The 66,219-nt window shown below is 39.7% G+C and overlaps 4 protein-coding genes and 2 non-coding genes across 20 annotated transcripts; 1 reads left to right on the top strand and 5 right to left on the bottom strand.

The window, feature by feature from the left end:
• Positions 1–14,807: 14,807 nt before the first annotated feature.
• LOC103994584 (non-specific phospholipase C4) lies at positions 14,808–17,828 on the bottom strand. The gene is made up of 4 exons (XM_009414958.3): positions 17,025–17,828; positions 15,611–16,017; positions 15,309–15,479; positions 14,808–15,224 (listed from the first exon to the last, which is right to left on the bottom strand). The coding sequence occupies exons 1-4, from the start codon at positions 17,675–17,677 to the stop codon at positions 14,881–14,883; spliced, it is 1,575 nt and encodes a 524-aa protein (XP_009413233.2). The 5' UTR covers positions 17,678–17,828; the 3' UTR covers positions 14,808–14,880.
• A 7,701-nt stretch (positions 17,829–25,529) lies between these two features.
• LOC135644366 (uncharacterized) lies at positions 25,530–27,343 on the bottom strand. 2 transcript variants are annotated; one of them, XM_065161875.1, is made up of 4 exons: positions 27,022–27,341; positions 26,718–26,912; positions 26,230–26,445; positions 25,530–26,127 (listed from the first exon to the last, which is right to left on the bottom strand). In XM_065161875.1, exons 1-4 carry the CDS (start codon positions 27,301–27,303, stop codon positions 25,906–25,908), a joined length of 915 nt encoding a protein of 304 aa, XP_065017947.1. In that variant the 5' UTR covers positions 27,304–27,341; the 3' UTR covers positions 25,530–25,905. The 2 variants fall into 2 exon arrangements, with proteins under 2 accessions (XP_065017947.1, XP_065017946.1); XM_065161874.1 differs by having other exon boundaries at positions 25,530–26,445; positions 27,022–27,343.
• Positions 27,344–30,182: 2,839 nt separating this feature from the next.
• Positions 30,183–47,392, bottom strand: LOC135645641 (uncharacterized). 14 transcript variants are annotated; one of them, XM_065164238.1, is made up of 22 exons: positions 47,203–47,392; positions 46,961–47,054; positions 46,788–46,845; positions 45,606–45,780; positions 45,442–45,517; positions 45,278–45,355; positions 45,119–45,178; positions 44,931–45,035; positions 42,550–42,660; positions 41,422–41,460; positions 38,403–38,516; positions 38,159–38,325; positions 36,619–36,743; positions 36,404–36,522; positions 36,245–36,287; positions 36,051–36,142; positions 34,455–34,503; positions 32,287–32,357; positions 31,401–31,517; positions 31,195–31,310; positions 30,985–31,091; positions 30,183–30,454 (listed from the first exon to the last, which is right to left on the bottom strand). In XM_065164238.1, exons 4-22 carry the CDS (start codon positions 45,761–45,763, stop codon positions 30,447–30,449), a joined length of 1,755 nt encoding a protein of 584 aa, XP_065020310.1. In that variant the 5' UTR covers positions 45,764–45,780; positions 46,788–46,845; positions 46,961–47,054; positions 47,203–47,392; the 3' UTR covers positions 30,183–30,446. The 14 variants fall into 14 exon arrangements, 13 of the variants coding, with proteins under 13 accessions (XP_065020310.1, XP_065020311.1, XP_065020312.1 ...); XM_065164239.1 differs by having other exon boundaries at positions 45,606–45,798; XM_065164240.1 differs by lacking the exon at positions 46,961–47,054.
• LOC135647795 (U2 spliceosomal RNA) lies at positions 33,921–34,121 on the bottom strand. Its single transcript, XR_010500494.1, has one exon. It is a non-coding gene; the product is annotated as a U2 spliceosomal RNA (small nuclear RNA).
• Positions 47,393–49,635: 2,243 nt separating the features above from the next.
• On the bottom strand, positions 49,636–52,228 carry LOC135645609 (transcription factor MYC2-like). Its single transcript, XM_065164161.1, has one exon. The coding sequence runs from the start codon at positions 51,925–51,927 to the stop codon at positions 49,801–49,803; it is 2,127 nt and encodes a 708-aa protein (XP_065020233.1). The 5' UTR covers positions 51,928–52,228; the 3' UTR covers positions 49,636–49,800.
• A 1,235-nt stretch (positions 52,229–53,463) lies between these two features.
• TRNAM-CAU (transfer RNA methionine (anticodon CAU)) lies at positions 53,464–53,548 on the top strand. The gene is given in 2 exon segments: positions 53,464–53,501; positions 53,513–53,548. It is a non-coding gene; the product is annotated as a tRNA-Met (tRNA).
• The last annotated feature ends 12,671 nt before the right edge of the window (positions 53,549–66,219 follow it).

The following is a 66,219-nucleotide window of genomic DNA, read 5'->3' on the forward strand; positions in this document are numbered from 1 at the left end:
AAAATGCTATGAGTTGTTACTAAAATGATATATTATAAATGTTGATTTAATGTCATGAATACTCTAAATGATGAATGTTTGGTATCATGATCAAAATGTTGATAAATAGTTAAAAATTTAAGTATCATGTATAATATGCTCATAATATTGATTGATTTATTCAGTATCATGCATGAATGAAATATAAGGTTTTTGAAATTGTACATGTTCGAATTTGAAAATATAATGATGCACAAATAAGATTGAAACATACCTTTGTCATGATTTAGAAATTAATGTAAAGGGTCTTCCCTTCCTTTTGCCAATGACATAGGGGGAGAAAGAGTTGCTAATGTGCATATCTCAAAGAGAAAATTGCTAGCTTGCGTGTCTTAAAATGTTGAAAATTTTTTGCTAGCTTGTATATTGTAAACTTGCTATCGTACTACCATGATGATGAGCATGTCTTATCTTCATGATTGTATTTGAAAAACTATGACAAAAATATGTCCGAATGATTGAACGTGCTAAAATTAATTTTTGAACTTTCTTAATTGAATGATCAAATCACTCAATTGCCATGATGATTTTATGTGCTTTGGATACAAAAATTTCCATGACAATAAGCATGTTTTGTCCTCATGATTGTATTTAAAAATCAATAGCACAGCCTTGTCCGAATGCATGAAAGTGTTAATTTCATTTTCGGATTCTCTTAACTATTGGTATCCTAACAATTGGATTTTCGAATTATCCTCTTCCAGACTTAATAAGCATATGTCATATCAAGTTTAATTCATATCATTGATTTTTGACATATGGAATCAACTAGCAAATACATCTCTCATACACTTATTATGTGAACAATATTTTGTTTTAAGAAATGGATTTGATGAAATGATTCCTGCTTATAAATTCCTTCTTGAAAAAGGAAGTCATTTTTACGTACAAGGATTTGATTCACATACATATCTTGATACTTGTAAAAATGAAGCGTGCTTTAATATCTTATCGATTTTAACTTCATTCGAGTAAGCTCAGAAATAGCTTTCCTCTTTCATGCAAAAAGAAAATAACAAATAAAATGGAAGAAGTTTTCAAAGCTATCTCCATGTCATGTTTTCCTTGAAATATTTGAATATTTGGTATCTTATCACTCTTTGTTGAAAAATGACATGAACCTGCTTATGGCATCGCACTTATATTTAAAATTTGCTTATATCGTTCTCTTTTTTGTTGACGACAAAGGGGGAGAAATATATGAATTGATGCTATGAACACTGATGCTATGATTGCCAAATTTGCATTATGCCATGTTTGCATCATGTGTTAAGATGTCAAGAACTTGTATCGTAATTTTACGCGTTGATATCTTATCATGTGATGAAATGATACAATTGATAAACACTTGAAATGTTTGCGTTATGATATCAAAAGCTTACATCACAATTTTACATGTTGATATTTGATAATAGCAAACTTGCTTGATGATAAAACTTGATATTATGTTTTTCATGCAATGAGTTGAACCAATATCACAAACGCTTGATTGTGGTACTTCTCCTTTTTGTTGATGACAAAGGGGGAGAAGTATGATGTTATGCATAAGTTTATGCATAAGTTCATGATGACGTGTTGCAAGTATTCATGATGAATATTGCAATGACTTGAATTCAGTTTGAATTCAAGGTTCTATCAATATGGCATATTGATAGGGGGAGTTTGTTTAAACTCCGGGAGTTAAGTTTAACTCCGTCATCAAGTAGTTGTCATCATCAAAAAGGGGGAGATTGTTGAATCTCATATTTTGATGATGAAACTACTTGATATATGTTTATGATTTAATCTGCGTTTTGAGTAACGCAGGATGCTTCAATCAGGATGAGACAATTAAAGCAGGAAAATCATGTTGTGCCGGAGGAACATGTCAGAAGATTGGACGTCGGGCCGGTGGATCGGTCGACGTATCGATAGAAGGCTTCGGGCCGTGGACTCGAGCATCGGGCCAAGAAGAGCGGGTATTGTGCCAAGGATATCGGAGTTGCGGAGCCAACTGGCCGATTGGGCAATAGGCCGCAGGAAAGGACGATGCGCCGAAGAATCGGACGAAACGTCGAGGGACCAATGACATGCCGGACAACTTGGTTAATTGCTTAGGATTAATTGTCTCGATCAAAGTTTTGTTTACATATGCAGGATTAACTACGATGAAAATAAGACATACAGCAGGAGTTGCGCCGGAGTCAAGACAATGATCACGTTGGGAGTTCGAGAGTTCGACGGAAGTTCGGACAGTCGTCGGAGGTTCTACGGAAACAAATCCGAGAAGTCCATAAGCTTACCAAAGAAGCTCGTCAGAACTCACCAAGTGGATCGTCACAAGTCCAGGAGTTTGTCGGAAGTCCGCAGGAGCATCACCGAGGGTTCATCGGATGATCGACGGAAGTTCGCCGGAAGCTCGCTGGAAGAAGCGATTGACGCACCGGAGCAAGTTGCAGTAATTGTCTTAGGAAATATCGTAGTTAGCACAATGATTAAGTTGAAAATGGGAGGTGATCCCATTAACTTAATCTTGGGGCAATTGGGCCCCTGAAAAACCCAAATTGGGCCGAATGGATCAACCCATTCGGACCCTGATTTCTGCTGGGAGGTGCAACCGCCCAAGCCAGGAGGTGGCACCGCCTGGGCTAAGTCTCCGAGCGAGACTGGGCGGTGCAATCACCCCAGCCAGGAGGTGGCACCGCCTAGGCTCAGTCTCCGAGCGAGACTGGGCAGTGCAACCTCCCCTAACAAGAGGTAGCACCGCCTGAGCTCGGTCTTCGAGCTCTGGCAGGAGGTGCAACCGCCGCAGTCAGGCGGTGGCACCGCCTGAGCTCGGTCTTCGAGCTCTGGCAGGAGGTGCAACCGCCCCTGACAGAGGTGGCACCGCCCAGAGGCTCAGTCTTCGAGCTCTGCTAGGCGGTGCAGCCGCCTCAGTCAGGAGGTGCAACCGCCTGATCCCGAAATTCCGGGAATTGACAGTTTTGAGCTCCAAATTTGAACTGGGTTGGGGCCTATAAATACTCCACCCATTTAGCACTGAAAGGGCATGAACTTACACCGAAATCTTGATCTTTTTTTGTGATTCTTAGAGCTCAAAATTGTTGTAAAGGTCAAAAGTTCTTCTCCCTCTTTTCTTCCAAGTTCTGAGTTGTAAAGAGAGGAGAGAAAATTCTGTAAGGGTTGTCTCCTAAGCCCGTCAAAAGGAGTGACACTGTAAAAGGGTGGTTGGCCTTCGCCTATTGAAGGAAGGCCTCTAGTTGACGTCGGTGACCTCGTCGGTGGAGGAAGCCAAAAGTGGAGTAGGTCAAGATTAACCGAACCACTCTAAATCTCGGTTTGCATTTACTTTGAGCATCTTATCTTTACTACAAACCTCCTTAATAGCTTACTGCCTTCTGTGTTTTTACGAATGTGTTTCAAAGTTCAGTGCTTTCCGAATCGGGGTTTAAGACACGAATCAACTTTAATACCGAAATCGCTTTTATCGTACGAACGTCGTATTTCAATTTGCGCTTATATTCTGATTTCTATCATAACTGCAAACTGCGTTTATATCTTTGCTGCATCTCTCCTAGTCAAAAGTTGAAGTGATTTATGAATCAGCTTTCTTACCAAAATCACTTTAATCGAACGAACGCAGTTTTTGATTTTAATTGCAGAAGGTTTTCTGCTGCACTAATTCACCCCCCCCCCCCTTAGTGCTTTTGATCCTAACAAAAAAAGGGGGAGATTGTTGAATCTCGGATTTTAATGATGAAGTCAATTGTAAATTGTTTGATCTAATCTATATATTGAGAAAAGTGTGCAGGATTAATTACGATAGTAGTGAGACATAAAGTAGGGTTTATGCCGGAGTCAAGATCGAGATCTCATTGGGAGTTCGAGAGTTCGACGGAAATCCGGACGTTCGTCGGAAGTTCTGCCGGAACCAACCAAGAAGTCCAGGAGCTTGCCAAAGAATCTCATCGGAACTTGCTAAGAAGATCGTCGTAAAGTCCAGGAGCTGGCTAGGAGTCCGCCGGAACATTGTCGAGAGTTCGTCGGATGTTCGCCGGAAGTACACCGGAAGCTCGTTGGAAGAGCAATTGATGCATCGAAACAAGCAACACTGTAATCATGTCTTAGTTATCGTAGTTAAAGCATAAATTAAGTTAGGATTGGGAGGTAATCCCACTAACTTAATTAGGGGCCAACTGGGCCATTAATAGGGCTGAATTGGGCCGAATTGAGCACCCAATTTAGCCCCTAAAAACATGGCCGACGGTGGCACTGCTTGGAAGGCAGTGCCCCTGAACTTCTAGGCAGTGGTACCTCCCCTGTTCAACGATGGTACCGCCTAGAGTCAGATCAACGGTGGTAGTACCGCCCAATAACGGCGATGATAACGCCAGTACCCCGGATTCCGAGGATGTGACACTTTTTGACTTCAATTTTGAAGTCATTGGGGCCTATAAAAACCCCACCCTTTTCTGCGTGAAAGGGCACAAAAGTATCGGCTTAATCTTGAAAGTCTTGAGTCATAAAAATGTTGTAAAAATTAGAGCTCTCCTCCTTTATCTCTTAGCCTTGTAACCATCCATGAAAGAGGAGTGAGACTTATAAGGGTTATCTCCTAAACCCGGAAAAAGGAGAAAGTGCTGTAAAGAGGTGTTCGGTCTTCACCTATTGAAGGAAGGCCTTTAGTGGACACTGGTAACCTCGTCGGAGGAGGAATCCAAAAGTGGATGTAGGTCACATTGACCGAACCATTCTAAAACTCGGTTTGCATTTACTTTGAGCAATTTACTTTTATAGCAAACTGCCTCTCCTCCTTACTGTGCTTTTACTACGCCTACATACGCTTTCAAGTAAACACCTTCCGAGATCGGCTTTAATCGTACGAAGACTTTACGAAACCGACGCTTTTTCATTTGTGCAATTTACATTACTATAAATCTCCTTAATCTTCTCTTGCACTTTTACGAAACCTTTCAAGTTCAAATTCTCTCCGAAACGGATTGAATCGAAACCATTTTCGTTGAAATCGATTTTAATCGAAACAAGTCTTTTGAAATCATGAAAGTTTTCCGCTTTACACCCAAAGACTCTCTAGTGATTATAAGATATATCTTTTCTTTTTCATACTCTCTCTGGAACATCACCTTTCAGAGAAACTAATGGGAAAAGATTTATCAAATCAACTGTAGTTCTCATAGCCTCTCTCCAAAATGACTTAGATCACTTGGCATAGGAAAGTATACACCTAATCCTTTCTTTAATAGTTATGTTCATCCTTTCTGCCACACTGTTTTGCTAAGGAGTTTTAGGAACTGTTTTCTCAAGCCTGATATCATGGAACATGCAATAATTCTCAAAAGGACCCATATACTCACCACAATTATCTGCTCGAATATACTTTAACTTTCTGTCAATTTCTCTTTCAACACTAATATGAAACTTTTTGAAAACATCGAGTACCTAGTTTTTAGATTTCAAAGCAAAAGCTCAAGCATAAGCCCAAACTTTTCTAGAATGGTCAGTAATGAAAGTAACAAAATAAAGAGCACCTCAAAGAGTTTTAGTTTGCATAGTTCAGATATCAGTATGAATCAAATCAATAACATTTGATCTTCTAGATGATGAATATGTATGAAAGGCAACTCTATGTGTTTTTCCAACTAAACAATGATCACAAGATTTAAGAGATATATCTTACAACTCTGGTAAAAACTACTTTCTAGCAAGAGTTTGAAGTCCCTTCTCACTGATATGACCAAGCCTCTTATGCCAAAGATCTATACTTTCACCATTCTAAATTGCATTAATCTCTCCTTTATGTAGCTTAGCTTCCATGACATAAAAAGAGTTAACCTTCTTTCCTCTCGCCACAATTAGAGAACCTTTAGTGAGTTTTCATTTGCTTTCACCAAAAAAGTGTGTAAATCCCTCATCATCAAGTCTGCCTGTAGATATCCAATTAAGATGAATATCTAGAACATGTCTAATATTTTTTAGTATTAGTTTGCTATAAATACTAGTCTCTAAACAAATATCTCCAATACCCACAATCTTAGATGTAACATTGTTTCCCATTTTGACATTACTAAAATTACTAGCAATGTAAGATATAAAGAAATCAACATTAGAAGTAACATGAAACGAAGAACTAGAGTCAATTACCTAGTTACTGTCCTGAGCTACAAGATTGACACAACTGTCATCACAAACAATAATGATATCACATTTAACAACAATTGTATTGGTCTCTTTCTCTTTTTTTTTTTCATTTTGTTCTCGCTTTTAAAACCTACACTCTTTCTTCATGTGACCTAGTCTGTTACAGTATAAACATTTGATATCTCTTCTAGACTTAGATGAATTTCTACTATGACTTCTTTCATGTCTTTTTTATTTTTCAGTAACAAATGCACCAGAAGAAGATTCTCCATGTTCTTTTCTTTTGGCATCTTCATTTAGAAAACTGTCTTTAACTATATCTATAGTTAAGAGTTCATTCTAGCGTGGAGTTACAAATTGTCGCCACATACGTTTCCCAACTTTCTGGTAAAAAGCTGAGAAATAATAATCCTTACATCTTATCATATATATTCATTTTCATAACAATCAGTTTGTTTGCAAAACTCTGAAATAGGCTTATGTGCTCAACAATATTACCAACATCTTTAACTTCAAATTTATAAGTCTATTTCTCACTGTCTTTTTCACAAAAAGATTTTCTAACCTTTGCCAAACAATATCAGCTCTGGTTCCATTAGAAATATACTCATGCAAATTTATATTCATCCATCTTCTAATATACGCAATAGCTTTCCTATGTTGAACCTCTCATTCCTCATCTTCTATAGTAGAAGGTTTATCTTTAACTTTGATGAGCTTATATAAATCTTTGCAATAAAGCAAATCTTTCATCATACACCTCCAAGTGGAATAATTTGATGAGTTCAATTTAATCATACCATCTGACTCTTACATTTCAATCACACAAGAAAAAAAAACTAGCACCAAATAACCTGGCTCTAATATCACTTATTGGGAAAAACTATTATAGCGAAATAATTATTTTTCCTCTTTGTGTATCAAGATAGGTTCCTCATCAAAATACCAACTTGTTATCAAAAGCAAATATTAATCAGAGTAGCATAAACAGTAGAAAACCCAATGCGAGAAAAATCACGGGACCGTAGTCCACTTCAAACTTCTATTATCACCAAAAATGATAACAAATTTATAGTAAGTCTTCTCCAAAATAACCAGAGGATCACAATAACATCAAGAACATAGATCTTGGCTCAACATTAACATATCATCATCACTAAAAAGGGATTTCATGAAAAGAAAATTTTAAGTCTCACAAAATAAGTATAACAGAAAAACATCTTAAAGAGGATAAACTGTAGATCGATACCGATAAGATTATAGAGCTTGTTGTAAAAATTCTTCACATAAAATTTGAGTCAAAACCAACAAAGTTTAGCTACTCATTTTCTCTCTATGTTTCTTTGTCACGTCGCAGTGTCTCCATCGTTTTCTTTTTTTATTTAATAAATTAGATTTGAGCTCAATACCCGAATCATCTCGTCCAAGCCAGCTGGACTCAACACCCCGTGATGTCGTTAGTGAGTGAATTTAGTGAGTGAATTTATAGCGAATTTGTAATCCGATTAAACGATGGCGTCTTCTAATTACCGTAAGTTGGCTCTCCATACAAACCGTAAAGGATTTGAAGTCATTATAAGCTGGAGCTCTGATGATTGCCATGAAAAAGGAAATTCGAAGGCAACGAGTCACTTTTTGGGATCTCTGGCGACCAGCTTGGTCAAAACAAGAACGGTTAAATGTTGGCACTCGACAACGGGACCTCATCGGAGAAGCAAATTTTAATTGGATCCAAAAGGCCTGCTTACCGCGTAGAAGCGAATCAGATGAGAACCGTGTGTGAAACCATTGCATCATACATCCTCCGCTACCCCATCCTTGACCTTATCCAAAAAGAAGCTACTGGCTGCTTTTGTTTTGAGATGATCGACCATCATACGGAGAGCAGCACCGATGGCCAACCTTTCCCTTCTCCTCCCACACCTAAAACAGACGACATCACCACGATCGGTTAATCACCACGATCGGTTAATCTACCAGATGAAAGGTCCAAGAGGAGGAGGAGGAGGAGGAGCATAATTTTGTGAGACAATTAATAGGAGGGGGAGCAGCGTGAAGAGTGATAAGTAGATGAGATTTCCCTAACTGTTTGAGGAAATCTCTCTGCTCTGTTGAGGGAAATCCTCTAACCTGTTGAGGAAAATTCTCCCTTCTAACCTGTATTAAAGGAAGGGAATATGTTAATAACAATCAACTTCTTCTACAACTTGTTTATCTATTTATTTTCTAACATGGTATCAGAGCCAGTTCCTCCTTGGCGACAACAGTATCGCCATGTGTTAGCCAAGCGGCCACAGTAACACGTTGCCTCAAGCGGAGTCATTGAAGAAGCACAAGACACGGATTTAGAGCCAGTGCTAACGAGCACCGTCTTGACTCTGCTCATCCACTTCTTCTCTTCCTTCATCGCCGGTCTTGCTTTTCTTCGCCGGCCTTGCTCTCTCTCCTATTTGCTGCCTACAGCAAACACTCTCTGTCGCCGTCACGCAAGGAGGAAAACATTCTCTCACTGCCTCCTCAATAGCGGTGTCTTCCTCGCTTCCCGGCCAGCAGCAGTCGCAACTGCTGCATCTTCCTCTACCGCAGCAGCTTTCGCTGTCGCTTCCCTCTACACAACGGCGCCTCCTTAACGGCGGTGTCCTCCTCCTCAATAGCGACGAACGACGAACAGCGGTGTCCTCCTCGCTCAGTCTTCCTTGCATAACGACGGCTGCCGCGTCTTCCTCCTTCGCTGTCGCGGTCGCTTCCCAGCCAACAGCAGCCGTAACCGCTGCATCTTCCTTCCTCTACCGCAGCAGCTTTCGCTGCCGCTTTTCTCTATACATCTAATTGCTGCAGATTTCTCTCACTGCAGTTTCCTTGAGTAACGCTGCAGATTTTCGCGGTCATTTCCCGACGAACCGCGGTCTTGAGTACCACTGCAGTTTTTGCAGCCATCTTCCGGCGAACTGCAGCCTCTACAATCTGCTGCAGCAAGCAGCAATCCACAGCAGCGAACCACAGTCTTGAGTACCGCTGCAGTTTTCGCGGCCATCTTCCGGCGAACTGCAGCCTCTACAATCTGCTGCAGCAAGCAGCAATCCACAGCAACTGCCGACAACTTTGGGCACTGTTGTAGATTGCCCAATCTGCTGCAGCAATCTATAGCAGCAGCCCCCTCCTTCATTCTCCACCTTGTGTGACTTGAGTATCACACAAGGTTCGCTGCATCTCTTCCACAAAAAAAAAAAAAAAAGCGAAGAGAAAAAAAAAATGTCTTCGTTCACTTCTTCTGATGTTTCAGTTCCTGTAGGGACTCCCACTTCTTGTTCTTCTACAGGGCTTATCTCCATCAATGCTGCCACGTTGATACCCTTTAAGTTATCAAAGGGTGGCAACTATGCATCCTGGCGAGCTCAATTTTTTAATCTTTTATTTGGATACGACTTGTTAGGTTACATTGATAGCTCTTTCAGTTGTCCTCCGGCCATTCTCAACATCCCCGGCGATCCCAGTCCAGTACCCAATCCAGCTCACAAACTGTGGCTACGTCAAGATCGTCTCATCCTCCAAGCTATTCAAGCTTCAGTTGCTGGATCCGTTGCTCCCTTGATATCTTCATGTGTGAGAGCTGTCGATGCATGGTCTACACTGCAAACCACCCTGGCAAATCATTCGCGTACTCGCAAGCTCAGTCTTCTATCCAAGCTTATGGTGACCAAACAAGAGGGAAGTACTATCTCTGATTATCTACAACATATCAAGGTTATCATTGATGACTTAGCCTTGATAGGTCATTCCCTATGTGACGAAGAGATTGTCATTCATACCCTCAATGGTCTCGACACTGACTACAAGGAATTGGCTGTTGTAATTCGGGCACGCGACTAGCCAGTCTCTTTTGAAGATCTCTATGATAAGCTGACTGACTACGAGATGTACTTGAAGCGTATTGACAAACTGCCTGGATCTACTGTCACTGCTCAAGTCAGTCACAAGTCTAAACGGAAGAGCACTCGGTACTCGCCGAACATCACCCAAGGTTTGGCTAATGCGCCTCTTGATTCTGTGAGTTCCATGCAACACCCCTCCTACCCTCCTAGTCATCACTTCTCGCAAAGTGGCAACTCCAGCCATCATCCGTCTTGGCGTCCTGCCCTACCGAGCCATCAAAGACAAGTCGTTTGCCAACTGTGTGACAAAGTCGGCCACTCCGCTAAAGTTTGCCGGTCTCGTCCCCGCCTCCCTGCTCTGTCACATTGGCCTCAAGAAAATCTCCTAACTTCTCCGACACCTAGCCAGTCCAACTGGATTGTCGACTCTGGTGCCTCTCATCACATCACCGCTGATCTTCAGAATTTGTCTCTTCACAATCCCTATGGCAGCGATGAAGATATCATCATCGGTGATGGTAAAGGACTTCCTATAACTCATACTGGTTCCACAACGCTTAATTCTGACTTTAATACATTTACCCTCGATGATGTTTTATGCGCCCCTCATATTAAACGCAACCTCATTTCTGTTTCTCAATTTTGCAAACATAATAATACTTCCATTGAATTCTTTCCTGATTCATTTCTTGTTAAGGACTTGAGCACGGGGGCATCATTGGTCCAAGGCCCGAATAAAGACAACATTTACGAATGGCCGTCAGCCTCTCGAATAACCCAGCCCATTGTTCATTCTTCTGTTGCGGCTCCAATTGATGTGTGGCATCGTCGGCTTGGTCATCCCTCGTCCTTTATTCAGTAGAAATTATTATCTCGTCACTCTCTTCCTCTTTTTAAGTCCACTAATTCTATGATGCATTGTGATGCTTGTCTTAGTAATAAGAGTCATCGGCAGCCTTTTGGCTCATCTTCCATTTCCTCTTCTAAATCTTTTGAAATTATATATACTGATGTTTGGGGTTCTGCTCCAATCTTATCTTTTGATAAGTTCCGATTTTATGTTATTTTTGTAGATCACTTCTCTAAGTACACATGGATATATCCTCTTTCCCATAAATCTGACGTTTCTCATATTTTTTCCACTTTCCAAAAGTTGGTCGAAAACAATTTTCAGTCTACCATTAAAATAGTCTACTCTGATGGTGGTGGTGAATATCAAGCCCTGGTATCCCATCTCTCAGCTTGTGGCATTCAACACCTCAAGTCTCCCCCACATACTCCTCAACTAGTTGGGTTTGCCGAACGCAAACATCGGCATATAGTAGAAACTGGACTCACACTTCTACATCAGGCTTCCATGCCTTCAACTTTTTGGACAGCAGCCTTTCAAACTGCTGTCTACCTAATTAATCGAATGCCTACACCAGTTCTACAATACCAGTCCCCCTTTGACACATTATTTCACAAACCCCCTAACCTTCGTAAACTCCGAGTGTTCGGTTGTTTATGTTATCCTTGGTTACGTCCCTATGCCTCTCATAAGTTAACATTCCGATCTACTCCTTGTGTCTTTATTGGTTACTCACTTGAACATAATGCTTTCCGCTGCTATAATCTCCACACTCACAAAATCTTCATATCACGTCACGTTGTCTTTATTGAGTCTAACTTTCCTTTCCAAACCCTTCCATATCCTGCCATACAGACCACTTCACTTTCTCACTAGAGTATACCTTCAGACCAATCGGACGAGCCTCCCATGACTTCGTCTACTTCCTCCCCTCCTGATCCGCACTATATCACTCCAATTCAACACTTGCCCGTTTCCTCTGTTCCTACTCCACTCCACTCTTCCCCAATTGATGGGGCAATATGTTCCAAAACACAACCATCCTCTTTACCTCCTTCTTGCTCAAGTGCCCCTGACGTGTCTCCACTTGACCCGACTTGTGCCACAGATCCTCACCCAACATCACCTCCCAATCCTGTCGTCTCTAATCATCCTATGACCACTCGCTCTAAGCATGGTATTTTTAAACCTCGTCAGGTACTTAACCTACAAGCTATCATGAATTCCTCATCCCCCAACGTTGAACCCACCACCTTCACTCAAGCCCAAAAATCTTCGCATTGGCGTACTGCCATGAGTGAGGAATATAATGCCCTCCTCCATAATTCAACGTGGGATCTCATTCCTTTCCATCCTTCACAAAACATCATCGGGTGTAAGTGGGTCTTTAGAATTAAGTGGAACCCAGATGGCTCTGTTGCCCGATATAAGGCACGCTTGGTCGCCAAAGGGTTTCATCAACGACCTGGGGTTGATTTCACTAAGACGTTTAGTCATGTTGTTAAACCCACTACAATCCGGCTTATCTTGAGTCTGGCTACCACTAAAGGCTGGCAATTACGACAATTGGATGTTAATAATGTCTTTCTACAGGGATCTCTATCCGAAGATGTTTTTATGCAACAACCCCCCGGTTTTACTCATCCTCAGTATCCACAGCATGTTTGCAAACTTCGGAAAGCCATCTATGGACTTCGTCAGGCTCCGAGAGCTTGGTATACTGAACTTAGCTCATTTTTTACTTCTGTCGGCTTTCTTAACTCCAAATCTGACACTTTGTTGTTTCTGCGACATCATCATGGAAACATAATGTATATTCTGGTATATGTGGATGATATTATTGTCACAAGCAATAATCCCATCAGCATCCAAGCGTTCATCAAACAACTGACAGCTCGATTCTCGCTTAAGGGTCTTGGACCCTTGAGCTACTTTTTGGGCGTTGAAGCTACCTTCACATCTTCCGGTCTCCTTTTATCACAACGCAAGTACATTCAAGATTTGTTATTAAAGACAAACATGCAGGATGCAAATGCAGTTACAACCCCCATCTCTACTAGTGGTTCTCTCAAATTATCGGATGGAAGTCCTGCTACGGAACCCACTCAATACCGCCAAGTTGTTTGCTCTTTACAATACTTAGCTCTCACGCGTCCAGACATCTCATTTGCTGTCAACAAATTATCACAATTTATGCATCAACCATCTACTCTACACTGGTCTGCGGTCAAGAGACTTCTACGATATCTTAAAGAGACCCTAAATCATGGACTCTTTTTTCGTAAACACTCTCCATTTTGTCTTCATGCCTTTGCCGATGCTGATTGGGCAGGTAACCTTGATGATAGAACATCCACATCAGGGTATATTATCTTCCTTGGTGCTCATCCAATCAGTTGGAGTTCTAAGAAGAAAAAGACAATCGCCCGGTCTACAACTGAAGCTGAATACCGTGTCATTACCACTACTACTGCAGAACTCAATTGGATCACGAATCTACTCCAGGAACTCAACATCGATTCCACCCCTACAATATATTGTGATAACATTGGAGCTACCTATCTGTGCGCTAATCCGGTATTCCACTCCCGCATGAAACATATTGCTATCGATTTCCACTTTGTACGCGATCAAGTTGTCCGCCGTCAACTTCATGTTTCTCATGTTCATACGGCTGATCAATTGGCCGACTCATTTACGAAGCCTCTAGCTCGTAAACTTTTTGCATTACATCAGTCCAAGATTGGCCTCCTTGATTGAAGCACCATCTTGCGGGGGCATGATAAGTAGATGAGATTTTCCGAAATCTCTCTACTCTGTTGAGGGAAATCCTCTAACCTGTTGAGGAAAATTCTCCCTTCTAACCTGTATAAAAGGAAGGGGGATATGTTAATAACAATCAACTTCTTCTACAACTTGTTTATCTATTTATTTTCTAACAAAAAGGGCTTTGGAACCCACAAGAAATCATCTCAAAGCCAAAAGCTTCAGCTCTTTGGTAAGAGTCGTGATCATTGGCAAGAGACCCAACCCAAACAGAAAACCCAGGAGGTACCGATAAGGATCTGAAATGACGCTCAAACAACGCCCATGAATCATCCTTCTGAAGAGACTCCGGGAAAAAAAAAGAATCTAAGCATATTTCTAAAAATCGAATGGAACCAAAGCAAGCAAATACCGGAAGTCGTCATCAACTACTAGAATTCAAACATGCAAGAGGGGTTCGAAATCTAATGCAACATATCACCTATGGCCCAAAATGAAAAGAAAAGGGGTCGTTACCGCTGACCTTCCTCCGACGCCGGGGGCGGCACCTGGGGTGTCGAAGCTTGAGGCGTGGGGCGTTCGATCGGTCCCCGCGGTCCGCCACCGGCGTTGGGGCGTCCTTCTCCCGTGATCGGGCGGCGACGTGACGCCCTCTCTCCCTTCTATCAATCTCTCCACACTCTCTCCCTTCTATCAATCTCTCCACAAAAGCAGGGCTCTCTCTCTCTCTCTCTCTCACTCGCTCACTCTCTCCTCTCGAAAAAGAAAGAAAGAAAGAAAGAAAGAGCGTTGGTCGTCGCCGCCGCGCAGGGGATCAAGAAAAGCTTCAGAGTTCCGAGGGGCTTTATATTACGCTATTGCCCCCCGGTGTCCTTGTATCGATGCTTTCGAAACAACATATTTGTCCCTGCAAATTTCAAATTAAGTACAAATCACAACAAATACATAATTACGCTCCGTTGGTATCGATGGAGAAATCATTGAATTATTGCTACTTTTAAAGTATAAAATTATTGAATTCCTCCTTTTTTTTGCTTTCTTTCACTGATGAGAATAACCAGCGGTTGACAGTAGATCATCACCAAAGGTTATGTCTAGTCGATCCGGATCCACCTGGGAACTTGATTTTAAGTGCACCATAGTGTTCATCAACAAAGAGTTCATTGATACGACGATCCGTCCAGTGAAATCCACTACACTTTGAGATTCAATCTGCTAAGACCGGTTACACAGCAAGCACGACAGCATCTTCTGCAACAAGGATCTCGTGTCTTGCACTGTTGCATCCCTTGCTGGATTCACCACCACGACATGAGTGCCGTCGAACCCGTTGTTCCGGCAATTCTCGCATTCCTCCAAGAAAGTCTTCAGGGCGTTCTGCACGTATTGAGCCCCGTCGGCCACGGTCATGTTCTCCACCAGCTTGTGCGGATAGATGTCCTTGGCGTGATCACCATTAAGGACGGCTCCAAGATGCACCAGCTCCGTCTGAAACTCCGATAATTTCGCAGTCTCGGCAGCTTCCGTCGGTCGAAGCTTCCTAGGCTCCGGCAAGATCTCTTGAATCCATATGTAACTTGAGATACTTGGGAAGAGAAAAAAGCATGTCACAACAAGCGGAAGCGAGCTGGTAGCACACGAACCTGGGCAATCTGTTCTCGGGGTTGTCCGGGTGAGGACCGTCTCAAATGTCCCGGCCCATTCGTCTCGCTTGGTCAAGAAATCCTTCAGATTGAAGATCTTCTTCACGGTGGCAGGGATGGAAGAATGCTCGAACTCGGACGTCGGGTGTGGGCCAGACGGGCGGTGAACCACTGCAAGACAACCAAGCAAATATTACAAAAGCATGGAATGCTCACGGTGGTGGAACGACGGTTTTATATTACAAGCATGGCTTGCTGCAGTCACGTACTAATCGGGTGGCATATCGATCTTGTTCTCTTACCCGTCCCAGGTTCGATCCACGGCGAGATGAACAGGGTGGGCACACGAACGCCGAGGCGGTCGAACTTGAAGTAGAACGGCTCGGGTCCGACGATGTCGTCGGGGCTCGGCACTCGGACGGGGGTGGGGACATGGTCGAAGAAGCCGCCGTGCTCGTCGTAGATGATGACGAACAAGATCTCATTCCACTGAGGGCTCGACCGCAGCGCCTCGTACACCTCCTTCACGAGCTTCTGCCCCTCGGAGACGTCGTGGGAGGGGTGATCGTCGTTCCCCGGCAGGAGTTTCAGGTCGAAGTAGCGCTGCTCGATGACGACGTAGTTGGGCAGCTTCCCTTTCTTGCAGTGTTTCTTGAACTTTAGATCGAAGGGGTGGAAGTCGCCCACATACTTCAACTGCCGAAGGTTCCTGTCGTCATCGACGTCCAATGAATGTCACATGCATGCACGCTCACAGTCGTAGCTGAATCGAACGAGCAATTTACAGGAATGCTAGAGAGGAGGAGATTCATAACAGACTCAGGAATGGTCATCCTGGAGTTGAAAGACTGCCTGCCTTCCCGAGTATACTAGTGAAAGATGAAGCAAGTCATCTAAAACTTGAGATAAGAAGCATATCGGATTTAAATTATTATTATTATTATTATTTTAAATTTTCCATAAAGGACAATATTTTTCAATTTTTTTCTTCTTGCAAAATTTAGATAAGCTTGTGGTAAAAATGCATAAAAGAAAATGGAAAAATGGATGGATTATTCCGGTTCTATATTTGAAGGAAAAAGAGAATAAAATTAACGTCACAAGTTACCGATAGTCGATGTTTTAAGGGCTCGCTAGTGGGGCATGGCTGAGATGATCATGTTTATGAGTCAATCGGGAGATAAGTATCGCCAATGATTCAAACAAATGCTAAAGAAATGACCTAAACCGCTAAGGCGATGCCTAAAACAATGTGCTGCACCGGGGAGACTTTTGGTGAACAATTGGAGAGCAGGCCTAGGAACCGAAGATAATAGATGTTGGGTGGCTCGTTTGACTTTGTCTTCGCCACGATCTCTGACGACAGAGAGCAGGGAATTGTGGCAACGCTGCCGTCAGAGCCAGATTAGCTCGAGTTTGTTGGGCAACCACGATACTGACACTTCTCATATTGATACATTTTTGAGGAGGAGACGATGACGATGACGACGACGGAGTCGGAAAAACAAGACGATGATGAGGTCGATATAACCAACGTTGCATTCGAAGGGAGATTTTATCTTATGCCTTTTTATTTACGGTGATAACATTGATGAAGATATCATGCTCTTCATTGCAATCCAACGATGTCATGTCATATATCATCATGAAAATATTTCCCATATATTGCTAATACTGGTTTCTTTTTGTCGTTGAGAGAGAGAGAGAGAGGCGCACCTGTAGAAGAGAGTGGCCGGCGGATACTGGTAGTAGATGCCGAAGGAGAGGCCGGCCTCATGGAGCGAGTCAAAGATGGTCTTCTGCGGCAGACCGGCCACCAGTTTCTTGGTGTCGTTGCTCGTGAACCCGTGCGACGTCGCCGAGTGAACGAAGAGCCGGTTCGGCTGCGTCGAGGCCGGCATCGAGGCGAACCACCGGTCACAGACGGCGAACTCCCTTACCAGGCTCTCGTAGACCGGCACCGCCTCCGGCTTGAACCCGTTCATCACGATGGACGACATGCCCGGCTTCTCCTTCTCCGCCTGCTGCACGAAGCCGTTCATGGGCGGGGAGTCGATTCCGGGAGGGGTGATGGGGGTGACGCCGGCGGTGAAGGGGACGCCGTAGATCTGCTCGTAGATAGCCTGGATGGAGTGGCCCGGGTCGGGGTCGACGTACACCGATTGGTTGCCGAAGTAGACGAGGGAGGAGTTAGGATCGGAGACGGAGAGGGGGTTGGAAAGCTCGCGGTCGTTACTGACGCCGTCGATGTCCGGGTTGATGGACTTCATCCAGCCGAGAATGTGATCGAAGGAGCGGTTCTCCTGGACTAACACCACCACCGTCTTTATCCTGTCCATCTGTGCCGCTGGTGAGATCTCCACAGCCATTTTGCCCGTCTTCTTGTTTCTTCTTCTCTTGAAGTAGAAGAAGAAGAAGAAGAAGAAGAAGGAGAGATGGGGAGATGAGTTGGTTGGTGGGATCGAGGGGTTTAGATGGTGATGCCTATATAGAGAGAGAGAGAGAGAGACCCAGAGATTGCTCGTAGAGAGACAGGAAGGACAGAACGGAGCGGGAGAGAGAGAGAGAGAGAGGTTTCGTAGACGGAGCGAGAAACATTTTAAAAGGCAAGAAAGCGACGTAGCAGGCTTAATTTTATACTTATATATAAATGTATGTAAATAATAAGTAGGTAAACTGATGGATAAACATTTTGTATTGAATGTTCGGATGGATAAACGTTGGCGAAGTCCGATGACGACCTAACCAACTTCAGCTCAAATCTGATCAGAAACATGACATTTAAGCTGCAATATTATTCGTCATTTCATGATCAGAAATTTTAATGAAATATATGTTTGTATACAATTACTGGGAGTTGAAAAGTCGTTGTTCGACTTCGTCCTTGCTAATTTTTGAAAACTTCAGAAGTTGAATGGTGGTTCCAACGGTGCCTCTAATTAATTCTATGGATCTCCGGCAACAATTAATGCTGGTGTTTCACGAAATCCACCAACCCGGATAAGATAGATAGATAGATAGATAGTAGTATCAGCAACCAGAAAACTTGGAAATATGAATCCAGCAGGAACAATATTGTTGGGAGTAGATGAGAGGTGCCGAGTATGCCCTAATACTAGTCGATTGAGGCCTTGCAGCGACTAGATTCAATCCACATCGACTTGACATCATGTACAAGCCGACATGTTGGTGAAGAAGAAGTCTAATAATTATTTATTGTTGGTGCCTCTAATTATTGTTGACGCAAGGCTTGTTTAAGACTTGATTCGATTTATATACACAAATCATGAACGTGAGTATTGGCTATTCACCTGGGGCCCATCGAATGCACCGATCCTGCGAACGAGGCCGGTGCGAGGCTTCACCGGACAAACTTACTGGCTGATGATATAGGTTAATGTGGAGTACCGATGGCAATCGGTCGGGGTTTTGGAAGGCTCGATTGGTCTACTCGGTTTGTCTAAGCCCGGCTCGAATACACTTTTTTTTTGTCGGATTTGATACCCAAGTTAGACGCTCAGATTCATTCCGAATCGAGTAGGGTATCTTATCTGTTGTCACTCGAGTATTATTCAATGATGTAGATCGAGTTTTTCTAGAGTTCCGACTTCTATCTCATGAGCTCGAGTTAGAATCGGTTACTTTTTAATTTTGGTTTGGTTTGGTTTGCATTTGAGTCGGGTTCCGGTCCAGATACATGTCAGTCTTCAAAGCAGAGAGAGAGAGAGAGAGAGGGAGCTTATGATACGTACCCTTTTAAGCTCGAGGGATACACGTACATATTCTCCAACACTATGTTGGACGCGTATATCATGAGCATTTGAAAGCTCATGTTCCATCATCGTAACTTAAAAACTTCAAGAATGCGTCATCTTCTTCCTACGATAATTCTGATACCAGGCTGAGATAAAAACAAGTCGTTGAGATCGATCATGCAATTGTGTGGTCGACAAATTTCTTATGGCCCCATGACTATGAGAAGCTACTGGTGACGGCCACAACCACTATGCAGAACGCGCTGCTACACTTGGGGGGATGACACGTGCACATTCACGGTTCACACCGCAGGAATTTTGATCTTATCCTGCAAATGCATCGTCAAATAGGTTCATAATTACGAGTCCTCAGGTATTAGTGGCACCTTCACAGGTTTTCTGATCAGATGGTGTCATGTCCTCAGGTAATTGTGTTGATATGATGATCAGTGCCTCAATCCTGCTGTTCTCGACGAGGAAAACAACCATATAGGAGAAGGACGATGCTACATGATGGTAGGAGGTACCGACAAGGCCCGGAGAGACGGGGTGATGATACTGTTGAGTCCAGCTCATATGTGGACTTGGACAATTAGGCGTTAGACAATTGGGCCTATTAAGTCCAAATAAGCAAAAAACAAGATAAAGGGTTTGGTGCAGCGAGCATGTGCACAGTAAACGTGTGCCGCAGCGTGCAGAGAAATAGAGAGCGAAAATAAGAATTTTGAGATTTTTGCTTGACAATCGGTGGTCAAAGGTTGTCAGTTTTGGTCTAAATTTTATACGAAGAATCCTTGTAGTAAGCTCTATAATCCTAACGGTGTTTATCTATATTTTACCCTCTCTGAGGTACTTTCCTGTTATATCCATTTTGTGAGACCTAGAATTCTCTTACGAGGAGATCAATCCTATGTGATGAAGATATGCTATTCATGAGCTAAGATCTATGATCTTGATGTTATTGTGATTCTCTAGTTATTCTAGAGAAGACCTATTATAAACATGTTATCATTACTATTGATAGTGGAAGTTTAAGGTGGACTACGGTCCCGTGGTTTTTGGTTTTTCACGTTAAAAGATTTGGTCTCATTATGTGATTGATTATTTGCTCTATTGTTTATGTTGTACTGGTTGATATTTACATTTGGATATCAAGTTGATATTTTGATGAGGAACCCATTTTGATACACAAAGAGGGAAAATAATATTTCGCTTTAACATGCTTTTTCCCAACGAGTGGTATCAGAGCAATAGGTTGTTTGGTGCTAGTTTTTCTTGTGTGATTGAAATGGAGCAATCAGATGGTATGATTAAATTGAACTCATCAAATTATTCTACTTGGAGGCGTCTGATGGAAGATTTTCTTTATTACAAAGATTTGTAGAAGCCTATCAAGGTTAAAGATAAACCTTCTACTATGGACGATGAAGAATGAGAAGTTCAATATAGAAAAGTCATTGCCTATATTAGAAGATGGATGGATATAAACTTGCATAAGCATATTTCTGATGAAACCAGAGCTGATGTTGTTTGGCAAAGGTTAGAAAACCTCTTTGCGAAAAAGACAATGGGAAATATAATTTCTCTCCTCAAAAGACTTGTAAATTTGAAGTATAAAGATGGTGGTAACATTGTTGAGCACATAAGCCTATTTCAGAGTCTTCCAAATAAGTTGATTGCTATGAAAATGAATATAGATGATGAGATGCAAGGATTATTACTTCTCAGCTCTTTACTAGAAAGTTGGGAAACATATGTGGTGACTATTTGCAACTCCACGCCAGAGGGAACTCTAACTATAGATATGGTTAAAGACAGTTTACTAAATGAAGATGCTAGAAGGAAAGAACAGGGTGAATCTTCTTCTGGGGCATTTGTTACTGAAAAACAAGAAAGACGTGGAAGAAGTCATATAGCAGAAATCCACATGGTTATAGAGGAAGATCCAAGTCTAAAAGAGATATCAAATGTTTTCACTGTAACAGGCTAGGTCACATGAAGAAAGAGTGTAGGTTTTGGAAGCGAGAACAGAATGAAATGAAGAAAAATGAGAAAGAGACCAATACAGTTGCTACTGAAGGTGATATCACTATTGTCTGTAATGAAGGTTGTGTTAGTCTTGTAGCTCAGGATAGTAATTGGGTAATTGACTCTGGTACTTCATTTCATGTTGCTTCTTATGGTGATTTCTTTAGATCTTACATTGCTGGTGATTTTGGTAATGTCAGAATGGAAAATAGTGGTACATCTAAGATTGTAGGTATTGGAGATATTTGCTTGGAGACCAGTATTGGGAGCAAATTGATACTCAAAGATGTAAGGCATGTTCCATATATTCGTCTTAACTTGATGTCTACTGGTAGACTTGATGATGAGGACTTTGCATACTATTTTGGTGAAAGCAAATGGAAACTCACTAAAGGTTCTCTGATTGTGGCAAGAGGAAAGAAACTTAACTCTTTTTATGTCATGGAAGCTAAGCTACTCAAAGGAGAGATTAATGCAATTCAAAAAGGTGAAAGTATAGATCTTTGGCATAAGAGGCTTGGACATATCAGCGAGAAGGGACTTCAAACTCTCGCTAGAAAGCAATTCTTACCAGAGTTGCAAAGTGCATCTCTTAAATCTTGTGATCATTGCTTAGTTGGAAAAATACATAGAGTTGCATTTTATACATATCCATCATCTAGAAGATCATATTATTGATTTAGTTCATACTGATGTTTGTACTATACAAACTAGAACTCTTAGAGGTGCTCTCTATTTTGTTACTTTTATTGATGACCATTTTAGAAAAGTGTGGGCTTTTGCTTTGAAATCTAAAGACCAAGTACTCGATGTTTTCAAGGAGTTTCATGTCAGTGTTGAAAGAGAAACTGGCAAAAAACTAAAGTGTATTCGATCAGATAATGGTGGTGAGTACATGGGTCCTTTTGAGAATTATTGCAGGTTTCATGGTATTAGGCTTGAGAAAACAATTCCTAAAACTCCTCAACAGAATGGTGTGACAGAAAGGATGAACAAAACCATTGAAGAAATGATTAGGTGTATGTTTTCTCACGCCAAGTTACCAAAGTCATTTTGGGGGGAGGCTATGAGAACTACAGTTGATATGATAAATCTTTCTCCATCAGTTCCTCTTAAAAGTGATGTTCCAGAGAGAGTATGAAGAGGAAAAGATATATCTTATAATCACTTAAGAGTCTTTGGGTGTAAAGCATTTGTTCATATTCCCAAATATGAGAGGCCCAAGCTTGATAGTAAAGCAAAAGCATGTATCTTCTTGGGATATGGTCATGAAGAGTTTGGGTACAGATTATGGGATCCAGTGAATAAAAAGATTATTAGAAACAGAGATGTTATGTTCTTTGAAGACTAATTGTTTGATGATGGTGATAATATTAAGAAGCTAGAAACCTATGTTTATATTCCTTGGAGTTTGGGTCCAGTTCCTTCACCTGTAATTCATGATAATCATGGGGGAGATGAACAAGAAGATTGTGGTGAGAATACTAGTGATGATACACCTACAATTGATGATGCTGAACCAACTGAACCAGCACCTCCACCACCAGTTGAGATTCCATTGAGAAGATCCCCTAAAGAGCGACAACCATCTACCAGATATCCTCCACGTGAGTATGTTATGCTTACTGACGGGAGAGAGCCAAAAACTTACCAAGAAGCTATTCGAGAATAAGAATGAGTGGGTTAAAGCCATGCAAGAAGAGATAAGATCCTTGCTTGAGAATCACACCTATGACTTGGTAAAATTGCCTAAAAAGAAGAAAGCTCTCAAGAAAAAGTGGGTTTATAAATTGAAGACTGAAAATAATAGCTCATAACAAAGATACAAGGCATGACTAGTTGTGAAAGGATTCAGTCAGAAGAAAGGTATTGACTTTAAAAAAATACTTTCTCTAGTTGTGAAAATGTCCTCTATCTGAGTTGTTCTTAGTTTAGCTACCAGCTTGAATTTAGAAGTTTGAGCAACTTGATATAAAAACAGTATTTCTTCATGGTGACTTAGAAGAAGAAATTTACATGGAGCAACCAGAAGGTTTCAAAGTCAATGAAAAAGAAAATCTGGTGTGTAAGCTTAGGAAAAGCTTATATGGACTCAAACAGGCACCTAGACAATGGTATAAGAAGTTTGATTCCTTTATGATGAGCCAAGGGTATGATAGAACCACAACTGATCATTATGTGTTTATGAAAAAATTTTCAGATGATGATTTTATTATTTTACTGCTATATGTTGATGATATGCTGATTGTTGGCCATGATGTTGGAAAAATTGGAAAGCTTAAAAGAAAACTAAGTCTTTTGCCATGAAAGACTTGGGATCGGCGAAACAAATACTTGGCATGAAGATTCTTCGTGATAGGAAGAAAAAGAAGATTTGGCTATCTCAGGAGACTTACACTGAAAATGTTCTTAAAAGATTCAACATGAGTAAAGCCAAAGTAGTTTATTCTCCACTTGTAGGTCATTTCAAGCTTAGTTCGAAACAATGTCCTATAAGTGAGAAAGAAAAAGAAGAAATGTCCAGAGTGCCTTACTCATCTGCAATAGGCTGTTTGATATATGCTATGGGTTTATACTAGGCTAGATATAGCTCATGCAGTTGGAGTTGTCAATCGATTTCTCTCAAATCCTGAAAAGGAACATTGAACAACAGTGAAATGGATATTAAGAAATCTAAGAGGTACTTCTAGGTTGTGTTTATGTTTTGACAGTGATGAACCTGTGTTAGAAGGTTACACAGATGCAGACATGGCAGGTGATACTGATTCCAGGAAGTCTACTTCGGGGTTCTTGATGACATTTGCAGGGGGAGCAGTCTCTTGGCAATCAAAGTTATAGAATTATGTTGCTCTATCAACCATAGAAGCAGAATACATAGCAATTACTGAAGCCTGCAAGGAAGTTTATGGATGAAAAAGTTTCTACAGGAATTGAGCTTGAAACAGGAAGGATATACTATTTACTGTGACAGTCAGAGTGTCATTCACCTCTTCAAGAATTTAATATATCATTCTAGATCCAAGCATATTAATGCGAGATATCACTAGATTCGTGATGTGCTTGAGTTGAAAGAATTACAGTTGAAAAAAGTGCATACCAATGAGAATGGTTCAGATATGTTGACAAAGTCTTTGCCTAAAGAGAAGCTTGAAGCATGTAGGCAAAGAGCGGGCTTGGTACAGCCCATCATATGAGCTGGAGGGGGAGAATTGTTGGGTCCAGCCCATATGTGGGCTTGGACAATTGAGCCTATTGAGCCCAAATCACTAATTGAAGGCAGAAAATAAGAGGAAGGGTTTGGTGTAGCGAGCATGTGTGCAATGAACGTGTGCGGCGACGTGTAGAGAAAAGAGGAGAGAGAAAGAGAGAGAGAAAGTAAGATTTTTGCTTGACGATCGGTGGCCAAATGTTATCAGTTTTGGTCCAAATTTTATACGAAGAATCCTTGCAGTAAGCTCTACAATCCTAACGGTGTTGATCTATATTTTACCCTCTCTGAGGTACTTTCCTGCTATACCCACTTTGTGAGACCTAGAATTCTCTTATAAGAAGATTCATCATATGTGATGAAGATATGCTATTGATAGTGGAAATTTGAGGTGGACTACGGTCCCGTGATTTTTGATTTTTCACGTTAAAAGATTCGGTCTCACTATGTGATTGATTATTTGTTCTATTGTTTATGCTGTAATGTTTACATTTGGATATCAAGTTGGTATTTTGACGAGAAACTCATTTTGATACAAAGAGGAAAAAGAATATTTTACTTTAATAATTTTTTTTCCCAATAGACATATCAAGCGTTCCAAAGTCGTCGAGACATCTGGGTGAGGCTGCTTAGCTGATCCGTACCTGCACCTTAATGGATCGATCAAGCTCCAGTTGATCGCTGATAATGGACTGCAACCAAGTTGGCCACACCACTTAACGGAGATCTTCCAAAATATACTTTTAATGGACTGCAACCAAGTTGGCCACACCACTCGGCCGATGGTGTCCACTATCCTCCTCTACATAGGAATAGAAATTAGGTAGAACCTTTTGCCATGTGTGACGAGGGTGGGAATGACGTGTAAAGAAAGAGTGCCTCTGTTATTTGTGTTTTTTTTTATTCCCTCATTATATTTCGAGGACATATTAGGAAACATCAATCATATGATATTAATAACAGACCCAATGGGGTGGTTAGAGAGAGAGAGAGAGAAGAGAGATGATGGGACGGAAAAGGCAATTGTGGGACGAAGGCAGCACACGACACGAGGGGGATACATAATAGCCGGGCCTCTCGTGATTCACCCGACAGTTTAGAATCGATCGTCGTGGAGCAAAAACATTCCGGCAAAAGCATCATGATGATGATGATGATGATCGACCTTCTCTCGGTTGCTGTCGTTGCATAAAGAAAAGACGATGCCACCACCAACGAACCAACTGCACACACACCAAGAAGCAGACAAGCTCTGCAATTTATTCCACATTCCTATCCTGGACACACACCCATTTCCCCCCTTCATCAATCCATCCTTCTCCCTCCTAACCAACCATCACAACCATGTACTGCAGCAACCGCAGCCGACTATCTAATCTAAAGCTTCAGCAGTTTACCCTTTTCTTCGATTAGGATGCGATGCAGGTCCATTCTTACTCCGCTTCACCACGAAAAGTTGCAGGTTCTGACATGCATCCTCGTAGCATACCTCTTTCAGAATCTAGTCACCGTGAGCTGCTCACACGAGACTAACTACGTGAATGGATAGCCTTATGCTGTGTATTATTGGTGGTAACTGCTGGTGGTAACACGAGAGATGCATGGCCTACAACTCCATTAGGACGCTTCCAAAGGGAGCCCTGCGGGGAATGCCCTTCCTGCTCTTTGAGCTCCGGTAGCTCACGACGGCCGGCGGCGGGGTAGAGGGACTGAAGCTCTGCGTCACGTGGCTGGAGCTAGTGTGGGACTCCTCCGAGTCCGATGCCGCCGCCATTTCGTTCTTGTTCGTCGACTTCTTCTCGCCGCGGCCGTTGCGGGTGCCGGCGATCTGAACCAGCATTCCCACAAACGGTTGCTCGCAACATCCCGTGACCGAGTCGGAAAGACACGAAAACCAACGGAAATCGACGGAATCGATGAGGAAGCAGACCTTGCAGCCGAGGGAACAGAAGCGGAAAGAGTCGAGGAGTCTGCGCTCGCAGACACTGCAGGTGTTGGTGACGCCCTTGCAGGGCCTCAGCTGGGGACGCTCGTTGAGGAACACCACGCGGGCGCTGTTGATGATGTACGTCTGCACGCCGGTAATGTCCAACACCTTCTGGATCTCGGACACTCTGATCACGTCGTGGTAGGATGATCGACGTATCTGCACCGTCAACCAGAAGCGGTCATCTCATCGGAGGGATCGAAGCCGCCGCCTTTTATCCAACCAGAGGTCGGATCCGTGGCTGGAAGAAGCGTGGAAATCCCCAAAAGGTGCCACCTTTGTGGCGGGAAGGAACAGGGCAGCCGATCCCAACCATCGGAAGGCCGTATACATGGCGGGAGGGAGATGGAACCACTGGAGACGGACTAGAAAAGCTGGCGGTGGCAGGCGAGGCAGCGAAGAAGAGCGGAAGAGGGGGAGAAGAGACGGACCTGGATGGTGCGATGGTCGCAGTGGTAGGCGAGGCAGTGCGAGCAGAGGGCGCCGTTGGTGCAATCGAGACAGTACCTGTTACACTCGCTCTTGGGGGAATCTCCGTGGAGGTTGCAGTGGCAGAAGAACCTCGTCGTCAGCAGCGGCCGCAGCCACCGAGGCCAGCGGCTGTCATCCTCCGGTCCTCCATCTCCCTGTTGACATATCCACCAAAATGAACACCAACAGCCACAATCATTCAATTCAAGCAAAACCAGAGGAGGCAAACAGAAAAAAACAAGCTTTAGAAGAAAGAAACATCACCATGGCTCGTCTGTTCTTGACATTGAGGTCTTGGAAGGGGGGCTCCTGATCGATCGCCATTATAAACGACAGGAGCTTCCTCTTCTCGGTGTTTCTGCTGGTCTTTCTGATTCCAAAGAAGAGGGTCGTAGAGCAGCAGCATAAATAGAGGCTAAAAGGAGAGGTAGAAAGAAGGCTGGTTAGAAGAAGGCGGCGAGGCCAGTTTAGAGAGAGAAGACAGAGAGAGAGAGAGAGAGAGAGAGAGAGAGAGAGAGAGATGGCGTCCTTATCTGTCGATCCCATCACGTGACACTTTGATTTCCCCAACCCGAAGGAACGCTGTATCACTTGCTTCTGTCCTATGACGATCTGTCCTTTTATCCCTCCCTCCCCCTCGAACCACGCCGATTTCTCTCTGTAGTCATACTTCAACGGACCTTTTGTCTTCTTTCTCCGTAGTTTAGCGGCCATGGATTTAGGTCTAGATTGCTTAAAGCGTATGTTGATCCCACCAATTAATCCAGTGAGACCATGGACGATAGTAGGTAGTCGATTATGACGTCGATCTTTATCAAATAATAATCTACGAGAGAATGAATCCATTATAATCGTAAGCCATTCCTCTAGCAGATAAAATATAGTCGGGGCTTCCAAGAAGAGCCCTATCTCCCCATCCAACCGAGTCGCGCGTCACCGTCCCACAAGAGAGCCACGCTTGCCCATTGAAGCCTCCAATCGAGTGGCGCGTGGATGCAACTCCAACTTGACCTACTGCACCAATAAATCAAAGAGAAAAAGAGAAACGAAACCCCACTCATCCACCGACTAACTGCCCGCCTCCCTCTTCGCTTGGACTGCTGTGTGCACCGGTGAAGAAGAAGAAGAAGAAGAAGCTCAATTTGTTGAGAATGCAATAATAATAACTGATTGATTATAGATGGGCAAATTTAGACCCCAGATCAAAGATCTCTCTCTCTCTCTCTCTCTTCTCTCTCTCTCTCTCTCTCTCTCTCTCTCTCTCTCCACTTCACGGAAAACCTCAGCTCAATTACAATAATCACAAGGAGCAGCTCATCTCAGAGAGAGAGAGAGAGAGAGAGAGAGAGAGAGAGAGAGAGGTTCCTTTGGCTGGTTGTCGTTGAACGCGGAGACAGATATGTGTCTTCTTCGGCGATATCCTGAGACCTTTTCTGGCGAGAAAGATGAAGGAGGAAGTCGGCAAGTGCCCAAACAGGGATTACCACCGGAGGTGTTAAAACACATTTGCTACAGGTCATGAAGGCGATGTGATTGTCGATGCTCATGAATTTTTAATTGATAATAAGAAAATGAACAGGTGCCCTGCCTCACCTGATCTCATCGTCGGTCAACCGTCAACCAATCATGAGTTTGAAGAAATAAACGTAAATATTGCTTCTTTTTTTTTTGCTTATTCAAAAAACATTCACATCGCCAAAGCTTTGATAGCCATTCCCGCTTCCATCGAGATATCAAAAAAAATAATAATAATAATCATCATCATCATCATGGAAAAGAGAGGACCCCATCACAACACCCCCGAGGACGAAAGCCGACCTCCTCGTGTCATTCTCACGCGTTGTGCCGGTCGCATCACTGGGTGACGGACTCCACCGACCGGCTCGTCATTCCTGGGTTGACGGCAGTCAAAAGGTCCGTCGTCCCCCACCGCCACCAGCCACACGCGAAACACCCTTCCTCGACTGCTCCTCCACTCGGATGGTCGGACAGTCGTGCAGCCGGTTATTCCTTCCTGCGGTGAGCTAATCTTCTTCCGCCTGGAACCATAGGAATTAAGGAAAAGGAAAAAAGGGGGCGTTGGAAATTGGGTGATTCAGGTCCAACTTCAGGCCGCTGCAACTTGAGTCAATATTCCGTCTTGACTCCTGCAAATAAAAGAAGACCTATGGACTTGACTTCCTTGATGGTCTCGAGGAATCAAGAAACAAATGCAGGTCGGCAGAAAGGATGTGTGGGAGAGTTGCAGCAGGTCGATCGGATTTCTTTTACCACAAGAATCAAATTCGAAGAACATGGAGGATTCAGAAATTAATCCTCGGGATTAAAGGAATGCCCCCACTATTTTCTAGATGGTTCTATTTTTTACTTTGAAATTATATTATCTCATATTTTGATTGTTCCGACTCGGATCACACAGCCAACCTTAGATTTCGTCCACATCCGTTGCAAGCTTGGTGTGAGAAGATAATTGTATATGATAAGGGCGTGGTTCAAATAGTTAAAAGTGGTGGGTCTTCTCCTGTGCATAGTAGGCCCAATACTTCAATAACCGTCGAGAATGTGTGTGTGTGTGTGTTAATTGGTATGAGCAATTATACGAAATTATCAAATGTTAGTCCGACATGAAGAATCATCACAACCGTCAAGCATCTCAATTAACATCGTTGCACATCGTGCCGACCATGTGAGATACATGACTAATGTGTCGACCTAATGAGACGTTTAAATAATATCGAATTGGTACTGACGTAACATTTAGACCTCCACTTGTTGTGTTTTCACATGCAAAAAAAAAAAGAAAAAAAAAAAAAAAGGTAGTAGAACATAATCTCCTTAATGAAAAATTTAAATTTAGCCACATGAAGGATGAAGGATCCTTTGTTTGCTTGTTAGATGCTTTATGATCGCCTTTGGACTCGGGTCTGTCTGTCGAGCAAAGCTGTTCTGGCTGGAGGGAGGAATGACATACTGGCGTGCGATGAGGCCTTCTCTTACTTAGTGTGACATGTCAACCCTCATCTTTGCCTCGGAACCCCTTCTTTTGGATGCTTGCTTTGGAATACGAAAGAGAGAAAAGGCGGAGCACTTTTGCTCTGGGAAGGATAATACCAAATCCTTCATCTCTCTTTCCTCGGAATCTGATTCCATTGCGGTTCCATCAGATTCGGTAATCCGTTCGTTTGTACCCATCGACAACTGCAATTCCAATCAGGGGAACAGATGATCTCTCTCTCTCTCTCTCTCTCTCTTTTCTTTTACTACAATATACATATTGCATCCAACTTTCTCTCCCATACTTACTACCTCATTGCGATATCAAGATTCATGTTCATTCACAGGAAAAAGCAAAACATACAAAAAAAAAAAAAACATGTTCATCCATGATTCTTAGTTAGAGAGAAATATCTCAAGCAACAGAACTATAATCAAAAGAATAACTTTAATTTGCTTAAGAACACAAAACAGATCCACGAAAAAACCATCCTCTCACCGTAATCCTTGCTTGAATTTATGACAACACAGGGCGGAAAACTATACACAACCCACATTATTGAAACTCAAAAACAGAAAACACTTTAAAAATAGAGAAAAAAAAAGAAAAGTTGACCGTACACTTACTTGCCTCTAAACGTTCAAACAAAAAAAAATTGTACCATATCATCTAGGCCTTGACTTTTCTTTTAGCATCAACAGCCTACAATAAACTGATTCAAGATCAGCAGGACAGTTGCATGAAAAACAAACGTACCACAAAAAAATAACAACAACAACAACAATGGAGAAAAGAATGATCAATCCTAAAATAGGATATGCCCAAAGTACACACCTCCTAGATTTAAAAAAAAAAAAATTGTAGGAATGCATTGCCAGTTTACTTGGTAGTATGTAGGAATATCACATTTACTTTTCTGGAAATAGTTAACTCATAATATTCTTTTAACATATTATACTTTTCTGGATTTGTAAGAGACGTGAGAAACGCACCAGTTTAGTTACATTGAAACAGCACATAGATTGGTCATTTAAAATAGTTACTCAAATTAGCACTTAATTGTCAACATGTGCAACTTCAACAACAATAATAGCACAAACCCTATGCTAGATAAGATATATTGTTCTCAAAGTATATTTTTCATGAAAACTTTTTAGTGAGTTTGCAGTACTATTACATACAAAATTTCAAGCTAAGTGGAACAAAAGAAAGTCTAACTCAACAACATTTACCAGTAGCTGTAATGCATGAAGGAGCATTTACACTAAGAATCTCATCGGCATTAGTATCTACCTTAGACTGGAAGCATCTCATGGTCAACACAATCATATCACGTAGCCTGCACAGTAAGTCATATGAAAGAGCAAGCGAAACTAAATATTGTCCTCTGAGCATGACAGGAGAAGACAAATTTGAAAACAAGAGCAGCTTGTTTGACTGACCTAACATCATTCTCCAAGTTATATGGCTGACTAGTCCCATCAGTTCTAAGTGGTAGATTAGTTCCATCTGAACAGGTCAACACAAACTGGGTTGTGTACCCAAGTGGAACTTTGATCTGTGAAGTCAATCATGGCAAAGTCACAAAATAGCACTTATGGAAAGGTCTAATAACAGCCAGGCTTACTGCCTGCTACAAAATACTTACTTTTAGCTCGGGTGAATATTTTTCTTCCATTACCACTCTGTCTGTATGTTTGATCATAATCAGATAGGTGGAACGTTTCACGATCAGAACCGCTTGTTCCCAGTCGATAGAATCATTCTATTCAGTAACCATTTACCGGTGACATGTTAGATAAAAGATCCAATATTATCTTGATGCATTTGCATTACAAGGATGTAATGCTCATCTGACTAGGATCCTACGGTCAGGAAATAGACAACAAATCTGTGACAATTATATCCTCAAGTTACTGTTTACAGAACATTCAGTTTTAGTCAGAATCAAGGATTTAATACTAGTCCATCAAGAATACTGGTTCATTGTTAGACTGGTATAGCATGGTATACCTTGGTATACCAATGTAAAAAATTATAAATATGTTCCACAAATCAGGCATTATTTTGGCAGGTCTTACTGATCAGTACCAATCAGAATGTTCGTCATGGTTCAGTACTCGAATCCTTGTTCATGGTATACAACCCTCATCTCATGGGAGACATCAAGTGTGATAAATCTGGTCAATATATAAGCATGGACCGCTTCATTAGTTAGCCAATGCATTTCTTCTAAATATCTCCTACTGTGGATCATGCAGCGAGTCCAAAATGGTGCCACCTGTCTATACGAGTTCATCCTTTTCTGGATAAAGATTTGTGTCGTCCATGGCATGCAGATATAGTATGTTATGTTTCTTGAGAAACATTACATTTGGAAATGACAGCTAACACTAAAATAACACCAAAATGTACATAACATTTGGAATGTTGAGGAAATTTAAAATCATACATTGAATCTAAATGAAGATGCATAATGCAAGAAAACCATGAGAAAATAGTTTTAAATAAATCAGAGTTGAAATGCCACATACCCATAATTTGACATCAAATATTGCTCTACCTGCAGAAATATAGGCATCGATCTCATGCTGCATCTCTGGGTCTGTGGAGAATAAATCCGATTTTGATGCCCATATTAACATCAAAAAGTAAATGCTTAAGCACATTGCAATATGAAAATTAAAAGCCACTTTAAGTTCAAAACCAGCCCAAACTTCAACAGAAATACAAAGGTAGTATGAATAATGGAAATAAATGGCAGCAGAAGATGAAAGAATTAACATATCCGAATCATAATTGCAAGGTTAACAAATAATTAGTTGGTATTTTGCAGCAGTTGGATTTTCCTCTTCTTTCACAAGTTCATGAATAAAGATGGGAAACACTTCACACTAACTTTGATACACATGCATAGAGAAAGTTATTCACAAGTTATTCATACAACTTATTTCACAATAAGGAAATTATTTCATCAAATTTTGCCATAAAAAAATTGACAAACAACCTAATACCAGCCTCTTATAGCCCCAAAATGGCAACATTCAAAAACCAAATAACCCTGTTAGAACTGGATATTAGCTCGGGTAGAATCTCTAGAACAAGCCAATAATTGATTAATTGGAACCCATTTAGTTTTCTAGCATACGGTTTGATTGACGCATACCCATGGCATACTCTTAGCTCCTGATATTGTTATTTCTTAATTATATTTAAAGGTTGATACAATTAGTTATAACTTCATATCTGTCTTGCTGAAAATATGCAGAGCACTTTTATGAGATTAATTCATTTGTCTCTTCCATCACTTTCATCATAAATTAAACATCTCTGACACATAATCTTTGAACTTTCCAACACAAAAGTTTTTTCAATTGAAATGATATGATTGACGATTGCAATCTAAGCCAGATGAGTTTTATCAATTTAAACAAGTTCTACAGAACTCATGGCCCAGCTCATTAAAACTTGCTGAGTTCGCAGATGAGTTGGTTTTCAAACAAAATAGTCAGGTTTAAGTTAACTCCATATTACCCAAGCCAATCAAGATTTTTTTTCAATGTTACAAGGGAACCAGCCTCAGCCTACCAACATAGCAAACTTGTTCCCAACTTGATGATCACACACAAAATGTAAACGTCTGCAGGTTTTAAGTTTGAAGGTTTCCATTTTTCCTTTTCGTATATACTGAAAGATACTCTATTCCAATCTAAGCTCAAAGCAAAAAGGTAAGGAGCATAGTCAAAAACGATCTCCCTGTCTGCTTATGCGGAAAGATGCTTCCTTACAAATAAACATAAAATAATTGGTAATTGAATTAAAAAATTGTAATATTTAGCATAACTACACAAAGAACTAGAATATAACTATTCAAAAGAACAGAAAGTATACATATAACATCAACACCTCGCATGATCCTACTTAAACTAACAAAAGGTAGATTCAATAAATTGACAGAATATGATTTAAAGTATTGTTTTAATTGTGTAATGAGTTAACATAATCAAAGTGCTTTAATAGCTACAAAGCAAAACAGTCATAAATAATGAAGCATAAAAAACATTATTATGAAAGAACATCATGATCAAACATAGAAATGGAATGCCATAAATTAAATATGTCAACTTATGTGAGTCTGATAAGCTGTGAAGATTCTTTTTTTTCTCCTGAGGGGTGCACCGAGCCCTTGCAATAGTGCAATGTAAGGGAAACGCACAAGGGCCCCAGTAGCAAGCTACTGTAGTGTAGTGGGCCCTCCCCCACAAGAAATTAATTTAATATGAAAGTAGGGCGATGGCCCATGTATTGGATATTAAACTGATAAGAATAGATACTACACTTGTTCTTAGCCAAAAGGACGATAAGGGAATATGAAGATTCTTGAATATAATCTACTACAAATGGAATGTCATAAATTACATGTGTCAACTTATCAGACTCTGATGAGCTACAAAGATTCTTGAATATGATCTATTATATTAAATGTAATAAAGAAAATAAAAAATACTGAACCCTTTTTGAGGTTATATCTGTGGTTACAGTTATATATTTTATAACTAGAGTTCTCTGCCAAATAAATAATTACTGAATCTTGCAATATCCAATCCTATGATAGAAGAGAGCAAGAGTCATAGGAGAATTTGGATTCTCAATGTCAAGATCATTAACAGGATAGTACTGTTCAAGTGCAACATCTACTCACCACATGTTATTTTGCTATGATTATTGGCAAACTGCCGCACAAGATGACCCTGAAGGAAACAGATGAATCACAATATAATTAACACTTGATACACATAACAATAATATTAAAGTGAACTAAATTAATAAGAATCCATTAGAAGAAAGAATACAGATCACTGAGAATAAAAATAAAATCACAAACCACCACAAATATATTTAGCAAGATAAGAAACATAATTTGGTCACAATGAAATGCTAATCTTTAAAACCAAGCTACATCATGATGAGGTATATAGCTGAGCAAAAGATTGAATTCTGATTAAGACGAGCCAGACTTTAGCGAGCACGTGCTCACACACACACATATATATATATACATATATATACATATATATACACATATATATACACATATATATACATATATATATATATGTATATATATATATAAAGATGATCTGGAACTGAGTTCAAGAAAAGCAAAAATGCTTGATAAGCAGAACTTTAACATGTAAAGCTTGGCTTTGCCTCCCTAACCAAAATGCCCTTTCATGCACAATATCTCTCTTTGCTATGCAAATATAAATACAGAAGCATTATACCATAGACGCAACACAATCATCCAAAATAGATGTCACTAAAGCAATATGAGAACTAAGCTAGAAAAATAACCATGATTGGATAGAACACCAAAAATCCAACAAATAAAGCCTAACTTAATTAATATGAACTCTCCAGAATGATCTGTATCAACTATCTATAAAACAATTAATTGTTTTAGAAATTCCTTGCAAATGCTTCTAATCTTCCAAAATGGAAAGTTCTAATTTTCATGCATGTAAATTTGTTTGATCAGCTAGGAGCATAATTTAATTTAAGTCAAATGGTTAATCGTCCAGGTAGAGGGAATAAATGTACATTGGAGCACTAAGGTATATGACACTCGGTTCTACTATTATCTAATGCATGGGAAAGAACTCATATAACTCATTAATTTTAGCCTCCAGGTAATATAAAGCCATAGATCACTTTGAATAGATTGGAGAACCAATATAGTTCCATTTGTTGGATCTCAGGTTAAATATTGTGTCCATGGAACCTTCTGCATCAAGCATGATCGTCCTCCCTTGCTATTAGAAATGCTTCCTATTGACAGATTTATGATAAAACAATATGTGAGAAATGCTGAATGAAATTGTGAAAAAAAAAAACATGTAGGATACAGAACATCATATATCTAATACTGATAGTTAGTCAACATTTAACTACCTATTCATATCCAAACATTTCTTTTCTAGGTTACATTTTTCAGAGGCACTAAGTCTGATCTTCAAATGATATTTTTACAGGCTGCTACAGTTGTGAAAATGTTGATGGATATCAGAGAAAAGCAACCACTTTGCACATGCTCTGCTCACAAGTAAAAAACACACAATAAATAGACAGCAAATTTGACAGATTAAACTCAACAGATAGTTATACCATCATCCATGTAACAAGAATACATTGCTAAAAGTAAACTAACATGCTTAAGTTTTGGAGATAACAAATAATGAAAGTTATGGAATTGCTGAGTGTAGTGATTTATAGCAGGAGTATAGTACAGGCAAGACACCTGACGGCCACTGTCATCAATGGGAGTGCAGTCTACAGCAAGAAAAGTGCCAATATCATCAGCAGTTACCACATATTCTGGAACAGTAGCTCCTGTGGTGATAGATAACAAAGGCAATAATAGATAAACTGAAGCAATATCAAAAATTTTATCATCACTTCATCTAATACAAAAAAAGTCACATTGAACATTACCTTCAATATACTGCCTAGTGCCATTATCAAGTTCACGAATCCACTGGAAAGACAGTTCAGTATAAATCTTATTGAAGATTAATCACAACTGAATGCAAAAACAACAAATGGGCTTGATATCCTATTCAAGAAGAGGAAGAAATAGATCAGAAGTCATACCTGAAAGGTGCAAAGAGTAGTACCATTTGTCGGATATCCACAGGCTTGTAACTTACATCCTGGTTGAGCCTCACCATATATCTGAAACCCTTCTATACTTGGCAAGTCAAATTCACCTGCTAACCACAGATAATATAAAATCACAGTTATCATCAGTTGAGAAGAAAGTCTGCTTTGCACTTCAGTATTCATTGATTCATTCAGCCTTTCACTACCTTCTGAAATAAAGGATCCACGATTTGTCACCATATGCAATTGGGCATCAGTATCTGGTAATCTAATTGTCTCCTCATGAGCATAACCTTCAAAGGAATTTGGAGCACCAGTACCACCAACCTCCCTGCATAATGACTCATAAGTTTGTACAAGAAAGTCTGCAGCCTTGGGGAATCAATTAGATAGGCTTCTCATAGAAATAACAAATGACATTTCTATAGAATCTCCAAGTAGCAACAGAGAAGGGACAGATAAACGACAACAGTCTCATGTAACCATCATTTGGAATTTAGATCTCACATGATGAATTCTTGATACCAATTGGCATAAAAGAGGCATTTTTTCATCTGAGGAACATTTTTTCTCTTTTAACTACTTCTATTTAAGTTATCTATGTTAATCTCCCCTTGAACCTTGTATTGGAATAGACATATCCCTCCATAGCCACACTACAATGTCTTCTTTTCAATGTATCCTAACCAACAATTGATTTTATATCATCTTTTCATAACTTGGGTATGCTGGCAGCCAACTATAACTTACCTTAACAAGCTCCTCAACATTCCTCCCATCAAACATTCATAGACTGTCATCCAGAATTTAGTCTTGACCAATGTAGTGCTGACAGTCTTACATTATATCAGAGATCAGAATGGATATCCTTCATTGTCCTCCAATACTTCTCATATTTTCAGGAAATGAATAAAGTAAACAACCAAAGAACCTTGGAAACATGCTTTTGTTGGCCCCATATCAAGGAAACTTAAAACGTGCATAACGATGCAATAACAATACGTTCAGAGCACACCACACAAGAGGTCAGAATATTAGAAATCCGAATTCATATACCCTACTAGGCTGTGAGTTAGATACAGTAACAAAAACCATTAAATAACTAATGGACTCACATGCAGTGTGACAAAAATACCATTAGAAAACCATAGCTAACCTTGAGTTCTTCCTATGTGAATGAGCTTATTTTAGCCTCTTCCAAAGTGAAAGGTTTCTACTTGTAAATTTCAGGACTGAGTCTTACCATGAAGATCAAATTAAAATATTCAGTTTTTATTATGATTGACAGAGTCAAACCAAGCAAACCAATAATATATCAATCTGCCGGATCAAATACAACCATTGATGCTAAGAATAGGTATGAAATGGTACAGAAGGATAAGTGCTGCATGGTTTATGACAAGAGGTATCTCAGCCTTCAAAATAGTCCAATAAAGGGAGTATAAGCATATTAAACTTGCATTCCTCTTTCAAAGCCAACATGTTAATGTGTGGATCATCTCTACTTGCTTCTGTCAGAGTAACGTTACAAGAAAAATGAATGTATATGGTAATTAATTAGAACCTAAAATTGGGTCACTGTCTACGCATACTTCTTACTGGTCCTTAATTTTGCCTTAAAAATTTCCTAGGGTAAAAACATAACTGATGAATCTTGCCAGAAATTTGTCCAGCTATTAATAACTTCATTAAGAAAAAGAACTCAGAGGCACAGTAGGCACCCTTAAAGAAAGATCTTGTACTAACATATGAATATCAGATGGTAAATCCCTTAGCTTCTCATTAACAATATTTGCATCCTTTATATCCATTCTTTCATACTCTTGGGTAGCTCTCAACTGATTAGATGCAGATTTGCTATGCAGATTCATAGGATATTGATCAGATAGGCGAAGCTCACGTATCATTGGTTCCTACAAGTAGAATATCACAAATCAGCTTCACAATCTAGGAGATGCTAATAAAACTGAGTACTCCAGGCAAATAATACCACATAAGCATGAGGCAATTGTTTTCTTGAAGAACTTGGATGTTGAAGCTTCTTATCAACCACCAGGTTATCAGGTTGATTTCCTAAGAGATGGTTCATATCACCAAAATTACCCTGCAAAAAACCATATGTAAATCAATTGATGGATCTAGAGTAAACAAATAGAACTGGTACTCGTGAGGAAATTCAGCAAGGAAATTATACTTAATCCACTAATTACATAAAAAGGGAATATTTACTTATATGTTGCATGCAGGATGCAATGTGCTGCATGATTGACACATAGCGGGTATTGGCACTGGACATAGGGATGTGCAGTCATGCCTATATACCGTAGTTATCAGAATTCAGAAGCATTATAATCATCAACCCAGCCAACCATTGGCTAACTAGGTCATTTGTTAGGACCAATGGGTCAATCTATATCACTTGGACCATAGGTTTAATAATGTAATAATTATAAATAATATAATATATGTAAAAAGATAACCTTTCTTCTTTCTTTTCCTTTTTCACTACCATCTTTTTTCTCTTCTTGTTCTCCTCCATTTTTTTCTTTTCTTTTCTTTCTTTTTACTTTTTTTCTGTCATCATGTAGCACGTCATTTTCCTCTAATTTTTTCTCTTCTTCTTCTCCTTGTTCCTCATCCTTCCCTTCCCCTTAACTCCTCTCCTTAATTTTTTGCCTCTGTCATCCCTTCTGGCTGCAATTCTCAATCTTCTTTGGTGACAAAGGGTCTGAGCATGTGCACGAGACAGTGGATCTTGGTAATGGTGGGTGTCGGCAACACGGGCCTACGCAGACCGACAATGACTCAAATAGATGGCAAGGTTACTGTGTTACACAACAAAGCAAAATGACCATAGGGAAGAGAATAAGGAGAGAAGCATTAGGTGAGGCCATGGGCCTTCTCGACAGGCCTGTAGCAAGTGGTTCAGCAAGCATGACAGCATTGCATGGCAACATGAAGAAACAGCAACAGGAGGCTTGGGCAAAGATCAGGGGAGGCCATGTGCCTGTGCAAGTGGCTCAGCAAATGGGAAGACGATGCACGGCAACAAACGATGACAAGTTGGCAGCAACTGGTGGGTTGAGCACAGGTCGGATGAGGTTGCAGACCACCTCGGCAAGGCAGTGGCAAGTGGTTCAGCAAGCATGAATGAAGGATGTGGCTACAAGGGGGTTTAGCAACAGCAGTAAGCCCAAAACATGATAGATATATAAATTCCAACAATATAAGATCTATGCGTCCATACCAGCTATTCAAATGCCAATTGGGTTTTTTATCTGAGATGCAAAGGCTAAAATTTCCAACAAAAAAAGAAAAGAAAAAATAACTATCCTCACAGAAGGAAGAAGCCAGTAAATGAGGTTTCCTTAGTTACCAAAGCACAAGAATCTCCACTCAATCAATCATACATTAGTAATAACAAAGATAGCACTATTCAGAAACTTAAACCCAAGTTGATCTAGAAGTAAATTTTGTTTCCTATGTCAACAGAAATTTGAAACCGGTGTAGCACAAATCTGGCTATCAACTTAAACCTGAGTCTAGCTCGAGTTTAATATACTAAATATAATAAGTCCAGATTGTCTTAGTTTACTCTAAAGATTATGTCAACAGTGGAAGTCCTTGTGAAACATTATAATTGGGCCTTGCTTTCAAATAACAATTATAAGTGTGAGATAGTTAAATTAGACACATATGCTGAATCTTTGGATTCAGCTATTACAAACAAGGCATACCTAGACGACATACTACAGCATTACAAATAAACAAAATTTTGGGATTTTTTTGAATACCATAGTTACCAATCAATCCGAGCTGAGCTCATTTGTATTCCAGATTGATACAGTTCACATCTTCTAGTGCCTCTTTGTATAAGTGTTACATTGTCAAACTTGGGTTTACAATGTATCCTACCAAAGAGAACAGAAGAATCTAAAGCTTGATGTTTGCTTACCATAAATGTAAGCAAACATTTTATCTAGATACAGCTACATAACTGAATATATTGTGTGTTTAAAGTTATTGTTAGGCTTGTTCAATGACTGTCCCAAACAAGCATTTTATCTATCTTCTGTATTATCAGCAAAGGTCACACACTATATTTTTAGCATTACAAATCCAAGCATAGTTCACAAATATGATGAAACAATCGAAACATCAAGAATAACATGGATTACGAATCTTCACCTTGCATCTCGGGTACCAAATAAAGACCAAAAGGTTCATATTTCAAATGCTGTCTAATAGAAGAATCCTTGTGTTTGCATTTAATGTTTAGGTTCTCCATGCCTGCATGCACACATGCATGTAAAATTTGAAGTTTTGTGCCCACAAGAAGTTTTGGTCCGTTTTAAACAAAAATAATAAGCTCTGGCAAAAAATGTTGACAATTTTAGTCAGTCTAAACTGATTGATTTAATACTAAAAGATCATTTTCAAGATCTTACTCCACACCATTTCTTTTACCAATTTTGCTTTATGGGTGACAAACTGACTGTAAAACATTTTTAGCATTTTAAGTGGGACATAAGCTAACAAAAGTGATATACAATATAACAAATTCCTGTACATCATTGCCAAAGTTTAATGCTTCCTAATTGTAGGTAATAGAGTGCATATTGCCTATGTTCTTTTGTTGTTTGGACGTTGACATCAAGTAATCATGCATACTACGTTACTACCATTTATATTTCTGGGCTATCAGCCATCACATTTTTTTGCACTTGCACAAATTGTGATGTATATGAGCACTGTTTATCAAAATGGGCAGCAAGCTTAAAAAGGCAACGAGGGAGATAAATTTGATCATAAATGCAAAGAACAAATCAAATTTGCATGTAATAACTTCTAGTTTGCTACTAATACAGAAGATTGAAAACATAACCCACGTGAGTTGAACTTGGATGAAACAATTAGTCCACCATAACGGTGTAAGCAGAGAAGAATTCATATTGACAATAATAATATAACCAAGATCATAACCAAGAAGCTGGCAGAAACTGACTTACATAAGATCTAATCTTCCATTGCATATGCTGGTATAATTGCTGAAACAACAAAAACCATCAGTTACACTCAGATAGCTAGTTACATGATTGCTAATTGTACTCAGCATATATGACACAAATGTCACCATAAAACTAGGAAAAGAGTCTTAAGCAGCCAACAAGTGAATCAGTTATTAACTCCAGTATTGGTCAAGTACTAGCCTCATGCCAAATAGCAGTACCAAATTAGAAATGCAAAAGAATGGAGAAAAGAAGTCATTATGATATAGGGTCAGTAAGGCCAAGTTAGTTCGCATGCAAATGCACGGAAAAGACAAAGAAAGTCGCAAGTTAAATTTCTTGCGCCCTGGTGCAGCTCTTACATGTAATCAGCATTAAACAGTACTAAATCATTCCAGGCAAAGGGCTTGCACATGAGCAACACATACCACTCGATCCATCAACAAAACCAACTTGACAGATTTCAGACTGGAAACAAAGACATTGGTTTATGACTGACCAAAGCACGATATCCTGGAACATCTTTAACTAATGATACAGCTCTATCAAACTCAATGAACATCACTAAAAATGTAAAGTATTAACAAGCACAAGCAATGAGAGATTTTAAACAGGTGAAACAGAAAATCTGCTTAAATATACAAGTGATCCTACTTTGATCAGCAGAAGCACAATTTAAGTTCAACATGCCTTAAACATGAAAGGCCCAGGATGGTGTACCCAAACATTGCATGATAATCCTTAATTTTACAACCGAAACAAATATCAACCTAGTTGTTATCAAACTGGATAAGAAAATGGTTATCACCTTCACCGGTGAATTCAGAATGCAGTATACGCTAATGTTGAAATAGAGAGTACAGCAAGCTCAAATTTCATCTATACCAGCAAAGCCGAAAATATAGAATATAAAATACTAAAGCTGCGAACAGAACATCTACAATTACAAGTCTTCAGAGTACAATAATTTGGGATTCCCTGCACTCTATGTAGACTGAGAAAGGAAAGGTGGTAGCAACAACCATCAAACTGTACCGATTATGCATCCTCAGATAGCAAGAGTAACTACTAACGAAATTGATCAACCACAAGAGCTCTATGTCAGAAGGAGATCTGAAGAACTGCTACCTTTACACAAGAGGAGATTGTAGAAGAAGTGATTGAAGGGGGTCGTATGTCATATTCAGCTAATAGACTTAGCAATGACGAAGTTAGTACATACATCTCATCCTCTACAACCTGAACAAATTGGCAAGAAAACCATATTACAAAGTATACTATGGAGTGCATTTGTTCAAAATTTTTTTAACAAAGCCTAACAAGAGATGAAATTCAAAAGTAGCTGCAAATCATATTGTAAGTACCAGAAAGTCAATATTTTTTTAACAAAGCCTAACAAGAGATGAAAGTCAAAAAGTAGTTGCAATTCATATTTGTAAGTACCAGAAAGCAAATAAACTGACTACATGGTTTTGTAAGGTACTGTAGACAAGGTGTTGATCTCCAAAGATGACGCATCACAATTACCCCAGTGCACGACAGGCCGTCTAGAATGTACCCGGAAAAAAATAAAGAATCAAGAGTGCTGAGGTTCAAATTTTGATTGTGGTCAGCTCGCATGTTAAACTAAAAAAAAAGGTTTTTAGATAATATATAACCAAATTATTATCAAATTATTGGTCCCTAAGGATCTGTTAGTGTTCACTTCACTTCATAAATGTGGAAAATAATAATATACCAATATAGTTGGCACTAAGGTTAGACTACCTAAATCCCTTTCCTTATGTTCCTTCTCTCTCAGAATTACAAGCTGTATAGCACCTAACAACCAAGTGGATCTAATGTTGGAAAGCAAACCAGCCTAGCCAACATCGTCTTCTTTGGGTCAGTGAACAAAGTGGAATGTCCTAACTATGTGATGATCCAAGCCCAAATGTGAGACATCCTACTTTCATATATCCTAACCTGGAGCCAAACACGCCTAAATATTGGATGTAGCTAAGCTAATTAATAACCATAGTTCACTTGTTTCAGAATTGTAAAACTAGTCAAACAGAACACAAGCCTTAATGGACAACATATGTGAGCTAGTTCATTCATTTTCTGTTTGAGTCCTAAAAACAGTCTAACTGGTCTAAATTGGCAATAAGTTAATGAATCCCAATAATGTTTGCTGATAGAAATATACTTTGGCAGCTACTTGTACCATTAATCTTCTTTCTTTCCCTTCTCCAATTGATTTTAGAATCCATTTTACTCATGACAGCACATAGGCACAGCTTTTAATTGAGTTGCTGAGTAGATATGGAACAATTAGCAGGTCTTTGTCCCAACCAAAACATGCCAAATTTTGGCTTAGCTAAATAAAATGGTCAGCTTTTGCATAGGTGTTCAAAATTTTATTGCTATGTAAACATCTGGTTTCTAACATGACAGTAGATAGTGGATGTGTTATGAGATTTCAGAGCATTATCCACCAAGCATAATCTCTCTGCAAAGTCCCAGAGGGACAAATTATTCTTGGACATACTCCAAGGGCAATAATACAATAAGATTCCATTCCGAACAGCAGTAGACATGAATGGAATGTCTTCTTCATTTATAAAATCAGCCCAAAAGTGTATAATTAAGCATAGAAATATTGCACAATGAAAATTACTTAAAAAAGACTAGTTGCAAGATGTGCTTTTATCAAAAGGAAGATAAACTTTGAAAAGCAAAATCTACTCAAAGTAGAAAAAGGCCCTTGTTACTTAAACTTGATGCAGCAATAATAATAGAGCTTTCAAAGAGACGTGTACAACAAACAGCTGAGTCATCTATAAACCTCTACAAACAATCTTCTTCTCTGTTCTCTGATTATCACCATGAGATCTATACAAATCAAAAACCTTCAATTCTTTCAGATATGGCGATTGTGATCGTTTATAAACTACTGCTAGTGGTTGAAGCAATAAAAACATCAATCTCACATGACAAAAAATTTAAGTTGATTCAGTGCCACCTCCTAATACTTGGTACAGAATTTCCCATCTTTGTTATTTTAGTACCTAATTCATCTGAGAACATGTAAATCTAGAAGAGAGACTAAAAATTCATGCTATGTTTTACCAATTTCACTTCATCTTCTAATATCTCATAGCAAAGTTTCTACTTCATATTTCAAGTGCCTACTTAAAAAACAGTTTGATCAAAGTAATCGGTTTTCAAATGCTTTTGGATTGTCAAACTCAAAGGTTTAGTCACCAGTTAATCTTATAAATGCATGAATGTTAATAACCAGGTACTTTTAAGTGGCTTTCTGCACATATACATTTAAAACATTTTCTCCAACATTAAGCACCAAGTTATAACGCATTATTCATATAGCAGTAGCTGATCATAGAACAATGGCATACCATGGCAGATACTAAATGCACATAAGATGCCACAAGATAGAAGAACTGAAACATCTGGAAATCATGTTCAACTTCATTTAGAAATACGAGGGAAGTAGATCGAAAGCAAACCTTAAGATTATTGGCCAATCTTAAGTTTTCTTCAAAATAGCTTCTCTTTTTAGTCAATTCTTTCAAGGCACTAGCTATTGCATCATCCTGCTTCTCATCAAGTGCCTATTGCGCGAAAGAATACTTCACAATTTTCAAACAGGAAAATAATTTATAAATTAATGTATATACTCTCAGCGCTTACGTACTATCCGCAATTCACAAAGCTTCCTCTCCAAAATATGCTTCTCATTAAGTAACTGAAGTTCCTAAAAGCCAAAAAGGACCATTTTTATGTAATTAAATTAAGAAGTGCAGCAAAATGATGGTCTAATGAGCATGCATTTAAACTGTTACTATCTTCATACTTTAATGCTAGCGTCAGTGATTTGCTTACGAAGAAGAAGGATCTCTTCTTCCTGAATGTGGGATCTATAGTAAAGTTCCTGAAAATTTTTTGTTATATAAAAATCAGATACATGTGTTGTTTATCAAAGAGCATAACCTGCAACAGCTTCCAGGTAGATCTTACCATGATTTCTGGATCCAATATGCGGTTGTTGACTTTGGCTCTTTTACTGGAACCAGAATCAATTTGAAATTCATGCCTACAGGCAAAAAATATGTTGTATAATAAACGAATTAAAAACATGTTTCTGAACAAAGATCTTGATTAAAAACTCCTTGATTTAGGACCTCATTAAAGAATCAGATGTCCGAGCCGAAAGGCCAACATCACCATTTTCAAGCACATAGCCTGTGTTAGGTGGCCTTGCATCAGCTGCCATAAGTTCACTTGAGAACTGATGATCATTGTTGACTGCATCTGCTTGGGCATAAAATGGAATATGCATATTTCTTGTACTATTGCCTGGCAAACAGTTACTTCCTATCAGCCAGATCATCAAGTATTAGAAAGTTTAAATCCTCGGAGGTGAACAATTAATTAAAATATTAGACACCAACAGAGTCAACAAAGATTTGAATAGAAATGTTACTGTATGTGAAATTGTAGTTATGACCGAAACATATTTTGAGATGGAAACTTTTTCTTCAGAATATTTGTGCTTGCTAAATGGTTATTGATTCTTGTGGCGTAGAATAGATTGTTTTTTTCCTTTTCCTTTCAAAAGTATAGGAAAATTTTAGAGGGTTGCTTCTAGTTATGTAAGCTTGAACTGCAACCATTAAGTAGACTTTTCTAGCATTCCAAGAGCCAAGGCAAAGCCCACTCTTGTAATTTTTGTAAATCTGCATGGAGTCTTCTTGGTTTCAGATTGCGCTGGGAAAAAGCCTGAACAATGACGTTGATGGCAGCAGGTCATATACATTGGAACCATATCAGTAATAATGTGTTCTTATTCTGGAGTAAAAATGCATGCCAGGTAAAACCTGAAATGTATTATATCATGCTAGAACCTCTCTTTGTGTGTGCCATGATGATTGTGGTCATTAGGTTCTGATGGAAGGAAGTAAGTTCAGCATTTATAACCCATTTCTGAATCCAAGATCAAACTAGTAACTACAAATCAGTCAAGTATCCATTATTTTTTCCATCCAATAAGCAATAAAGGTTGAGCTAATAATATTGAGGATATTTTTCTGTGACTCACTGACAAAAAAATGCACACACTAACAATTAAATGACCACTGTATCTGCTGACATCAAATATTATATTACATTTTTCATAGCACAGCAATGATTGAAAGGCGTAAGAAAACCAGCCAGTCAGATAAGCAAGCACGTACAAGTAGTAAGATCGAGAAGAATATATTCGTAATAAAGAAAATGAAACAAACTTAATGTGCACAAGTTCTTTAAAGCATCCCAATTGGTACAGAGAAAGAAAAAAAAACATTAAAGATTCAGTGTTCTACCGGACCAATGCTTATCGGTTGCCTGATCGCACAAATTGAGCTGCTTGACAGCCCATGCCTGCAGCCAAGAAACGTCAGAAGACCTTCAGATTAGTTAGAGTAACGGTCAACGTAAAATCTTTCCGGCTGCCACCGCGTTGAAGTTTACTAAAGAAACCCCGATCGCAGCACACCACTAGAATCAAGAACCGAGCTTTCCTCCCGGCCAGAACCGCACGGCCCCGGCGCTCGCTCGATCTTTAAACCGTTCCGACACGAATCCTAACCCTATAGCGGACGAGGTTAGCCAATTGTTTAAATGCCTCATGAATTTACAGGAAACAAGGCGCAACGCGAACCCGAATCATCCAACAGAAAGAAACAAAAGAACCCTAGAAAGGATCCACGGAGTCGCAAGACGATAAAGAAAAAGCACCTGTTTGATGAGATCCCGAAAGGCTCAGAGTACCGGAGACGGAATGAGTTGGGCGATGGGCAGAAGAAAAGAGAGAGAGAGACAGAGAGAAGAGAGAGAGGTGGACGATGATTGGGAGGAGGAAAGAGGTAAAAGAAGGGGGGGACGGGATGCGGTCGGTGTTTCGGTGCGTCAAAGTCGTTGGGGTCTGCTGTGGTGCGGAAAAATAATCCTTTAAATAATATTTTGGAGAATTCCACGTTGTCGCTCCGACCCATCCATGACACAACCGTAGATGGCATGCCGACTTTATGCTCCCGTCCGGTCCCTATTTGAGATAATTTATGTGATTGATCTGAGAAACTAACGAAGTTGATGGCATTGTGATCTCTATTGATCATCATCACGAAATGTTGCATTTTCCTTGGACAATCTTAAGCTATCGACAATTTATTTTAATTTTTATTTTTGATGAGGCCCGATAGTAATGTGTGAAAAATATGTCCAACCAAAAAATAAACTAAAGCTTAAAAATATACTTTTTATCCATATATATTTTTATGGATGAATTTTTAAAAAAATCTTTGATTTTCATTATTTTTCATTGGACACTACAGTTTTAAAAAATTATTATAAAATGCTCTTAGTAAGATGAAAAAAAATATATTTTACCATAGTCTTCGTCAAATCTACCATTGCCTGTGCTTTGTACCGATGCCTCCTCCTTGTACCATCATTTTGCATTGCTTCCATCATTATCATCGTGTCCTTCTTTATGTGAGGGTCATGGGTGATAAGCCCTACAAGGCAAAGGGGGAGAGGCGATGGTTATTAACATTCGACTAGAATGAGACTTTTGTCATTGGTCACTTTTGCACACCATTGCACCTGTGCCATGTGTGATGAGCAACCGTCCGAAGAGAAGCAAGGCGATCAATAACCAATAACCAAGGGTTGGGTGGAAGTAGTGATTGATTGGGGTGAAATAATTATTTAAAAAAAATACTGTAGAATTTTTTTTAAAGTTAGAACATTATATAAAAAAATTTATTTTTGTATGAATTTATCATATTTTTATTTTGATATTTCATAAAACGATAATTGAATTATGACCATCATAAAAAAAATATTTTCATGATTTAAAAGTCCATTTATATTAGAATTTGATATTCTTTCGACTTCAATATTCAAAATTACAAAATTCTTTTTGCACAAAAATAATGAGTAAATAATAAAAAAATATTAATAAAATAATAATATTTAAAAATAATAAGGAAAAAGTTAAAGAGAAAGCAGCATCAACTTGGACGAGCAATTTCCCTGTAAAACAACAAAAGAAACAAAGATTATCATCGCAATTTGACATCCGACGACAAAGGGACTGTAAAATAATATTCAGATATGATCCCGCATGTGGTCAATTTTCAGATCGAAATCATACGTTGTTGCAACGAGAGGAGGAAAAGAACTTCACGTACGTTATACACGCATACAAAGACGCGAGTTCACATACATTAAAGAATCAATCCCAAAAGGCTCTTCAAGGCGTTACGTACCAAACCTGTAGGAGTCAAGGACGTTGTCACATCGGTGGCTTGGACAGCTGTCGCGGATTTTGGATATGGTGGCCGCACCCAAACGAAGCCAAAACTTGAACGCATCCCACCAATCATGTACGTCTCCCTCTATGCCATCCTCGCCGTGCCCTCACAAACCCATCTAATGTCCCTATCCCGCTTTGCCATCCTCGCGGTGCCCCCACAAAACCCATCTCGACGTGGGTCCCGTGTGACCCGGCGCTCATCTCCGATTGTCCAGACCCGCATTCGGATAAGGCGGTGGTGCCGCCCCCGTCACGAGACGACGGTCGAGATGTGAGAGTTCAAGAGCACAATTTGGAAGCACGCTTGCGGAAAACCCTCGCCAGATCCAAAATCGCGCCGCACATTAGAGCGTTTGTTTTCGTTTCCGGCCCGGCGATTCCCTAGTGTCGTAGAAACCCTAATCCCATTTGAAGATGCGACGCTATGAGCGGCCCTTGGTCCCGAGATGGAGGAGTTGTTTCCGGTGGAGCGGCTCTTCTGCCAGGGTGTCTCCCGCACATACGAACATGCCATCGCCTTCCCTGCCGATGCCGATGCCGATGCCGACGCCGTCGACGTCACCGGCCGCCTAACTCACTGCCTTGCTCTCGCCAGATCGGCAGGATCCTTGCGCCTGCATTCGGCGACGGTGAATATTTTCCCAACCCGCACTGGGCCGGCCTATGGGTCTTCTCGATCTCGATTTTTAGCTCAGCTTAAGGATGGCAGCCCAAGGCTGATTTCATCAGGCCCACTATCTAGCCCTGTCTTGTTATGCACGGTGGTAAGCCTTCTTCTAATTTTGTCTCTTTGGCTAATTAATAAGGAAGAAAGAAGAAAGAAGTCAGAGATAATTATGAGAGCAGCAGCAGCAGAAAACGGACCGCATTCTTAGCAATACGACATCTTCGAACCTCCCCGCCAGATGAAGGTACAACATCTAAATATACCGTTACATCAATAAGCGCAATACACAATACAGCATGATCCAAACATGTCTCCTACGTACAACCAATCATATCCACGTGATCACGGGCTATCTACGGACTGGTGCCTCGGCAGCCAATCGGGAATAGAGAGCAGCGTTAAGCTGCTCCTGCGTGTACACTCGGCTCGGCGACATCTTCACCGTCGCCTGCTGGATCATGAGGTCCTTCACCACGGACACGCTCGCGTAGTGTACTTCCACACCAAGCTCTTGCAGTGCTGTCATCAGCCTTGCAGCTGGATGATTCCTTCTTTCACACTGTAATCTTACCATTGCCTCCATTCCCAGTATCTTCACTTCCATCTCCACCCCATGGCACCGGCTCTCGCCGTTCACCATCTGTTCGTGTTGGGCGGTTGGCGATGGCCGCGCACGGCCGGAATCGCGCTGCTTCTCGAGGGCCTCCACCTGTGCTTGTAGCTCCTCCCTGTCGGCTTCCACTGCTTGGAGCTTTGACCGCAGTTCTTCGATGTACGACACGGCGTCGGCGAGGAGGGAGGCTTTGTCCATCTTCGACACGTTTGGGACTACCGCACGGAGAGCGTAGAACCTCTGGTTGAGCTTCTCGCGCCGCTGCCGCTCGGCTTCCACGTGGTTGAGAGGTTCCTCGCGGCCGTTGGCAGGTTTCCGGCCACGCTTCCTCGGCCGCTTCTCCGGCTCCACCACCTGGCTGCTCTCCACCTCCCGCACCGAGGCCACGAGGTCTGACTGATCAGAATCGGCGGCGTCGAGGATCCCGCCACCGCCACCGCGACCGCCACCGGAAGAATTCCGTTGACCGTTGGGGAGTGGTCTTACCGGAGTCGATGAGAAGGAGAGCATCCCCTCATCGTTGTTGTTGCTCGCTCTGGACGTCGCCCCCGTGGATCTCGTGTTCTTCTTGTCGTCCACCGTGGCGGCAGCGGCGGCTGGGTGGTGGGAGAAGAGGCTGCCGGCGGCAGGGGCTGGCGACGAATTCCTCTTGCCACCGGCGAAATTTAGGATATTTCCAGACTCCCGCTCGAACGAGTGGGGGCCCACGGAGTCGTTCGAGGCGAATTCGGAGGAGTTGAGATCTTTGGAGAAGAAAGATTGGTTCCGCGGTTTACTGCCGCCGCTCCGATGCTGCTGCTGGTGGTTTTGGGATTTTTGAGTCTGGAACGAAGAGCTAGGGTTTTCGATAAGGTTACTGGAGGTAGCTTTGTTCCCGAATTGGATCGGGGGTTTCGTGACGGACATATCGGCGGTGGTCGAGAGGAACGAGACGGAGTCTTTGATTTCGACCGCGGACGGATCTGTGAGCGAGAGCACGGATGGATCGGTCTCGCCCCGATCGGCAGCGGGAGTCCCCACCGCAGATTGCAGCGCGAGAGAGGATGGTGCGGCGGCGGCTGCCGAGGAGGAGGTGGGTGCATCCGGGGAGTCGAAGTTGAAGAGGACGCGGATCTTGCCCATGATCTCGGGGTTTTCGAAGATGACATCGGTGGAACCGAGCTCGAGGACGCCGGAGCCGACCGGGACGCACACCATGGTTTGGATGCCAAGCAGCTGCGCCTGGTGCGCCCGCTGGCAGGGCGCCGCGGCAAGTCGGGAGTCGCCTGCGACCCAGGAGGGCGCGCCGGCGTAGAGAGCCTGACCGGCAAGACCGGCGCCGTTCACGAAGGAATGGGTCATAGAGACGAGGAAGAACCATTCGGTGTCGGTGACCTCGTCTTCGACGGCCTCGTCCATCCCCGACGATCCGCCGCAGGAGATGAGCGAGTGGAGCTCCCGTAGGACGCGCTTCCGGTACTCCTGTTCCTCGGGGGAGGCGGCGGCCGTGGGCCGCTGCTTCCGCTTGTCCTCCTCGCGGCCCTTATAGTAGCCGTCCCCCCAGACCAGGTAGGAGGCCCCTGTGGCGGCGTCCACCGACGACTGCCAGAAGATGCCGTACGTCCAGCTCTCTCGCGCCCCCTCGATCAGCGTCTGCAACCGTTGCTGGAGCGTCTCCTGGCTGAGGTACGCGGGCGTGGTTGGAGTTTGCGGCGACGCCGCCGGCGGGGCAGGACCACGGACGGCCCTCACGGGATCGAAGGAGGAAGCGGCTGTGGAGGGCGGCGGAGGGGTGGGAGGAGGAGCCCAGGAGAAGCCCTGGAGGTCGGTGGAGGCCATGAAGGCCTCCATCACGGAGGCGTTGTCGTCGGACCAGAGGTTCATCCGCTTCCTGCTCGATCACCGGCGTGGCCGGACTCCTGCGTACGAACTGGATCCCAGGATTCCGGTAAATCCGGGTGAGTCCAGGCTCGGGGGGAGCAGCGATGGGCGGCTTCTAAAAACCTGGAAGCTAGGAGAGGGGCCGTGGACACCGGAAAGAGGGCGCGGCGCAAACGGCGCGGAAGAAACGAGCAGGCAAACGAAGGAAAGAGAGATCGGCGCACGCAAAAGGCGTGGCCCGTTTCGCTTTCAAGGAAGGCGTACTCTGCTGCTTCCGGCTTGTTTCCTTCCAGTAAATACGGCATGGCACAGTCACCGAACCAAACCTTCTGTTCCTAATTAGATCCGACGAATTTATGGGAAAATCCCAAACTCCCATTTAATTTTTAAATAGAATTTTAGTATTTCTGATACAAAGAGATCGAAATCTTATTAAAAACATAATAATTGATATATAGATTATTTTCAATGTTTCTCACCATAAATCAATAGAAATATCTATTTTTAAATAGACATTGATAAACTGATTTGCTTTGGATTTCGAGTCAATTATAATATTTTTTTGTGTAGATTTATAATATTTTTACGGAGGCATCAAGAGAGATACAAACAATTTCTAACCGAGAAATTAATATATCTGTCCAACGCTGGGTAGCTAATTCAGTAAATCACGGGTCTGCAGCGGCCGGGCAGGAGGGCGAGGTCGAATGGCCGAGTCGCAATGAGTGCCAAACGGAGCTCGTAAATGGAATGACAGATGGAGAAAGGGGGCGGTAAATACAGGCAAATGTGAACAGATGTAGAGGATGGGTTGAAGCGGCGGCGCCATCGTAGAGGGGTTATTTTATTGCTGCAGTGGGTAGGTGGAAGCGACACGTTGTCGTCGCTGGTTCGATGAGGAAAACGACGCTTTGGTTTGGTTTGCTGTTGTGGTCACGCGGGGAGGAAGGAAGCCACTTTCCTTTCCTTTTTTTTTTTTTTTTTTAAATTTCCTTTTTATCATTCTAATTTCCTCACGTGGTGGATGAAGGAAGGAATAAATAATCAATCGACCCAACAGGAAGGAAAGTGGCTTACACGAAAGAAAACGTAGGCGATATGCACTTACTTATCTCTGACCGACGTGTATTTATGCTTTTCATAGATGCAGACGATTTGATTGACAAATCACTTTTAGTAGGTGCGCATGAGGCCCCACTTCTTTGTCCTTTTTATTCATTTATTATTTTTTCTCTTAAAATTAGTTGCATGTGGTTGTCTCGACGCATCAGCCGTCGGCAAATGGCGCCGGGCCCATTCTTTCTTCGTCTACTACCGACAGAATCCTGCATGAATCAAACAAAATTGTGGGGGCAAACCGCAAGAACGCAGAGAGAGAGAGAGAGCATGCATCGTTGTTCCCACGGGACTCAGAAACACAGGGCGTCCGACATATGTGCGCCAGCGAGGCGTTAAATGGCAAAAGTCAAGATTGACGTGGTATTCGCTGCCGGCATCGATCTACGTTATAATTTATGTCTTTTAATCTGAAAATATAACGGGGTGGTGGCGCAGTTGGTTAGCGCGTAGGTCTCATAGCTTCCGAGTTATCCTGAGGTCGAGAGTTCGAGCCTCTCTCACCCCAATAAAAGTGTTTTTCACCTTTTTGTTTCTGGTCCTGGGAAAAAAATTCATCCTCGAGCCTCTCTCTCTCAGCCATTTCGTCGTGGGATGAAGTCTGAATTCATGCTGCTCGTCGTTAGTGTCAGATAAATCTATGTTTTCTAAATTGGTAAAGAAGTATGAAAAGTGTTTTTTTGGAGATTTTTCTTCTCCTACATTCCTCCAACTAGCTTTTAATCAGCGGTTGGAAAGAGCATAATTATTTTTTTAAAAAAATATACTTGTTGTTTTTATAAATTGTAAAATAATCAAAATATCTCTTCTAAATAAATATTTATTTACTTAAAATAATAATTTTATTTGTCGAATCATTTGTCTTTTTTATAATCGATCAATTAGAAAGAGTTTTATTATTATGGAATTGGAATTATCTTTTTATAATCTGAACGTTAGAATTTCCAACGAAAAGAAATTGAGCATAATTTTTTTCGTTTCGGAGATGAATTTGTTGTCACATGAGTGATAGGTCGCATAGCGTCGAGATGAAGATTAAAACGGAGTAAGTCAAAACAATGAAAGTACTTCATCGGCTAGCATGGGTAGAACAATATACAAATAAATGCGCCGTGGGTGGGTCAACAAAAGAGTGACGTCACGGGATTCTTGGATTTCCTACCTAGGACGTCTCCTGAACGGTGTCTAGGGTGAATCTCCGTTTCTTCCACCATTATTATTTTCTATCTAAAAACTAAAACAAATTAAGCTCAAGATTGATTCTTTATGTCATTATTATCTCTAACAGAAAACTTAATATATTGAAAGCTTTAGACATACCATCTTACATTCCATGCAAAAGTATCGAAAGGAATCTTGCAAGTTCCTAGTATAATATTATTGGGTCCATCTTATTGATAAGCTTGGACTGGACTGAATGATTTGAACATTCAACCTAAATCTGAATTATTTAAAAAAAGAAAAGAAAAGTAGAGATGTGTGCGTGTAAGACAAACAAATGGAAGGAACTAACTCCGGAAACAATGGCAACGTAGACAAAAAAAAAAAAAAAAAAGACAGAAAAAGAGGAAAGAGAAAAAGCCAGGTTTTGAGATACGATCAAACGGTTTGACATCGGGTTTTTTATGTAAAAAATTCGGTATCTCATTTTATTATTGATTCATTGTTCTACTGTTTATATTACTCTGGTTAATATTTGCTTTTGGTAACAAGTTAGTATTTTGATAGAAAACCCATTTTGATATACAAAAAGGAAAAGAATTATTTTATTATAATAGTTTTTATCAATAAGTGGTATCACATTAGGTTGTTTGGTGCTAGTTTTTCTTGTGTGATTGAAATGAAAGAGTCAGATTGTATAATTAAATTAAACTTATCAAATTATTCCACTTGGAGGTGTATGATGAAGATGAGGAATGAAAAATTCAACATAAAAAAGTCATTGCCTATATTAGAAGATGGATTGATGTAAGTTTGCATCAACATATTTTTAATGAAATTAGAGCTGAGGTTGTTTGGCAAGGTTAGAAAATATTTTTACGAAAAAGATAGTGGGAAATATAATTTTTCTCATTAGAAAGCTTATTAATTTAAAATATAAAAATAGTGGTAATATTGTTGAGCACATAAGCCTATTTTAGAGTCTTGCAAATAAGTTTATTGCTGAAATATAGACGATGAGATGCAAGAATTATTACTTCTCATCTCTTTACTAGAAAGTTTGGAAACATATATGATAACAATTTCTAACTCCACATCAGAGGGGGCTCTAACCATAAACATGGTTAAAGATAGTTTGTTAAATGAAGATACTCGAAGGAAAAAAAAGAAGAATTTTCTTTTGGTGCACTTGCTAAATAATAAGGGGACTCTAATACTGGGCGATACCACTGCCTACTCTGGTGTGACCATCGCCTTACATAGTCTAAGAGATTGTGTCTTGGAGACTAAGCCTCTAGCAGTGCCACCGTTGGACCGGTGGTGCCACCACCTAACTCAATTTTTTGATCACTAAATGGGCCTTTCTCTTGGCCTAAAACAACCTCACCAATTGGCCTATAATTGAGTTGGCATCATCAAAATCCAAGATTCAACAATCTCTCCCTTTTTGATGATAACAATCAATTGATGACGGAGTTAACCTTAACTCCCCCTATCTATATGCCATACTTGAGAAAAGACATTCTTGAATTCAAGACCTTTGAATTCAAGAGACATGTTGAGAAGTTAAGTTCATTTAAACTTATCAATACACACATCATGATTCCTATCATGATCTAACATTTTCAAAATAATGTCAAGGCATGACATCCATTTTCAAGTCTGATATTTCAAATATGACGGATGACAAGCATAGCAATTCATCATTCTATAGCAAGATATCAATTTGTAAAATTACAAGTTAAGCTCCAGATATCTTATCATAATGAAGAAAAGTTAACATGCAAACATTTCAAGTGTAAAATTACATACATTTATTATCAATTTATAATATTTTGGTATTATTTCTCCCCCCTTGTCATCAAGAAAAAGGAGAACAATTCAACAATGCAAATGTGATAAAAATTCATGTCACATTAAAAAAAAAAATCATACCAGTCAGATTTCAAGCATTCATGACATGGTATCATTCAAACATTAAGGAGATAGCTTTCATTAACTTCTTCCCTTTTATTTATCATCAAAACTTTGCATGAAGAAGGAAAGAAATGAGGAAAATCCATTGAGAACCAACTTTGAATGACATTAAAAATGATAAAAGAGTTTCATTAAATCATGCTTTAATTTTTACAAGGATCAAAATATTCATGTGAACTCAAATCCTTATTCTTGCAAGTGTTCATCTCATAAAAAATCATAAAATTTTTTCCTTCATTAAGAAAGAATTCATGTGAGAGAATCATCATATGAAGGATAAAAGAAATTCCGAGAATTAATCTTCATAATGAAAGGAGCATCACATCAAAATCATTTCTCAATAAAAATTCACAAGAGATAAATCCAAGAGATGCATTTGTCAATGATTTCCATGAATCAAACATCAAGATATATATAAATACTTCATGCATTTATAAAATATTTTGTCATAGCTTTTCATCACTACTTGCATGAGGCAATATCATTAGTGCTTTGTAGTACTCAAGGATTAAAAATCTGATGTATGATTAAAACTTCTCAATATTCAATAGAAATCATAATCATCAAAGTAAACTTTATGCTATTGCATCATTATATAATAACATGCTCATAATCATAGAAACTTTTAGCATCAAAGCACAAAATTTCCAACTTCAAAGTAAACATGTTATTGAGGCACACAATCTTATCATCATATAAAATTTACATCATAAAATTATCAACACAAAATTTAAATGAGTGATCAAAGAATCAAGAAGGTCTGAAACCAAAATTTAACAGATTCATGCATTCGGACACATTAACATTCCTAACTCCGTAAATGCTCATCAAACAATACATCAAGTCGTAGATACGAATATATCAAGGACTTTATCCATTCAAAAGATATATCAAGTCTAATTCTTAGAGTGATATATTCATTAAAGTAAGCTTAGAATTTAACCATCAAGGTAGTTAGCGTAGAATTTTACTATCAAGTAAGTAGCATAAAAGCACTACGATCATCAAAGTGAGTAGCATTTTAAGTTTACAATATTAAGGTAAACAACATAGTATTACAACATAACAAGGAGAAATTGTGTCCACTTTTCCTAAATACATACACAGCTTATTCAGGTGGTGGAAAGTTAAAATGTCTAAACAAGGTATCAAACTGTCGGTGAATCTGCTGCAGCTCAATTAAGATTTGATCTTGGCATTGTTCAAGTCGATCTTGTCGTTGTTCAAAATGATTCATCCGAATTCCTATGTCTTCGATAAATGAAGGAGGTACTTGCTCTACTGGAGGTGATTCCTCAAATGAACCAGTTGGAGGAGATTGATTACCCCTAAATATTGGTGTTTCCAGTTTTGGTTCAGGTTGAAGGGGATCGGTCCTTCTAGGTAGTCTAATCCACATACCATTTCTGAATGTACTTCTCATCCGTCGAAGTAGATTTTTATTTATGATACTAAATCTATCTAGTTTTATAACTTCTTCATCGGGTGGAATGGCAATATCGTAGGCATGGAGTATTCTTGTGATTAAGCCACCATATAGAAGCATCATGTCCTTTTTTGATATTTCAATCATGTTTTGTTGGATTAGGTAACCAAAACAATTGTTATATCCCTTCATGATCCAATACATGATACCTAGTTCCATTTGGCTTACTTCATCATGATGATATTGCTTTGGGAGAATGATACTAATCAAGATATGATGAAGTATTTTGGTGCTTAAAGGTAGTAAGTATTCACAGCTTTTTGGAAGTATCATTAAGTTAGGATTGCCAAAAATTGTTCCTAAGTCATCAACGTAAGTGGTCCTATCTGTTTCATCATCCCATTGTCCTCTAAAATAACAACCTCTTTCTTTTACCGGGATTCCTATGATGTCGCAAATTGATCTATCCATAATAGATATATGACGTCCTAATAGATAGGTAGATGCCCTTTCTTCTTCATCTACATGTAGATTGTTGTAAAATAACCTAATAAGTATATGGTAGATAAGTTCACTTATTTGAAGAATTGGGAGAATATCCAGATTTACAAACAATTGAATAGGTTCCAAATCACTTAGTTCATCTAGATCAACATCTTTTCCCTTATGAACATGTCTAGATTCTATGAATGAAAATTTTAGGGCATGTTGATTAGAATCGAAAAGTAGGGGGGAGTCATAATTTTCTTCTAATCTCCTTTTCCCTTTGTCCCTAGAGGATCTTATATAACCCATAAAGACTAAATACATAAATGAAGAGAGAACTACACATAAGAGGTAAGATCTATTAATAAATTGAAATAAGAGGTTTAAGAAATACCCTTGCAGTAATCTTCTTGAAAGGTTGAGATTGATCCTTGGATTTGAAGAAGGGAAGGGTTTCCTTGAGTTTCTAGAGGAGGATCAAAGAGAATAAGGAGTGGAGAGGTGTTTAGAGGTGTGAGGAGGGCTTGTAGGAGTGTAGGAGGGCTTGGGGTTGGTTCTACCGTTGTCCCTAAGTTGTGTTTATAAGGGGGGCAGGTTGTAGGCGGTGGCACCGCTAGCTGGGCGGTGCAACCGCCTGCCACTCGTGACCACTAGTGGTGCTACCACCAGTTGGGCGGTGCCACCACCTTCATGCAGTGAGCACTGCTCAAAGCACACACACACTCACAAAATGTATACCACATCATGTAAAACTCGTAAAATGTATATCATAAGTTCATGATTCACATCAAAACATCATACAAATTCATATACAAATATTGTTCACAAGCCGTAAGTTCATGATCTTGTAAGATAGAATTGGCTCCAAAAAAAAATTGAGGAAGGAATGTATTCGATAAATCCGGAAGATGTGAGAAGGGGAATTCATGCATAAGAGTTCTCAAGTTTCAAATTTTGAGAGATCAAGATTAAGTGTTTCTCACACAGGATTGCATCATGATCTTATGGTATATAAGTATTTTATAATTGATAGTTTTAATTCTAATGATCTTTTCTTTGCTATTTTGGCTAGAGAGCTTTATGAGTTATTTTGGATCTCTGGTCATAAACCTTAAGTATCCGAAAACAAGATACCATCTCTTGCTCCTAGCTTGTGATGGTATACGTTTCTACAAAAGAGGATAATTTTTAGATACCCATTTGACCTTGGGTGTCTCAAAAATTGATCTACATAGTTTATCATTTTGCATCGAGTCATTTGAGATTCTTTTAGGAACCTAAATCAATTTATGTGGACTATATTTCTTGAATGGACATTTGTACGCAACATGTCCAGGTTTGCAATAAAAGTTGCATTTGGTGTAAGGTGATACATGTAAGGTATGACCTTTAATAAAGGTGGTTGGATTTTGATGAGAGCTACTCACAAATCTGATTTCGCCTTTCCTATGAACGTAACCCTTGTTGGCAAGGATCATGTTCAAGGACTTGCTACCAACCTCAAACTTCTCTAAGGTTTTCTTAAGTAGCACATTTTCCTTTTGAAGTATTTCTAGTTCATGGTATTTTGTGTAGGAAGCTAAGCTATTTTCATGCTCAATCTTTACTCTATCAAAGTTGCTAATAAGAGAAGCATGTTCCTTTTTTAAAAAATTATATTTTTTACTCAAAATTCTACATTCATCAAATAATTCATGAAAAACATTTAATAGTTCATCAAATGATAAATTTGCATCAATTGAACTTGTTACCTCATCTCCAATGATCATTAGTGCATAGTGAGCAACTTGCTCGGTGTTGGTTGGCTCCTCTTCTTTGGATGCACTTGAGTCGTCCCATATTACTTTGAGAGCCTTCTTTTTTTGTTGCCTCCTCTTTGCTTGGGGACATTTACTCTTGAAGTGTCTCGACTTCTTAAGCATATCACTTGTTCTTTCTTTAGTTCAAATTTATTTTTAGTATCATTTTTGAATTTATTTTTTTTTATAATTTTTTTGAATTTTCTTGTTAATAGTGCCAAGTCTTCATCAAAGTCCTCATCACTTGAGTTTTCTTTCAAATGGTCTTCTTGTGTTCTTAGTGCTATATCCTTCCTATTCTTTGGAAGGGTGTCCTCGAGCTCTTCATGAGCTTTTCATATCATTTCATAGGTCATTAGTGACCCAATTAGTTCTTCAAGAGGAAAATTATTTAGATCTTTGGCCTCTTGAATAACCGTTACTTTAGGGTCCAACTCTTTGGAAGGGATCTTAAAACTTTATTAACGAGTTCAAAATCCGAGAAACCTTTACCAAGTCCTTTTAGACCATTGACGACATCCGTAAATTGGGTGTACATGTCTTCAATGGTCTCACTCGATTTCATTCGAAATAACTCATAAGAATGAACTAAAAAATTAATTTTTGACTCCTTCACTCTACTAGTGCCTTCATGAGTCACTTCGAGTGTGTGTCAAACATCAAAAGTCGTTTCACAAATCGATACTCGATTAAACTCGTTTTTATCTAATGCACAAAATAAGACATTCATACCCTTGGTATTAAAAGTGAAAGTCTTCTTCTCCAACTCATTCCAATCGTTCATTGGAAGAGAAGACATTTGAAAACCGTTTTTAACAATGTTCCAAAGCTCAAAATCCATTGAAATTAGGAAGAACCTCATTCTAGTCTTCCAATATGTGTAATATGTACCATTGAACATGGGCGAACATGTAATTGAATGGCCCTCTAGATTACCAGCAAATACCATCTCTCTTTGGTTTAAAACCAAATGAGAGTGAAACTTGCTTTGAAACCAATTGTTAGGATTAAGAGCGAGGGGGGGGGGGTGAACTAGTGCAGTGGAAAACTTTCACTATTTAAAAAAAAAACTTATTTCGATTAAAACCGATTCTAACGAGAATGGTTTCAATTCAATCTGTTTCGGAAAGAATTTGAACTTGAAACCTTTCGTGAAAGTGCAAGAGAAGACTAAGGTGATTTGTAGTAATGTAAATTGCACAAATGAAAAGCGTCAGTTTCGTAAAGTATGTAGGAGAGGCAGTTTGATCTCGGATGATATTTACGTGAAAACGTATGTAGACGTAGTTAAAACACAGTAAGGAGGAGAGGCAGTTTGCTATAAAAGAAAGTTACTGAAAGTAAATGTAAACCGAGTTTTAGAGTGGTTCAGTCAACATGACCTACATCCACTTTCGGCTTCCTCCTCCGACGAGGTCACTAGCGTCCACTAGAGGCCTTCCTTCAATAGGCGAAGGCCAACCACCTTTTATAACTTTTCTCCTTTTGTCGGGTTTAGGAGACAACCCTTATAAGTCTCACTCCTCTTTCTTAGATGGTTACAAGGCTAAGAGATGAAAGAGGAAAACTTTAACTTTTACAACACTTTAAGGCTCAAGAACTCAAGATTATGCCAATAGGTTTCGTGCCCTTTCATGCAGGAAAGGGTGGGATCTTTATAAGCCTCAATAGCTTTAAAAATGGAGCCTAAAAGTGTCTAATCCCAGATTTTCGAGGTCCTAACGGTACCACCACCATTACTGGACAGTACTACTACTTGACATCTGACAATATGTGATACTACCGCTCAGTCTGGGTGGTACCACCGCCTCACAGAGCTCTAAGACCGAGCTCTAGCGGTAGCACCGTTGGCAGCAATAACTGTCGACGATACTACCACCTGACAGGGGCAGTACCACCACCCAGAATTCCTAGGAGACCGAGTCTCCCAGGCGGTGCCACCGTCAGCCAGGAATTCAGGGGCTGAATGGGCTGCTCCATTCGGCCCAATTCAGTCATGACAAGGGCCCAGTTGGCCCATAATTAAGTTAGTAGGATTACCTTCCAATCCTAACTTAATTTATACTCTAACTATAATAATTAAGACAAGTTTACTGCACTTCTTGTTTCGGTGTATCAATTGCTCTCCCGGCGAGCTTCCGACGTATTTCCAGCGAACATCCGACGAACTCTCGGCAATGCTCCGACGGACTCTCGGCAAGCTCCTGGACTTTGCGACAATCTTCTTGGCGAGTTCCGATGAGTTTCTATGGCAAGCTCCTGGACTTCTCGGTTGGTTCCCGCAGAACTTCCGACGAATGTCCGGACTTCCGACGAACTCTCGAACTCCCAACGTGATCTCGATCTTGACTTTGGCACAACACCTGCTTTATGTCTTACTACCATCGTAGTTAATCATGTATACTTTTCTCAATATATATATTAGATCAAACAAATTACAATTGACTTCATCAAAAAAATCTAAGATTCAACAAATTTACACCATTTTAGAATATGCAAACTAGCAAGTTTGCTTTTCTTTGTGATATGCAAGCTAGTGTGATTTTCTTCTTCTTGAATTATGCAAGTGAGCAAATTTTGGTTCTCTTTTGAGATATGCACACTAGCAATTCTTTCTCCCCCTTAGTCATTGGCAAAAAGAATGGAAGAATACAATATTGAAGTTCATTTCCCTTTACATCAATTTTCAGATCATGATAAAGATAAATAATAAGGATAAATTTACATCAATATTTCAATCACTAAAAATAAAAAATCAAGTCATGAATACCAAAAGACCATATATCATTTTTGAGAAATTTTTTTTTTTGTAAATAGAAGGAATGATAGGAAACGATCTTGATTTAAAAAGAAAACTCAAGTCATAAAAATCAAGATCATGATCCGAAAAATGTATAAGAAGAATTTATACATTTAGAAGATTTAACATTCAAGTTAGTACTTTTGTTTGCTTAAATTTAATATTCAAGCTTGTAATTTTCTTACTCCCCTTTGGTCATTGTAAGAAAGAGGAAGAGGGGAATAAGTCTCATCTTTAGTGAATAGCAAAAAGAATTGTAGGAGAACAAAATACAAAAAATTTTGATTCATAATAAATCTAAATTAATAAATATCAAGTGAAAGAATCAAGATTCGTTTAGATGAATCTCTTCTTTAGTGAAAAGGAATATAGAAGAATAAAAGGTCTTGTTCATATATAAAAAATTTTAAGTTGTCGAGATCATGATTCATATAAAAAATATATCACAAGTTATAATTCTTAGAATTCATAAGAAAAATCATGATTCATAAAAAAATCCTCTTAAATAATACGAGAACACGTAATAGAAAATCTTGGTTTATAAAATATTTCAAGTTATAATTCCGAGGAATCACAATCACGATATAGGTAAAAACTCATTCAAATTTAAATAATCAAAATCATCAAAAATACTTTTAAGAGATTCAAAATGACATAAATAGATTTATTAATCTCTTAGGATTTCTTGTTGAAAAATTTAATAATTTTTTAGGGATAGAGTCATTTTTAAGAAAAATAATGCATTCCGTGATTGATTTCATATATATGCATGCCATTGTTTTCTAAGCCAAAACCATGCATTATCGTTTAAACTTGAAAAGCAAGATTTATCATAAAAATTATCAAGATCAAAAGTGTAATACATAATTCTAAAACATAAGATTTCAAATCATCATTACTTCAAATCATCATGCATAATATAAAATCATTAAGCATGATACGAAACCTTTTTAACATTTTCATTACCTCATTACATCAAGCATGATTCATTAAACATAACATAAGATATTTTCAATCAAAATCATTTTGTTTGTTGTAGTAATGCATTTTTCTTTTTAAAGGAATCTAACTTTTCAGGCTTTGTGCTACGAGTTAACATGTAATTGTAATGTTCAAATTTTTAATTTTTTTAAATCACTAGAAAAAGAAGCATGATTTTTTATATTTTTTATTTCTTACTAACTAATTTAAAAATAACTCATAAAAAGCATCAAGTTATTTCATAGTAATGTAAAGAGGTTTTGGGTGAGTCATTTACCTTATCATCGAGAGCCACCAAGACATAGTTCACCACTTTGTCTTTGTTGGTTTGCTTTTCGTCTTCAGATGTACTTGATTTGTCCAAAGTCACATTGAGTGTCTTCTTCTTCTTTGATAACCTCTTCTTTTTTAAGTTTTGATTCTTGTTTTATAAACTTTTTAAACTTTATAGTTAAGAGATCAAGTTCATCATTACTTGAGCTTTCGCTTGAGTGATCTTTTTTTTATTCTAAGTACAAAATCCTTCCTGTTCTTTGGAAAGTTATTCTCAAGTTCATCATATGCCACATAAGTCATTTCATAGGTCACCAAAGACCCGATAAGTTCTTCAAGTGAAAACTTGTTTAAATCTTTTGCCTCTTATATTGTAGTTAGTTTTGAATCCCAATTTTTAGAAAGAGATTATAAAACTTTATTAACAAGTTCAAGATTCGAAAAATATTTGCCAAGAGCTTTTAAACTATTGATAACATTCGTAAAACAAGTGTACATATCAACAATAGTTTCGTTTGGCTTCATACGAAATAATTCAAAATCATGTATCAAAAGATTAACTTTTAAATCTTTAACTCTACTAGTGCATTCGTATATGATTTTAAGAGTGCGCCAAATGTCATGCACAGTTTCGCAAATAGAAACACAATTAAATTTATTTTTATCTAAGGAGTAAAATAAAGCATTCATAGCTTTTGCATTTAAAGAAAAAGTTTTCTTCTCGAAAGTATTCCATTCATTTATTATATTAAAAGACTTTTGAAAACTATTTTCAATGATATTCAATAAATCGAGGTTCAATGAAAGTAAGAAAACTCTCATCCAAGTTTTTCAACAAGTGTAGTTCGTCCCATTGAACACAGGGGGACGAATGATAGAGTGACTCTCTTAAAAGCCGAAAAGAGTCATTTCTCTTAGGTGTTAAACCAAACAAGAAAAAAACATAGCTTTGATACTAACTGTTAGGATCGAGTCGGCACTAAGGGGGGGGGGGGGGGGGGGGGTGAATTAGTACGTATGTAAAAATTATATCGAGTCGAAAATCTTCGGACAATAAAACTGTTAGGAATGAGTCAGTAATGAATTAGTGCAGTAGTAAAAATTACGTCGGTTCGAAAATCTTCGTATGTTAAAACTGATTCCGACGAAAACCATTTCGTAAAGATCTTAACTTGAAACATGTTCATAAATGTATTGGAAGTAGTAAGCAAGTAAAGTTTTCAGTAAAGATAAATTGCTCAAATAGAAATGCAAACCGAGTTTTATAGTGGTTCAGTCATCATGACCTACATCCACTCCACTGATTCCTCTTCCGTCGAAGCCACTGACATCCACTATCGATCTTCCTTTCATAGGCGAAGATCAACCTCCTTCTTATACCCCTCTTCTCCTTTTCATAAGTTTAGGATACAACCATTACAAGCACTCACTCCTCTCTCAAACTATTCTAACACTTAGACTAGAAGAGGAGGATTCTCACAAGAGATTACAATAGTGTTTTTTCCTTTTTAAATTCTCTGTGCTTTTATAAGTTAACCAAGGATGAGAGGGGTATTTATAGGCTTCAAGTTGATTCAAATTTGGAGCCTAAAAAGATCTCATCCCAGGTTTCCTAGGTACTAGCGATACCACAGTCATTCCTGGGCAGTACTACCACCGCAGGATCTACCACTAGGCGGTACCACCGTTTGACAAGGGCGGTACCATCGTTGGCAGCATTCACTATCGACGGTACCACCATCTAGCTTGGGCGGTACCACACCCAGAATTCCTAGGGTGTTGCTCCCCAAGCGGAGCCACCACCGACCAAGCTTTCAGCACCCTGGTTGGGCCTTGAATCCGGCCCAAACCAGCCCAAGTTTGAGCCCAATTGGCCCCTAACAGAGTTAATGAGATTACCTCCCAATCCTAACTCTAATTATGTGCTAACTATGATTCCTAAGACATATTTTAAGCAAGATAAGTCCGATTTCTTTCGGCGAGCTTCCGACGATCTTCCGGTGAACTTCCGACGATCTCTCGGCAATGTTTCGGTGGACTCCTGGCAAGCTCCTAGACTTCATGATGATCTTCTTGGTGAATTCCGATGAGCTTCTTTGGCAAGCTCCTGGACTTCTCAGTTGGTTATGGCAGAACTTCCGACGAACTCTCGAACTCCCAACGAAATCGCGTTCTTGATTCCAGAACTTCATTTTGCTTTATGCCTTGCTATCGTAGTTAACCCTGCACATATAAAAACACACTTCGATCTAGACAATTATTACTAAGTATGAATT

Source organism: Musa acuminata, chromosome BXJ3-8, assembly GCF_036884655.1.
Source record: "Musa acuminata AAA Group cultivar baxijiao chromosome BXJ3-8, Cavendish_Baxijiao_AAA, whole genome shotgun sequence".
In the NCBI taxonomy this organism is placed as follows: domain Eukaryota; kingdom Viridiplantae; phylum Streptophyta; class Magnoliopsida; order Zingiberales; family Musaceae; genus Musa; species Musa acuminata.

Coding starts and splice junctions, on each gene's coding strand:
- LOC103994584 (XM_009414958.3), bottom strand. CDS start 17,677: ATGGCTGTGGAGATCTCACCAGCGGCACAGATGGACAGGATAAAGACG. Junction 16,018..17,024: donor CCGGCCACTCTCTTCTACAG/GTGCGCCTCTCT, acceptor CGATGACGACAG/GAACCTTCGGCAGTTGAAGT. Junction 15,480..15,610: donor GTGGATCGAACCTGGGACGG/GTAAGAGAACAA, acceptor GTTGTCTTGCAG/TGGTTCACCGCCCGTCTGGC.
- LOC135644366 (XM_065161874.1), bottom strand. CDS start 27,303: ATGGGATCGACAGATAAGGACGCCATCTCTCTCTCTCTCTCTCTCTCT. Junction 26,913..27,021: donor TCAAGAACAGACGAGCCATG/GTGATGTTTCTT, acceptor ATATGTCAACAG/GGAGATGGAGGACCGGAGGA. Junction 26,446..26,717: donor GCGACCATCGCACCATCCAG/GTCCGTCTCTTC, acceptor TTGACGGTGCAG/ATACGTCGATCATCCTACCA.
- LOC135645641 (XM_065164240.1), bottom strand. CDS start 45,763: ATGCATATTCCATTTTATGCCCAAGCAGATGCAGTCAACAATGATCAT. Junction 45,518..45,605: donor ACATCTGATTCTTTAATGAG/GTCCTAAATCAA, acceptor TTTTGCCTGTAG/GCATGAATTTCAAATTGATT. Junction 31,311..31,400: donor AATATTCACCCGAGCTAAAA/GTAAGTATTTTG, acceptor TTGACTTCACAG/ATCAAAGTTCCACTTGGGTA.
- LOC135645609 (XM_065164161.1), bottom strand. CDS start 51,927: ATGAACCTCTGGTCCGACGACAACGCCTCCGTGATGGAGGCCTTCATG.